Here is a 72,089-nt window from a genome sequence, read left to right on the forward strand (position 1 = left end):
GTTTTTGACAGAATTTATGTCGCGTCTGAAATGTAGTTATGGAAAAGGGAAGTAAATCTTTCTCTTATTCTCTGTTCAAGATATCGTTTGGTACAGAACTGTATCTTAGCTGTGTGACCGTCAGTAAATTGAGAGTAGCGCTTGCTCGGTTAAGATCTTTTTTTTCGCATCATGATCAGCTGTGTGTTGAAACTGGGAGATACGATATGGCCGAAATATTACCGATGTGACTATAAATCTAAACTCAATCACTCACTCACCCCTCCTTGACCATGAAACCTGCGGTCTTCCAACTCTGTAGCGATTTCGTCTTCAGTTATGTGGGACAGATAAACGATCCCTGTTATGATCAATGCCTCGACAAGAGTTTACTACCTAAATATTAGCAAATGTAGAGATAGATAAAATATTGAGAGATTGCTGTCTCCATGCACACTCCAGCAGAGGCAAACCACTACGGAGACGACTACGCTTGTAAGAGGCGACTAGCGGGATCGGGTTGTCAGGCGCGCTAATTCTCATGTGTGATGGTGTTTCTTTCTTTTCAGTTGTTCCCAATATTGTTTACGGTATTCATTAACAAACCAAGGACAGCCAACGGGGCAAAGGCATGATTCGAAGCACAAACAGAAGTTCCCAGCATTGCTGAGGAACGATACTGCAGAACATACCACCATGGTGTCCACTGTGCTCCTCCAGTACTAACGAGATATAGACCCGTGAAGATCCGAGGTAGAATAGGTCTTCAGCAACCCATACTTGCCGTAAAAGGCGACGATGATTGTCGTAAGAGGTGACTAACGGGACTGGGTGGTCAGGCCAGCTGACTTGGTTGATGCATGTCATCGATCCCAATTGCATGGATTGATGCTCATGATATCAATCTCTGGATTGTCTGGTCCAGACTCGATTATTTACACAGACCGCCGTCATATGGCTGGAATATTGCTGAGTGCGGCGTTAAACATCAAACAAAAAATGAAGAAGTAAAGGTTACTCTTCCCACATGTGAAGTGTAATAATGCCCTGATCTTTTATAGCTAAAGCACGAGGACGCTTGCTTGCCAAGCTGGTTGCACTAAAGGCGCGCCTCGGACAGCTTTGTGGTTGATATGGCACGGACACAGTGGTTTCAGTATATTTTGGATAACTCAACAACATGAGAGATGGTTCATGGCCTTATCTTTTTCCAAGGAACTAATATTCTATAGTTCGAAAAGCTTTAATAAACTGTTTGACAAGTCCATTGTTGATTTTGATGCGCCATCTTGATTGACAGTAGTGACAGAACGATATGTTAACAAACAAATGTTACATCACGGGGGAGGTAATTTGAACAACGTCATTACGTCAGCCCATTATGACGTAAAATGTTCAGTCGGCGCCTTTGATATTTGTGCGAAGCATCCCGAATAATAAATTTGCATTCAGTATGTGACAGCAACGTGTATGATTACTCACCCCTACACAAAGCCATGATGATGGAAGGTAATCTTCAATTCTCAGGGCCAATCTTCTTATGTTGCCTACACTGCAAGGTGAGCTAAACTGAAAATGTGAAGTACGTCATATTGCAACAATTGCTTTGGCTATATAAAAAGATAAAGTTGTGCAAATGTGGCTGCTCTTACATGGTCTACGTTACAGTGTGACATATTAAGCATCGATCCACGTAATTGGGGTCGATGACATGCATCAACCAAGTCGGCGAGCCTGACCAACACGATCCCGTTAATCGCCTCTTGCGTGGATCGATGCCCATGACATTAATCACTGGATTGTCTTGTCCAGACTCGATTATTTACAGGCCGCCGTCATATAGCTGGAATATTGCTGAGTGCGGCGTCATGGAGACAGCTTGTTTGTTTGGTTTGTGTGTGTGTTTAACGCCGCACTCAGCAATATCCCCGCTATATGACGGTGGTCTGTAAATAATCGAGTCTGGACCAGACAATCCAGTAATAAATGTCATGAGCATCGATCCACGCAATTGGGATCGGTGACATGCATCAACCAAGTCAGCGCGTCAGACCACCCGATCTCGTTAGTCGCCTTTTACGACAAGCATAGTCGCCTTTTACGACAAGCATGGGTTGCTGAAGATCTATTCTACCCCGGAATCTTCACGGTTCCGGTGGTCTGTAAGTATACGACTCAGTCCATTGATTGACGCCATGAGCATCGATCCTCGCAATTCGGATACCATGCAATACATCAAACATATCAGCGAGTCTGACCACCCCCTTTTTGCCTCTTGTGACAAGCGTAGGTTCTAGCCAATCCTTTCCCGGTTTTTGATGCGGCATTGAAAATGTGTAGCACAGATACTTTGTAAGCCAACCTGAAGTGGGCTCACTTAAAGTGAGTGAGTGAGTGAGTTGGGTTTTAACGCCGCTTTTAACAGTATTCCAGTTATATCACGGCGTGCCGGCTTACTGTGGGAGGGGAGCACGAAGTGATGCAGGTCTCAGACGTTTACCACTTCGGTGAAACCCCCGAGCACGGGTATGGTGCTGACAAACCTAGAAACATAATCGTGGCGAACCGATATTCGAACTCACAATCATAGGTTTCTCACGTGCCCGAGGGAAGCAACTCTGCACAGCGTATCGCGGCGCCTTAGACGACTGGGCCACCCGTGCCCCCGCTCACCTAAAGAAGAGTACGCATGCCTTGCAAGGTCTAGTTCCACATCGGTCATTGTGATGCAGAAAATATGACGTGTTAGTCGGCTCTAGTTTGTTCGGTCGTTTGTTGTCGCTCTCAGTAATATTCCAGCTATCTGACGGCGGTCTGTAAATACTCGAGTCTGGTCCAGACAATCTAGTGACTGACATCATGAGGATCGATCCACGCTGGGATACGATGACATGCATCAACCAAGTCAGCGAGTCTGACCACCCGATCCCGTTAGTCGCCTCTCTCAAGCATCGTCGCCTTTTACGGCAAGAATGGGTTGCCGAAGACCGCATATTGTGATGCAGAAAATATGACGTTTAGGTTGGCTATAGAAAAGCGAAATACACGCTGACAGTCGACTTCTATCGTCGATAAAACATTCGTCAGATGTCTCAATCAGAGGTGAGTGGTTCCTTTGACTTGATACCTCTGATTGACCAATCAGAATCAATACAACACAGGGCTGTAAGTGGCACTTACCAGAAACGTATCATTCTGTCCCACCTGCATTTCATCTCCTGGGTTATTCAGGTAGAATTTATGAGTAGCCTTTTCTCCAATCAAAGAAAGATAAACGTAGGCGTTTGTGCCACTTTGCTTGCCAGTTCCAGTTTGGGTGATTACTGTATATTTGCATTGAACAAAATCATCAACCATCTCGTTGGCTGAATCTGAAACATTACAGTACAAAGCAATGCAAACATAAAATAAACATATTGCCTGTCAATTGGTTGGTTGGTTGGTTTGTTGTTTTACGCCGCATTCAGCAATATTCCAGCTATATGACGGAGGTGTTTAAATAATCGAGTCTGGACCAGACAATGCAGTGATTGATATCATGAGCATCGATCCATTCAATTGGGATCAATGACATTGAGCCTGACCAACAGATCCCGTTAGTCGCCTCTTACGACAAGCATAGTCGCCTTTTACGGCAGGCTGAGTGCGGCGTAAAACAACCAACCAACCACCAACAACAACAACCAGAGATAGGCAGTAGATGAGTATTTGCGTTTGTGTCAAAATATCAACAGGCATGCATGTGTGTGTATATAATAATTTCTTTCTAGGTAAGTAAGGGATGTGTGGGAGTATATTTGGGCTATGTTAACTACTGAAAAGGTATTGCAATGATAGTGACCCAAATGTAAGGCTTGATAATGTAATTAATCAATGTAATAAAAGTATTGCTGAAGATAACCATGGTCTACCACGTATGTTAAGTCGCCAACATATGTCATTTGGTCGTGAGAAACCAATTTGTGACGATGGCGCTCAAATTCGAGCAAACATTTGTCACACCAGTCACCGTCTTCTTCTAAAGCTTATTTTACTTCCAATCAAAAAATATCACTTGACCTTGACCTCCGACAATTGCCTTAGTCTCAGGATTGTACAAGAAAAAAGGGTAATTATAATTGGCATAACTATGCCTCAAAGTCAGCTTCACCAGTCAGACATCTTCCCAACGCAAGGGAGTTCACTGACTAAAAAAGTCCAGTTTCCACCCTTGCCGAACTAGGCTGGTATTATGGAGTTACATTTTGACTGGACTCGCGAGCCTATGCCTAGTCCAATCAAAATCTTGCATCGAAATCGAAATCCGGTTCGTAAACTGTCCTTCAGATTTTGGTCGATTGCAGGATTTGCAAAGCATGTGCCCCGCCAGCTCGTTGTCAACAGATATTTTCCAAATATTTTCATTTTTTTAATCAAGGTGCTCACGCTTTGCGCGATGTAAGACCCGTTTTGTCACAACATAGACCTTGATTATCGATCAGATCGTCTTGACTGGGCGCCACCGTTTTGTTTCAAGCAAATGCAAGTGATACGAGAGGTGGAATCTGACTGGTCTAAAGGAAAGGCTCAGAAGGGACATAACTCGTAATAGCCACTGGTGGCGCTACGATAGAGCCCAGGAGTTCCAGCCTAGTTCGGCAAGGGTGGAAACTGGACTTTTAAAGATGCAGTCAGAGAGCAGACCTACTAACCCAACATGAGCCCGTAAACCGTCAGGAACAACTATTTTGTATTTCCACCTCACATATTTCACATGAATATTCGACACTGTTTTATGTTTTAATGTTATTAATTTTGATGTGCAGAGACATTGTGTTTTTAAGGAAACCTTGTTCGTGATGTTATTATTACAAATTATAGAGAAAAAAGCTCACAATGGAGGTTACAGGTTTACAAATAGCAACGTCATAGAACATGCCTAGGATGACGTAACAAACAAGAAACCATACGCCAATGATGTCACATAGCAATAGAATAGATAGCAGCCCGTCGTTTGGGAATTCTTTCCATTTTAGCTATAATATGTGTTTAAACGTTCACATTTAGTGCGTTATTAATTCCATTGTTAACGTGTGTGTTAATATTAAAGCGTTGTATGATATTATATGTACTGGTCCTGTAATTTATACTGGTTGTAAGTGGGGGCACGGGTGGCCAAGTCGTCTAAGGCGCCGCGATTCGCTGTGCAGAGTTGCGTCCCTTGGGCACGCCAGAAACCTATGATTGTTGGTTCGAAACCCGGTTCGCCCCGATTATGTTTCTAGGTTTATCTGCGCATACCCGTGCTCGTGGGTTTCACCGAAGTGGTAAACGTCAGAGACCTGCATCACTTCGGGCTTTTCTCCCACAGTAAGCTGACACGCCGTGATATAACTGGAACATTGTTAAAAAGCAGCGTTAAACCCAACTCAGTCACTAAAGACTAATACTGGTGGTAAGTGTAAGTGTAAGTGTAAGTATACGCCTCGCCCAATGTTTTTCTGTTAACTTAATATGACACCGTAAACCTAGACACCATAACTAATATTACGTGATAAAACCATACATGACCAATAATGACGCAGTTGGTCTTGTCGTATTCCAGATAGTACGTAAACAGGCTTATGCTGCGTGGTCCGATCTTGCTTTTGTTTTTGATAAGCAAGTTCAGGCAAAGTCAACCACTATACTATTCGAAATATGCCTATGCCTTTCAAATCACTGTTCATATATTATTCCGTAATTTGCATTAACCGATCACGATTGCTTGTTAAAGACCCATTATTGTGCGCTTTACATTCCGTATTTTTGGCTCAACCCATATAAATAAGCGTATGCATTTCATGATCATTTACCAGATTCTGGTGTAACCAGGTAACAAGAAGTTGTGCGAATGTGCAATTGTTCCTTTGTTCTTATCTGCCATCTGTAGCTAGTTTATATACGTCGGGTTATTGGTTGTAAGCTACACTTCTATCTGTAGACCCGTGAAGATTCCGGGGTAGAATAGATCTTCAGCAACCCATGCTTGCCGTAAAAGGTGACAATGCTTGTCGTAAAAGGCGACTGACGGGATCGGGTGGTCAGGCTCCAATGCGTGGATTGATGCTCATGATATTAATCACTGGATTGTCTGGTCCAGACTCGATTATTTACACAGACCGCCGTCATATAGCTGGAATATTGCTGAGTGTGGCGTTAAACAACAAACCAACCAACCAACTGTAGCTAGTCTGTCGTTCAGACTTGCAGCCGACTGAGGGCGTAACTCCAAATTGTCGTCATGTACCATACCATCAGGTAGCCTAGCCATTGGGGTAATTTATTAGCGGTTCTATTGTCAATAAACATAGTGCTATAGGCACAAGGAGATCTCAAATTAAAGCCTAAACAATAAATATTTTACATTATCTTTGCCATATGTCGTTTTGTCCGATTCTGAGGAGGGTTAAAAACAAGAATTTGACGCATTTCCACTCTATTTTAGGTACGTGCAGCTATATGCTCATGATGTGAATGTCTGGAGTGTCTAGTCCAGATTCAGTTATATAGTTGCAGTCCTATAGCTGAAATAGTTCACACAACAAACTTTCATTGTCGCATTTCTTTATATACCCCCTCTCCCGAACACACGATACTTTTTATTCACTTCATCAAAACAAAACCTCTTTAGACAGTGAGTGGTGAACAAGAATTGTGTAACTCCCTGTCTCCTTGTCTCTGTTATCTTTGTAATATCAAAATATTGGACGTTTTCAGATTCTTCCCATCGAGACATGTACTCTCCATTTGAAGCAATTTGTGTATGTCACTCGATACAATCTCCATTTGAAGCAAACTGTGTATGTCATTGGCATAATCGTTAATGGCATATCTTTGTCAACCGTCTAAATCGTAGCCTAAAACAATGCATGAGAATACATCTTGGGAAGGAAATGGTTGTGTATACATTTTATCGAGTACACTTTACCTTCGTGAGATGACGAGACGGTCCCGCTATCAACGTTTAGTTTTGCATCTGTCCGGCACAGTTTAGCGTGTGCCTTTTTACCTCCGTCCCCTGAAGAATGAATAGGGTATGTTAGCCATATAAAATCTGGAAATGTTTAGGTTTACAATGAGTACAATGGGTTTTTGTTAGTACATTTTGGGGTAGAGTCCCATTCCGGATTCGAACCCACACTGCCAGAGTGAGACACCTATATCGCCGACAGCACACAAAATCAGCTATCTGACCCACTCAATCACCGAGGCTTCTCTCTTTTCCCGTGTCAGCGGGCATCTCATCATAAATTACTTGAAAGAAATTGGTATGTATAACAAATTTTAAATATGTATGTGAATAATTAAATGCTTGTTTTTAACTTTGGTGTGATGCTACTATTAACAAACATTATAGAAGGCTCTGTCCAGGAGGTTTAAGTACCATAAAAATATTGCCCCCCTGTATGACACGTAATCCTATCATAATCAATGTAACTATCATCAACCAGAGTTTTTAAGCCAACTCATTGATGAGTATTTTTTAATATCTGCTAGCATTGTGCACAACCACCAGTGGCTAAAGTGATGACGTAAATCCTGCTGGGGTATCATGCAGGAAGCAGAGGTACTGTAAGTCCACATGATCCCCAGCGAGGTGGCCTAGGTTTGGTTACTGGTGGCCTATAGCCCGTGTTTTAAAACTGTATATATATAATATTGTTATGCTCAAATATTTTCATGAATTGTTTTTAAATATAGTATGCTCAAATATGTTTTTCAATTTGTTTTTAAACAAAACTTTGCATTAATGACTAAATTGTAAATATATTAACTTGGTCTCGTCGCTATATGGCTGAGATAATGCCGATGCGACGTTAAATTTTAACTCACTCACTCACTCACTCACTCACTCACTTCTACAAAATGAAAGTCTACCAACTGATCATGTACCCCTCTGATAAGTGTAAATTGACACACGGTGATAATTATGTTGTGGAAACTTAGGTAATGTTCTAGTACTGCTAGATTGGTGAGGGCACTGTGTAGAACTTTTCAGTAGCTGTAATGTAATACAATATTGTTAAATATGTGTCATTTGTTGGTTGTTTGTTGGTTTCATACTAATTTCTTTTCGGTACAGATGTCATTTGTTTTCAATTTTGGAATCGAGACGTTCAATATGTCGCATATTATTGTCAAAAGTATTGGACAAGCATTGGGTTGTCTCATATTGTATGAAGCCAACAATAACGTGTATCGGTTACACAGGCGTCAAATTGTGCTATGGTGGACATTGGTGTGGCGTGCAACAGAAGACTGCAATTTCCCTCTTTGGATACCTCTCATGGCGATGTTCCGATTGAACAATTTGCTTTACTGTTTTCCTCCATGACAGTTTTGAACAAGTGTGAGAACAATGCCGTTTAAGACATGCAAATCGATAATGGCTGCGATTTAACACACCATTTGTCGAATATCAGGCCAATAACATATATCCAAGTGATAAACCGGATTTCTTGTGTAGCCAGGTTCAATAAACTACATACTACCTGTTCGTTTATTTTTTTGAAAAGTGTAGTTACACGTCCTCTTGACAAATACTAATAGCTTTATACAACATGTGTTTTATTAATCAGTATGAAATTTACCAGAAATGGTCATCACACATTGTACCAATATGGGTAATCGAACCTGGGCCTTCGGGGTGACGCGCGAATGCTTTAATCTCTAAGCTAGCCCACTGACCCAATCACGCAGTGACAGTAAAATACCTAGTTTCACTTCAGTTTCTGATATTGTTGACTACATATCCAGGTGACTTACAGTGCATGGCACTATTTTTTATTAAGTTTCAAGTGAATTATTATTATTGTTTCATATGTATGCGGAAATGTAATCGAAGATGTTTGCAAATGGGTTAATGAGTTTGCAACAACCTGTTAAGTCGCTTAAAAAAAGCAAATGTTTTACCATCTTTTGACTGAGAAGTATCCACGACTTGGGTTGGTAATCTTGATGTTGGCATGTTGATCGGATGTGAAATGGCTTTAGCTGATGTTGGTCCTGAGGAGAAACAAGATGAAAGACTTTATATTGAACACATGGATACAAGCAAAATGTATTTGAAAAGTTTTGAGGTATCATCCTATACTTTCTTGAAAATCAGAATAATGTGTTGGTATGAGTTTGATCCTCAGCGACAATTAGAGAGACACACGGTCTAGACACATAATTTCCACACATCGTGCAATAGGAATTGCATTTCTTCTGTTGTTACGCCACAAGATGTATTTTATGTTGTTTAGAGACAACTTCCCCCTCAGACAGAACCACATCATCCAGTGATTGACATAATGTGCATTATGCCGGGGCAAATTTTCTATCTGTTTTCATCTGCCTCTGCCTCGGCCGGTTTGGGGATGGTCTACAGTGGAAATGAACTGTGTGTATCGGTCACATAGGCGGCAAATTATGCTATGGTGGACGTTGATGTGGCGTGAAACAGAAGACTGCGATGTTCCGATTGACAGCGCCTGGTCTCGGCATTTTTAAACTTGAAAAATGTTGACAATCGAATGACAAATCATTGGCTTATGCTTGCCTTTTATAGCCACTACCACGAGTTACGAATACCATAACTTGCACGTGCATTTTGCTTTAGTTTATTCTTCAATGACAGTATTCAACATGTGTGAAAACAAAGCCGTTTAAGACATTGCAAATCTACAAAGGCTGTCATTTGTCGAATATCAGGACAATAACATATATCCAATTTATAAACCGGATTTCTTGTGTAGCCAGGTTCAATAAACTACATACTACCTGTTCGTTTATTTTTTTGGAAAGTGTAGTTACACGTCCTCTTGACAAATACTAATAGCTTTATACAACATGTGTTTTATTAATCAGTATGAAATTTACCAGAAATGGTCATCACACATTGTACCAATATGGGTAATCGAACCTGGGCCTTCGGGGTGACGCGCGAATGCTTTAATCTCTAAGCTAGCCCACTGACCCAATCACGCAGTGACAGTAAAATACCTAGTTTCACTTCAGTTTCTGATATTGTTGACTACATATCCAGGTGACTTACAGTGCATGGCACTATTTTTTATTAAGTTTCAAGTGAATTATTATTATTGTTTCATATGTATGCGGAAATTTAATCGAAGATGTTTGCAAATGGGTTAATGAGTTTGCAACAACCTGTTAAGTCGCTTAAAAAAAGCAAATGTTTTACCATCTTTTGACTGAGAAGTATCCACGACTTGGGTTGGTAATCTTGATGTTGGCATGTTGATCGGATGTGAAATGGCTTTAGCTGATGTTGGTCCTGAGGAGAAACAAGATGAAAGACTTTATATTGAACACATGGATACAAGCAAAATGTATTTGAAAAGTTATGAGGTATCATCCTATACTTTCTTGAAAATCAGAATAATGTGTTGGTATGAGTTTGATCCTCAGCGACAATTAGAGAGACACACGGTCTAGACACATAATTTCCACACATCGTGCAATAGGAATTGCATTTCTTCTGTTGTTACGCCACAAGATGTATTTTATGTTGTTTAGAGACAACTTCCCCCTCAGACAGAACCACATCATCCAGTGATTGACATAATGTGCATTATGCCGGGGCAAATTTTCTATCTGTTTTCATCTGCCTCTGCCTCGGCCGGTTTGGGGATGGTCTACAGTGGAAATGAACTGTGTGTATCGGTCACATAGGCGGCAAATTATGCTATGGTGGACGTTGATGTGGCGTGAAACAGAAGACTGCGATGTTCCGATTGACAGCGCCTGGTCTCGGCATTTTTAAACTTGAAAAATGTTGACAATCGAATGACAAATCATTGGCTTATGCTTGCCTTTTATAGCCACTACCACGAGTTACGAATACCATAACTTGCACGTGCATTTTGCTTTAGTTTATTCTTCAATGACAGTATTCAACATGTGTGAAAACAAAGCCGTTTAAGACATTGCAAATCTACAAAGGCTGTCATTTGTCGAATATCAGGACAATAACATATATCCAATTTATAAACCGGATTTCTTGTGTAGCCAGGTTCAATAAACTACATACTACCTGTTCGTTTATTTTTTTGGAAAGTGTAGTTACACGTCCTCTTGACAAATACTAATAGCTTTATACAACATGTGTTTTATTAATCAGTATGAAATTTACCAGAAATGGTCATCACACATTGTACCAATATGGGTAATCGAACCTGGGCCTTCGGGGTGACGCGCGAATGCTTTAATCTCTAAGCTAGCCCACTGACCCAATCACGCAGTGACAGTAAAATACCTAGTTTCACTTCAGTTTCTGATATTGTTGACTACATATCCAGGTGACTTACAGTGCATGGCACTATTTTTTATTAAGTTTCAAGTGAATTATTATTATTGTTTCATATGTATGCGGAAATTTAATCGAAGATGTTTGCAAATGGGTTAATGAGTTTGCAACAACCTGTTAAGTCGCTTAAAAAAAGCAAATGTTTTACCATCTTTTGACTGAGAAGTATCCACGACTTGGGTTGGTAATCTTGATGTTGGCATGTTGATCGGATGTGAAATGGCTTTAGCTGATGTTGGTCCTGAGGAGAAACAAGATGAAAGACTTTATATTGAACACATGGATACAAGCAAAATGTATTTGAAAAGTTATGAGGTATCATCCTATACTTTCTTGAAAATCAGAATAATGTGTTGGTATGAGTTTGATCCTCAGCGACAATTAGAGAGACACACGGTCTAGACACATAATTTCCACACATCGTGCAATAGGAATTGCATTTCTTCTGTTGTTACGCCACAAGATGTATTTTATGTTGTTTAGAGACAACTTCCCCCTCAGACAGAACCACATCATCCAGTGATTGACATAATGTGCATTATGCCGGGGCAAATTTTCTATCTGTTTTCATCTGCCTCTGCCTCGGCCGGTTTTAGGACGGTCTACAGTGGAAATGAACTGTGTGTATCGGTCACATAGGCGGCAAATTGTGCTATGGTGGACGTTGATGTGGCGTGAAACAGAAGACTGCGATGTTCCGATTGACAGCGCCTGGTCTCGGCATTTTTAAACTTGAAAAATGTTGACAATTGAATGACAAATCATTGGCTTATGCTTGCCTTTTATAGCCACTACCACGAGTTACAAATACCATAACTTGCACGTGCATTTTGCTTTAGTTTATTCTTCAATGACAGTATTCAACATGTGTGAAAACAAAGCCGTTTAAGACATTGCAAATCTACAAAGGCTGTCATTTGTCGAATATCAGGACAATAACATATATCCAATTTATAAACCGGATTTCTTGTGTAGCCAGGTTCAATAAACTACATACTACCTGTTCGTTTATTTTTTTGGAAAGTGTAGTTACACGTCCTCTTGACAAATACTAATAGCTTTATACAACATGTGTTTTATTAATTGGTATGAAATTTACCAGAAATGGTCATCACACATTGTACCAATATGGGTAATCGAACCTGGGCCTTCGGGGTGACGCGCGAATGCTTTAATCTCTAAGCTAGCCCACTGACCCAATCACGCAGTGACAGTAAAATACCTAGTTTCACTTCAGTTTCTGATATTGTTGACTACATATCCAGGTGACTTACAGTGCATGGCACTATTTTTTATTAAGTTTCAAGTGAATTATTATTATTGTTTCATATGTATGCGGAAATGTAATCGAAGAAGTTTGCAAATGGGTTAATGAGTTTGCAACAACCTGTTAAGTCGCTTAAAAAAAGCAAATGTTTTACCATCTTTTGACTGAGAAGTATCCACGACTTGGGTTGGTAATCTTGATGTTGGCATGTTGATCGGATGTGAAATGGCTTTAGCTGATGTTGGTCCTGAGGAGAAACAAGATGAAAGACTTTATATTGAACACATGGATACAAGCAAAATGTATTTGAAAAGTTTTGAGGTATCATCCTATACTTTCTTGAAAATCAGAATAATGTGTTGGTATGAGTTTGATCCTCAGCGACAATTAGAGAGACACACGGTCTAGACACATAATTTCCACACATCGTGCAATAGGAATTGCATTTCTTCTGTTGTTACGCCACAAGATGTATTTTATGTTGTTTAGAGACAACTTCCCCCTCAGACAGAACCACATCATCCAGTGATTGACATAATGTGCATTATGCCGGGGCAAATTTTCTATCTGTTTTCATCTGCCTCTGCCTCGGCCGGTTTTGGGACGGTCTACAGTGGAAATGAACTGTGTGTATCGGTCACATAGGCGGCAAATTGTGCTATGGTGGACGTTGATGTGGCGTGAAACAGAAGACTGCGATGTTCCGATTGACAGCGCCTGGTCTCGGCATTTTTAAACTTGAAAAATGTTGACAATTGAATGACAAATCATTGGCTTATGCTTGCCTTTTATAGCCACTACCACGAGTTACAAATACCATAACTTGCACGTGCATTTTGCTTTAGTTTATTCTTCAATGACAGTATTCAACATGTGTGAAAACAAAGCCGTTTAAGACATTGCAAATCTACAAAGGCTGTCATTTGTCGAATATCAGGACAATAACATATATCCAATTCATAAACCGGATTTCTTGTGTAGCCAGGTTCAATAAACTACATACTACCTGTTCGTTTATTTTTTTGGAAAGTGTAGTTACACGTCCTCTTGACAAATACTAATAGCTTTATACAACATGTGTTTTATTAATTGGTATGAAATTTACCAGAAATGGTCATCACACATTGTACCAATATGGGTAATCGAACCCGGGCCTTCAGGGTGACGCGCGAATGCTTTAATCTCTAAGCTAGCCCACTGACCCAATCACGCAGTGACAGTAAAATACCTAGTTTCACTTCAGTTTCTGATATTGTTGACTACATATCCAGGTGACTTACAGTGCATGGCACTATTTTTTATTAAGTTTCAAGTGAATTATTATTATTGTTTCATATGTATGCGGAAATTTAATCGAAGATGTTTTCAAATGGGTTAATGAGTTTGCAACAACCTGTTAAGTCGCTTAAAAAAAGCAAATGTTTTACCATCTTTTGACTGAGAAGTATCCACGACTTGGGTTGGTAATCTTGATGTTGGCATGTTGATCGGATGTGAAATGGCTTCAGCTGATGTTGGTCCTGAGGAGAAACAAGATGAAAGACTTTATATTGAACACATGGATACAAGCAAAATGTATTTGAAAAGTTATGAGGTATCATCCTATACTTTCTTGAAAATCAGAATAATGTGTTGGTATGAGTTTGATCCTCAGCGACAATTAGAGAGACACACGGTCTAGACACATAATTTCCACACATCGTGCAATAGGAATTGCATTTCTTCTGTTGTTACGCCACAAGATGTATTTTATGTTGTTTAGAGACAACTTCCCCCTCAGACAGAACCACATCATCCAGTGATTGACATAATGTGCATTATGCCGGGGCAAATTTTCTATCTGTTTTCATCTGCCTCTGCCTCGGCCGGTTTTAGGACGGTCTACAGTGGAAATGAACTGTGTGTATCGGTCACATAGGCGGCAAATTGTGCTATGGTGGACGTTGATGTGGCGTGAAACAGAAGACTGCGATGTTCCGATTGACAGCGCCTGGTCTCGGCATTTTTAAACTTGAAAAATGTTGACAATTGAATGACAAATCATTGGCTTATGCTTGCCTTTTATAGCCACTACCACGAGTTACAAATACCATAACTTGCACGTGCATTTTGCTTTAGTTTATTCTTCAATGACAGTATTCAACATGTGTGAAAACAAAGCCGTTTAAGACATTGCAAATCTACAAAGGCTGTCATTTGTCGAATATCAGGACAATAACATATATCCAATTTATAAACCGGATTTCTTGTGTAGCCAGGTTCAATAAACTACATACTACCTGTTCGTTTATTTTTTTGGAAAGTGTAGTTACACGTCCTCTTGACAAATACTAATAGCTTTATACAACATGTGTTTTATTAATTGGTATGAAATTTACCAGAAATGGTCATCACACATTGTACCAATATGGGTAATCGAACCTGGGCCTTCGGGGTGACGCGCGAATGCTTTAATCTCTAAGCTAGCCCACTGACCCAATCACGCAGTGACAGTAAAATACCTAGTTTCACTTCAGTTTCTGATATTGTTGACTACATATCCAGGTGACTTACAGTGCATGGCACTATTTTTTATTAAGTTTCAAGTGAATTATTATTATTGTTTCATATGTATGCGGAAATGTAATCGAAGATGTTTGCAAATGGGTTAATGAGTTTGCAACAACCTGTTAAGTCGCTTAAAAAAAGCAAATGTTTTACCATCTTTTGACTGAGAAGTATCCACGACTTGGGTTGGTAATCTTGATGTTGGCATGTTGATCGGATGTGAAATGGCTTTAGCTGATGTTGGTCCTGAGGAGAAACAAGATGAAAGACTTTATATTGAACACATGGATACAAGCAAAATGTATTTGAAAAGTTTTGAGGTATCATCCTATACTGTCTTGAAAATCAGAATAATGTGTTGGTATGAGTTTGATCCTCAGCGACAATTAGAGAGACACACGGTCTAGACACATAATTTCCACACATCGTGCAATAGGAATTGCATTTCTTCTGTTGTTACGCCACAAGATGTATTTTATGTTGTTTAGAGACAACTTCCCCCTCAGACAGAACCACATCATCCAGTGATTGACATAATGTGCATTATGCCGGGGCAAATTTTCTATCTGTTTTCATCTGCCTCTGCCTCGGCCGGTTTTGGGACGGTCTACAGTGGAAATGAACTGTGTGTATCGGTCACATAGGCGGCAAATTGTGCTATGGTGGACGTTGATGTGGCGTGAAACAGAAGACTGCGATGTTCCGATTGACAGCGCCTGGTCTCGGCATTTTTAAACTTGAAAAATGTTGACAATTGAATGACAAATCATTGGCTTATGCTTGCCTTTTATAGCCACTACCACGAGTTACAAATACCATAACTTGCACGTGCATTTTGCTTTAGTTTATTCTTCAATGACAGTATTCAACATGTGTGAAAACAAAGCCGTTTAAGACATTGCAAATCTACAAAGGCTGTCATTTGTCGAATATCAGGACAATAACATATATCCAATTCATAAACCGGATTTCTTGTGTAGCCAGGTTCAATAAACTACATACTACCTGTTCGTTTATTTTTTTGGAAAGTGTAGTTACACGTCCTCTTGACAAATACTAATAGCTTTATACAACATGTGTTTTATTAATTGGTATGAAATTTACCAGAAATGGTCATCACACATTGTACCAATATGGGTAATCGAACCCGGGCCTTCAGGGTGACGCGCGAATGCTTTAATCTCTAAGCTAGCCCACTGACCCAATCACGCAGTGACAGTAAAATACCTAGTTTCACTTCAGTTTCTGATATTGTTGACTACATATCCAGGTGACTTACAGTGCATGGCACTATTTTTTATTAAGTTTCAAGTGAATTATTATTATTGTTTCATATGTATGCGGAAATTTAATCGAAGATGTTTTCAAATGGGTTAATGAGTTTGCAACAACCTGTTAAGTCGCTTAAAAAAAGCAAATGTTTTACCATCTTTTGACTGAGAAGTATCCACGACTTGGGTTGGTAATCTTGATGTTGGCATGTTGATCGGATGTGAAATGGCTTCAGCTGATGTTGGTCCTGAGGAGAAACAAGATGAAAGACTTTATATTGAACACATGGATACAAGCAAAATGTATTTGAAAAGTTATGAGGTATCATCCTATACTTTCTTGAAAATCAGAATAATGTGTTGGTATGAGTTTGATCCTCAGCGACAATTAGAGAGACACACGGTCTAGACACATAATTTCCACACATCGTGCAATAGGAATTGCATTTCTTCTGTTGTTACGCCACAAGATGTATTTTATGTTGTTTAGAGACAACTTCCCCCTCAGACAGAACCACATCATCCAGTGATTGACATAATGTGCATTATGCCGGGGCAAATTTTCTATCTGTTTTCATCTGCCTCTGGCTCGGCCGGTTTTGGGACGGTCTACAGTGGAAATGAACTGTGTGTATCGGTCACATAGGCGGCAAATTGTGCTATGGTGGACGTTGATGTGGCGTGAAACAGAAGACTGCGATGTTCCGATTGACAGCGCCTGGTCTCGGCATTTTTAAACTTGAAAAATGTTGACAATTGAATGACAAATCATTGGCTTATGCTTGCCTTTTATAGCCACTACCACGAGTTACAAATACCATAACTTGCACGTGCATTTTGCTTTAGTTTATTCTTCAATGACAGTATTCAACATGTGTGAAAACAAAGCCGTTTAAGACATTGCAAATCTACAAAGGCTGTCATTTGTCGAATATCAGGACAATAACATATATCCAATTTATAAACCGGATTTCTTGTGTAGCCAGGTTCAATAAACTACATACTACCTGTTCGTTTATTTTTTTGGAAAGTGTAGTTACACGTCCTCTTGACAAATACTAATAGCTTTATACAACATGTGTTTTATTAATTGGTATGAAATTTACCAGAAATGGTCATCACACATTGTACCAATATGGGTAATCGAACCCGGGCCTTCAGGGTGACGCGCGAATGCTTTAATCTCTAAGCTAGCCCACTGACCCAATCACGCAGTGACAGTAAAATACCTAGTTTCACTTCAGTTTCTGATATTGTTGACTACATATCCAGGTGACTTACAGTGCATGGCACTATTTTTTATTAAGTTTCAAGTGAATTATTATTATTGTTTCATATGTATGCGGAAATTTAATCGAAGATGTTTGCAAATGGGTTAATGAGTTTGCAACAACCTGTTAAGTCGCTTAAAAAAAGCAAATGTTTTACCATCTTTTGACTGAGAAGTATCCACGACTTGGGTTGGTAATCTTGATGTTGGCATGTTGATCGGATATGAAATGGCTTTAGCTGATGTTGGTCCTGAGGAGAAACAAGATGAAAGACTTTATATTGAACACATGGATACAAGCAAAATGTATTTGAAAAGTTTTGAGGTATCATCCTATACTTTCTTGAAAATCAGAATAATGTGTTGGTATGAGTTTGATCCTCAGCGACAATTAGAGAGACACACGGTCTAGACACATAATTTCCACACATCGTGCAATAGGAATTGCATTTCTTCTGTTGTTACGCCACAAGATGTATTTTATGTTGTTTAGAGACAACTTCCCCCTCAGACAGAACCACATCATCCAGTGATTGACATAATGTGCATTATGCCGGGGCAAATTTTCTATCTGTTTTCATCTGCCTCTGCCTCGGCCGGTTTTGGGACGGTCTACAGTGGAAATGAACTGTGTGTATCGGTCACATAGGCGGCAAATTGTGCTATGGTGGACGTTGATGTGGCGTGAAACAGAAGACTGCGATGTTCCGATTGACAGCGCCTGGTCTCGGCATTTTTAAACTTGAAAAATGTTGACAATTGAATGACAAATCATTGGCTTATGCTTGCCTTTTATAGCCACTACCACGAGTTACAAATACCATAACTTGCACGTGCATTTTGCTTTAGTTTATTCTTCAATGACAGTATTCAACATGTGTGAAAACAAAGCCGTTTAAGACATTGCAAATCTACAAAGGCTGTCATTTGTCGAATATCAGGACAATAACATATATCCAATTTATAAACCGGATTTCTTGTGTAGCCGGGTTCAATAAACTACATACTACCTGTTCGTTTATTTTTTTGGAAAGTGTAGTTACACGTCCTCTTGACAAATACTAATAGCTTTATACAACATGTGTTTTATTAATTGGTATGAAATTTACCAGAAATGGTCATCACACATTGTACCAATATGGGTAATCGAACCCGGGCCTTCAGGGTGACGCGCGAATGCTTTAATCTCTAAGCTAGCCCACTGACCCAATCACGCAGTGACAGTAAAATACCTAGTTTCACTTCAGTTTCTGATATTGTTGACTACATATCCAGGTGACTTACAGTGCATGGCACTATTTTTTATTAAGTTTCAAGTGAATTATTATTATTGTTTCATATGTATGCGGAAATTTAATCGAAGATGTTTGCAAATGGGTTAATGAGTTTGCAACAACCTGTTAAGTCGCTTAAAAAAAGCAAATGTTTTACCATCTTTTGACTGAGAAGTATCAACGACTTGGGTTGGTAATCTTGATGTTGGCATGTTGATCGGATGTGAAATGGCTTTAGCTGATGTTGGTCCTGAGGAGAAACAAGATGAAAGACTTTATATTGAACACATGGATACAAGCAATATTTTTGAAAAGTTTTGAGGTATCATCCTATACTTTCTTGAAAATCAGAATAATGTGTTGGTATGAGTTTGATCCTCAGCGACAATTAGAGAGACACACGGTCTAGACACATAATTTCCACACATCGTGCAATAGGAATTGCATTTCTTCTGTTGTTACGCCACAAGATGTATTTTATGTTGTTTAGAGACAACTTCCCCCTCAGACAGAACCACATCATCCAGTGATTGACATAATGTGCATTATGCCGGGGCAAATTTTCTATCTGTTTTCATCTGCCTCTGCCTCGGCCGGTTTTGGGACGGTCTACAGTGGAAATGAACTGTGTGTATCGGTCACATAGGCGGCAAATTGTGCTATGGTGGACGTTGATGTGGCGTGAAACAGAAGACTGCGATGTTCCGATTGACAGCGCCTGGTCTCGGCATTTTTAAACTTGAAAAATGTTGACAATTGAATGACAAATCATTGGCTTATGCTTGCCTTTTATAGCCACTACCACGAGTTACAAATACCATAACTTGCACGTGCATTTTGCTTTAGTTTATTCTTCAATGACAGTATTCAACATGTGTGAAAACAAAGCCGTTTAAGACATTGCAAATCTACAAAGGCTGTCATTTGTCGAATATCAGGACAATAACATATATCCAATTCATAAACCGGATTTCTTGTGTAGCCAGGTTCAATAAACTACATACTACCTGTTCGTTTATTTTTTTGGAAAGTGTAGTTACACGTCCTCTTGACAAATACTAATAGCTTTATACAACATGTGTTTTATTAATTGGTATGAAATTTACCAGAAATGGTCATCACACATTGTACCAATATGGGTAATCGAACCCGGGCCTTCAGGGTGACGCGCGAATGCTTTAATCTCTAAGCTAGCCCACTGACCCAATCACGCAGTGACAGTAAAATACCTAGTTTCACTTCAGTTTCTGATATTGTTGACTACATATCCAGGTGACTTACAGTGCATGGCACTATTTTTTATTAAGTTTCAAGTGAATTATTATTATTGTTTCATATGTATGCGGAAATTTAATCGAAGATGTTTTCAAATGGGTTAATGAGTTTGCAACAACCTGTTAAGTCGCTTAAAAAAAGCAAATGTTTTACCATCTTTTGACTGAGAAGTATCCACGACTTGGGTTGGTAATCTTGATGTTGGCATGTTGATCGGATGTGAAATGGCTTTAGCTGATGTTGGTCCTGAGGAGAAACAAGATGAAAGACTTTATATTGAACACATGGATACAAGCAAAATGTAATTGAAAAGTTATGAGGTATCATCCTATACTTTCTTGAAAATCAGAATAATGTGTTGGTATGAGTTTGATCCTCAGCGACAATTAGAGAGACACACGGTCTAGACACATAATTTCCACACATCGTGCAATAGGAATTGCATTTCTTCTGTTGTTACGCCACAAGATGTATTTTATGTTGTTTAGAGACAACTTCCCCCTCAGACAGAACCACATCATCCAGTGATTGACATAATGTGCATTATGCCGGGGCAAATTTTCTATCTGTTTTCATCTGCCTCTGGCTCGGCCGGTTTTGGGACGGTCTACAGTGGAAATGAACTGTGTGTATCGGTCACATAGGCGGCAAATTGTGCTATGGTGGACGTTGATGTGGCGTGAAACAGAAGACTGCGATGTTCCGATTGACAGCGCCTGGTCTCGGCATTTTTAAACTTGAAAAATGTTGACAATTGAATGACAAATCATTGGCTTATGCTTGCCTTTTATAGCCACTACCACGAGTTACAAATACCATAACTTGCACGTGCATTTTGCTTTAGTTTATTCTTCAATGACAGTATTCAACATGTGTGAAAACAAAGCCGTTTAAGACATTGCAAATCTACAAAGGCTGTCATTTGTCGAATATCAGGACAATAACATATATCCAATTTATAAACCGGATTTCTTGTGTAGCCAGGTTCAATAAACTACATACTACCTGTTCGTTTATTTTTTTGGAAAGTGTAGTTACACGTCCTCTTGACAAATACTAATAGCTTTATACAACATGTGTTTTATTAATTGGTATGAAATTTACCAGAAATGGTCATCACACATTGTACCAATATGGGTAATCGAACCTGGGCCTTCGGGGTGACGCGCGAATGCTTTAATCTCTAAGCTAGCCCACTGACCCAATCACGCAGTGACAGTAAAATACCTAGTTTCACTTCAGTTTCTGATATTGTTGACTACATATCCAGGTGACTTACAGTGCATGGCACTATTTTTTATTAAGTTTCAAGTGAATTATTATTATTGTTTCATATGTATGCGGAAATTTAATCGCAGATGTTTGCAAATGGGTTAATGAGTTTGCAACAACCTGTTAAGTCGCTTAAAAAAAGCAAATGTTTTACCATCTTTTGACTGAGAAGTATCAACGACTTGGGTTGGTAATCTTGATGTTGGCATGTTGATCGGATGTGAAATGGCTTTAGCTGATGTTGGTCCTGAGGAGAAACAAGATGAAAGACTTTATATTGAACACATGGATACAAGCAAAATGTATTTGAAAAGTTATGAGGTATCATCCTATACTTTCTTGAAAATCAGAATAATGTGTTGGTATGAGTTTGATCCTCAGCGACAATTAGAGAGACACACGGTCTAGACACATAATTTCCACACATCGTGCAATAGGAATTGCATTTCTTCTGTTGTTACGCCACAAGATGTATTTTATGTTGTTTAGAGACAACTTCCCCCTCAGACAGAACCACATCATCCAGTGATTGACATAATGTGCATTATGCCGGGGCAAATTTTCTATCTGTTTTCATCTGCCTCTGCCTCGGCCGGTTTTGGGCCGGTCTACAGTGGAAATGAACTGTGTGTATCGGTCACATAGGCGGCAAATTGTGCTATGGTGGACGTTGATGTGGCGTGAAACAGAAGACTGCGATGTTCCGATTGACAGCGCCTGGTCTCGGCATTTTTAAACTTGAAAAATGTTGACAATTGAATGACAAATCATTGGCTTATGCTTGCCTTTTATAGCCACTACCACGAGTTACAAATACCATAACTTGCACGTGCATTTTGCTTTAGTTTATTCTTCAATGACAGTATTCAACATGTGTGAAAACAAAGCCGTTTAAGACATTGCAAATCTACAAAGGCTGTCATTTGTCGAATATCAGGACAATAACATATATCCAATTTATAAACCGGATTTCTTGTGTAGCCAGGTTCAATAAACTACATACTACCTGTTCGTTTATTTTTTTGGAAAGTGTAGTTACACGTCCTCTTGACAAATACTAATAGCTTTATACAACATGTGTTTTATTAATTGGTATGAAATTTACCAGAAATGGTCATCACACATTGTACCAATATGGGTAATCGAACCCGGGCCTTCAGGGTGACGCGCGAATGCTTTAATCTCTAAGCTAGCCCACTGACCCAATCACGCAGTGACAGTAAAATACCTAGTTTCACTTCAGTTTCTGATATTGTTGACTACATATCCAGGTGACTTACAGTGCATGGCACTATTTTTTATTAAGTTTCAAGTGAATTATTATTATTGTTTCATATGTATGCGGAAATTTAATCGAAGATGTTTGCAAATGGGTTAATGAGTTTGCAACAACCTGTTAAGTCGCTTAAAAAAAGCAAATGTTTTACCATCTTTTGACTGAGAAGTATCCACGACTTGGGTTGGTAATCTTGATGTTGGCATGTTGATCGGATGTGAAATGGCTTTAGCTGATGTTGGTCCTGAGGAGAAACAAGATGAAAGACTTTATATTGAACACATGGATACAAGCAATATTTTTGAAAAGTTTTGAGGTATCATCCTATACTTTCTTGAAAATCAGAATAATGTGTTGGTATGAGTTTGATCCTCAGCGACAATTAGAGAGACACACGGTCTAGACACATAATTTCCACACATCGTGCAATAGGAATTGCATTTCTTCTGTTGTTACGCCACAAGATGTATTTTATGTTGTTTAGAGACAACTTCCCCCTCAGACAGAACCACATCATCCAGTGATTGACATAATGTGCATTATGCCGGGGCAAATTTTCTATCTGTTTTCATCTGCCTCTGCCTCGGCCGGTTTTGGGACGGTCTACAGTGGAAATGAACTGTGTGTATCGGTCACATAGGCGGCAAATTGTGCTATGGTGGACGTTGATGTGGCGTGAAACAGAAGACTGCGATGTTCCGATTGACAGCGCCTGGTCTCGGCATTTTTAAACTTGAAAAATGTTGACAATTGAATGACAAATCATTGGCTTATGCTTGCCTTTTATAGCCACTACCACGAGTTACAAATACCATAACTTGCACGTGCATTTTGCTTTAGTTTATTCTTCAATGACAGTATTCAACATGTGTGAAAACAAAGCCGTTTAAGACATTGCAAATCTACAAAGGCTGTCATTTGTCGAATATCAGGACAATAACATATATCCAATTCATAAACCGGATTTCTTGTGTAGCCAGGTTCAATAAACTACATACTACCTGTTCGTTTATTTTTTTGGAAAGTGTAGTTACACGTCCTCTTGACAAATACTAATAGCTTTATACAACATGTGTTTTATTAATTGGTATGAAATTTACCAGAAATGGTCATCACACATTGTACCAATATGGGTAATCGAACCCGGGCCTTCAGGGTGACGCGCGAATGCTTTAATCTCTAAGCTAGCCCACTGACCCAATCACGCAGTGACAGTAAAATACCTAGTTTCACTTCAGTTTCTGATATTGTTGACTACATATCCAGGTGACTTACAGTGCATGGCACTATTTTTTATTAAGTTTCAAGTGAATTATTATTATTGTTTCATATGTATGCGGAAATTTAATCGAAGATGTTTTCAAATGGGTTAATGAGTTTGCAACAACCTGTTAAGTCGCTTAAAAAAAGCAAATGTTTTACCATCTTTTGACTGAGAAGTATCCACGACTTGGGTTGGTAATCTTGATGTTGGCATGTTGATCGGATGTGAAATGGCTTTAGCTGATGTTGGTCCTGAGGAGAAACAAGATGAAAGACTTTATATTGAACACATGGATACAAGCAAAATGTAATTGAAAAGTTATGAGGTATCATCCTATACTTTCTTGAAAATCAGAATAATGTGTTGGTATGAGTTTGATCCTCAGCGACAATTAGAGAGACACACGGTCTAGACACATAATTTCCACACATCGTGCAATAGGAATTGCATTTCTTCTGTTGTTACGCCACAAGATGTATTTTATGTTGTTTAGAGACAACTTCCCCCTCAGACAGAACCACATCATCCAGTGATTGACATAATGTGCATTATGCCGGGGCAAATTTTCTATCTGTTTTCATCTGCCTCTGGCTCGGCCGGTTTTGGGACGGTCTACAGTGGAAATGAACTGTGTGTATCGGTCACATAGGCGGCAAATTGTGCTATGGTGGACGTTGATGTGGCGTGAAACAGAAGACTGCGATGTTCCGATTGACAGCGCCTGGTCTCGGCATTTTTAAACTTGAAAAATGTTGACAATTGAATGACAAATCATTGGCTTATGCTTGCCTTTTATAGCCACTACCACGAGTTACAAATACCATAACTTGCACGTGCATTTTGCTTTAGTTTATTCTTCAATGACAGTATTCAACATGTGTGAAAACAAAGCCGTTTAAGACATTGCAAATCTACAAAGGCTGTCATTTGTCGAATATCAGGACAATAACATATATCCAATTTATAAACCGGATTTCTTGTGTAGCCAGGTTCAATAAACTACATACTACCTGTTCGTTTATTTTTTTGGAAAGTGTAGTTACACGTCCTCTTGACAAATACTAATAGCTTTATACAACATGTGTTTTATTAATTGGTATGAAATTTACCAGAAATGGTCATCACACATTGTACCAATATGGGTAATCGAACCTGGGCCTTCGGGGTGACGCGCGAATGCTTTAATCTCTAAGCTAGCCCACTGACCCAATCACGCAGTGACAGTAAAATACCTAGTTTCACTTCAGTTTCTGATATTGTTGACTACATATCCAGGTGACTTACAGTGCATGGCACTATTTTTTATTAAGTTTCAAGTGAATTATTATTATTGTTTCATATGTATGCGGAAATTTAATCGCAGATGTTTGCAAATGGGTTAATGAGTTTGCAACAACCTGTTAAGTCGCTTAAAAAAAGCAAATGTTTTACCATCTTTTGACTGAGAAGTATCAACGACTTGGGTTGGTAATCTTGATGTTGGCATGTTGATCGGATGTGAAATGGCTTTAGCTGATGTTGGTCCTGAGGAGAAACAAGATGAAAGACTTTATATTGAACACATGGATACAAGCAAAATGTATTTGAAAAGTTATGAGGTATCATCCTATACTTTCTTGAAAATCAGAATAATGTGTTGGTATGAGTTTGATCCTCAGCGACAATTAGAGAGACACACGGTCTAGACACATAATTTCCACACATCGTGCAATAGGAATTGCATTTCTTCTGTTGTTACGCCACAAGATGTATTTTATGTTGTTTAGAGACAACTTCCCCCTCAGACAGAACCACATCATCCAGTGATTGACATAATGTGCATTATGCCGGGGCAAATTTTCTATCTGTTTTCATCTGCCTCTGCCTCGGCCGGTTTTGGGCCGGTCTACAGTGGAAATGAACTGTGTGTATCGGTCACATAGGCGGCAAATTGTGCTATGGTGGACGTTGATGTGGCGTGAAACAGAAGACTGCGATGTTCCGATTGACAGCGCCTGGTCTCGGCATTTTTAAACTTGAAAAATGTTGACAATTGAATGACAAATCATTGGCTTATGCTTGCCTTTTATAGCCACTACCACGAGTTACAAATACCATAACTTGCACGTGCATTTTGCTTTAGTTTATTCTTCAATGACAGTATTCAACATGTGTGAAAACAAAGCCGTTTAAGACATTGCAAATCTACAAAGGCTGTCATTTGTCGAATATCAGGACAATAACATATATCCAATTTATAAACCGGATTTCTTGTGTAGCCAGGTTCAATAAACTACATACTACCTGTTCGTTTATTTTTTTGGAAAGTGTAGTTACACGTCCTCTTGACAAATACTAATAGCTTTATACAACATGTGTTTTATTAATTGGTATGAAATTTACCAGAAATGGTCATCACACATTGTACCAATATGGGTAATCGAACCCGGGCCTTCAGGGTGACGCGCGAATGCTTTAATCTCTAAGCTAGCCCACTGACCCAATCACGCAGTGACAGTAAAATACCTAGTTTCACTTCAGTTTCTGATATTGTTGACTACATATCCAGGTGACTTACAGTGCATGGCACTATTTTTTATTAAGTTTCAAGTGAATTATTATTATTGTTTCATATGTATGCGGAAATTTAATCGAAGATGTTTGCAAATGGGTTAATGAGTTTGCAACAACCTGTTAAGTCGCTTAAAAAAAGCAAATGTTTTACCATCTTTTGACTGAGAAGTATCCACGACTTGGGTTGGTAATCTTGATGTTGGCATGTTGATCGGATGTGAAATGGCTTTAGCTGATGTTGGTCCTGAGGGGAAACAAGATGAAAGACTTTATATTGAACACATGGATACAAGCAAAATGTATTTGAAAAGTTATGAGGTATCATCCTATACTTTCTTGAAAATCAGAATAATGTGTTGGTATGAGTTTGATCCTCAGCGACAATTAGAGAGACACACGGTCTAGACACATAATTTCCACACATCGTGCAATAGGAATTGCATTTCTTCTGTTGTTACGCCACAAGATGTATTTTATGTTGTTTAGAGACAACTTCCCCCTCAGACAGAACCACATCATCCAGTGATTGACATAATGTGCATTATGCCGGGGCAAATTTTCTATCTGTTTTCATCTGCCTCTGCCTCGGCCGGTTTTGGGAAGGTCTACAGTGGAAATGAACTGTGTGTATCGGTCACATAGGCGGCAAATTGTGCTATGGTGGACGTTGATGTGGCGTGAAACAGAAGACTGCGATGTTCCGATTGACAGCGCCTGGTCTCGGCATTTTTAAACTTGAAAAATGTTGACAATTGAATGACAAATCATTGGCTTATGCTTGCCTTTTATAGCCACTACCACGAGTTACAAATACCATAACTTGCACGTGCATTTTGCTTTAGTTTATTCTTCAATGACAGTATTCAACATGTGTGAAAACAAAGCCGTTTAAGACATTGCAAATCTACAAAGGCTGTCATTTGTCGAATATCAGGACAATAACATATATCCAATTTATAAACCGGATTTCTTGTGTAGCCAGGTTCAATAAACTACATACTACCTGTTCGTTTATTTTTTTGGAAAGTGTAGTTACACGTCCTCTTGACAAATACTAATAGCTTTATACAACATGTGTTTTATTAATTGGTATGAAATTTACCAGAAATGGTCATCACACATTGTACCAATATGGGTAATCGAACCCGGGCCTTCGGGGTGACGCGCGAATGCTTTAATCTCTAAGCTAGCCCACTGACCCAATCACGCAGTGACAGTAAAATACCTAGTTTCACTTCAGTTTCTGATATTGTTGACTACATATCCAGGTGACTTACAGTGCATGGCACTATTTTTTATTAAGTTTCAAGTGAATTATTATTATTGTTTCATATGTATGCGGAAATTTAATCGAAGATGTTTGCAAATGGGTTAATGCGTTTGCAACAACCTGTTAAGTCGCTTAAAAAAAGCAAATGTTTTACCATCTTTTGACTGAGAAGTATCCACGACTTGGGTTGGTAATCTTGATGTTGGCATGTTGATCGGATGTGAAATGGCTTTAGCTGATGTTGGTCCTGAGGAGAAACAAGATGAAAGACTTTATATTGAACACATGGATACAAGCAAAATGTATTTGAAAAGTTATGAGGTATCATCCTATACTTTCTTGAAAATCAGAATAATGTGTTGGTATGAGTTTGATCCTCAGCGACAATTAGAGAGACACACGGTCTAGACACATAATTTCCACACATCGTGCAATAGGAATTGCATTTCTTCTGTTGTTACGCCACAAGATGTATTTTATGTTGTTTAGAGACAACTTCCCCCTCAGACAGAACCACATCATCCAGTGATTGACATAATGTGCATTATGCCGGGGCAAATTTTCTATCTGTTTTCATCTGCCTCTGCCTCGGCCGGTTTGGGGATGGTCTACAGTGGAAATGAACTGTGTGTATCGGTCACATAGGCGGCAAATTGTGCTATGGTGGACGTTGATGTGGCGTGAAACAGAAGACTGTGATGTTCCGATTGACAGCGCCTGGTCTCGGCATTTTTAAACTTGAAAAATGTTGACAATTGAATGACAAATCATTGGCTTATGCTTGCCTTTTATAGCCACTACCACGAGTTACAAATACCATAACTTGCACGTGCATTTTGCTTTAGTTTATTCTTCAATGACAGTATTCAACATGTTTGAAAACAAAGCCGTTTAAGACATTGCAAATCTACAAAGGATGTCATTTGTCCAATATCAGGACAATAACATATATCCAATTTATAAACCGGATTTCTTGTGTAGCCAGTTTCAATAAACTACATACTACCTGTTCGTTTATTTTTTTGGAAAGTGTAGTTACACGTCCTCTTGACAAATACTAATAGCTTTATACAACATGTGTTTTATTAATTGGTATGAAAGTTACCAGAAATGATCGTCACACATTGTACCAATATGGGTAATCGAACCCGGGCCTTCGGGGTGACGCACGAATGCTTTAATCACTAAGCTAGCCCACTGACCCAATCACACAGTGATGGTAATATACCTTAGTTTCACTACAGTTTCTTATATTGTTGACTACATATCCAGGTGATCTACAGTGCATGCCACTATTTTTTATTCAGTTTCAAGTACATTATTATAACTGTTAAACATTTATAAGAAAAGATTAATCGAAGATGTTTGCAAATGGGTTATTGAGTTTACAAACAACCTGTCAAGTCACTTAAAGAAAGCAGATGTTTTACCATCTTTTGACTGAGAAGTATCCACGCCTTGGGTTGGTAATCTTGATGTGGGTGTGTTCATCGGATGTAAAATGGCTTTAGTAGATGTTGGTCCTGAGGAGAAACAAGATGAAAGACTTTATATTGAACACCTGGATACAAGCAAAACGTATTTGAAAAGTTTTGAGGTATCATCCTATACTTTCTTTGAACCTGATTTCCATTATGGCAATCGAGGCAGCCATATTGACCAAAAAAACCTCTCCTTATGGCAATTGCTATTATATTTGTTCAAAACTTTATTTGATCTACATACTTCAACCATGATACTAAATTTTCTCGAAATGCATTTCCTCGCACTGTAAATATTAGGTCCACGGAAATGAGAAATGTCAATCCCAGAGACCAGCCGATGATTTCACAAAACCATTCCAAATCACCCCATCAATGAAGCTAAATCTTCCCGTTTGGTCACACATATGACACCTTAATTTATTGCAGTCTGATTTTCAATATGGTCCCCCAAAAGCCAATTTAGAAGTCTGTTTATGGCCATTACTTCTCTTCAATTTGTGGACAAAATGTAATCACATTTGGTATTTGTGTACGTACTTGTGGGGTCGTTATACATGTATACCGCAAACGTCTCGATTATCCCAAATGTGTTACTTATCAGATATCCATTGGGCATAAAAGTCGAAATGGAGATAAAATTGAATGGGTTAAAAAGACAATCAACCCATGTTCCAATTTTTACGCTATTATAAATTTTGACCTTGTTTTGATCATGCACATAAATTCCCTGAAAATACATTTTCAACTCTGTAAACATCGCCTCTAAGACCTGTACTTTTGAGAGCTATGTATCTCATCAGATGACATATATATTTTTAAATATTACATTCGAGTTCTGTTATTTTGTCCTCCATTTTCATTCTGAAAATATTTGATTATCAATAATGAGAACAACTTTCGTTATGTGGTTGTTTATTTTGACATTTAAAGCTACGCTGTCCTAATGAGGTTCCCTCACTGATAATTTCGATTAGCAAATAAAGCAGTCTCAATAATAATGAAATGTTTAGTTTGAGGATATATATGTTTCTGTCGAACCCATCCCCATGTAGTATATCCTCATGTGGCATACTCAACTGCAAAACCTATTTCCTGAATTCAAATCAAATCGAATCAAATCAAACCAAAATGTTAGGGGGAACTGGATTGATGAAACTTATTCTCTTAACCATGGCACCCAAAATGAATTCTAAAAAGGCGAAAAGAACAGGTTCCAAATTTCGTGGATCGATGCTCATGATATCAATCACTGGTTTGTCTGGTCCAGACTCGATTATTTACAGACCGCCGTCATATAGCTGGAATTTTTCTGAGTGCGGCGTTAAACAACAAACCAACCAACCAACCAATCCAAGAAGAGGTAAATGGTAAAGTTGGGGAAGTCTCTGATGTAACACAACTGAACTTTGGCGCTCTTCTTGTGAAATGGAACTCTCGTAAACAAGCTGCTTCCCTTCTTGAATCCACAAAATTTGCAGATATCAGGATCTAAAGTTATGCTCATAAATCACTCAACTTCAGCAAAGGGATCATTCGTGACCGTGATCGTAGTTAAAATGACCTATCAATGGATGACATTGTTTCTGAGCTGAAAGATCAAGGTGTTATGTAAGCAAAACATTTCACGTTCAAGAAAGATAGGAAAATTTCACCTTCCAACACATACCCATTGACGTTTGATACACCTAAACTGCCAGAACGTTTAAAGGTAGGCTGTTTTGCTATGAGGATTCACTTGTTCATACTCCGTCCTATCCGCTGCTTCAAATGGCAAAAGTTTGGTCATGGTCAATTTTCATGCAGAAATCATGTTGTCTGTTATAGCTGTAGAGATAGAAACCGTGAAGGCTCTGTTTGTGATGTTACAATCAAATGTTCTAACTGCCATGAAGCTGATATGGCATCTTCCCCTGAATGACCTGTGTTCACATTTGAGTCGGCAGTGCATCGGTTCAAGTCTGAACAAAATCTTGGCTACGTTAATGCACGGAAGATAGTCAGTGGCAATTCTCCTGCAGGACCAACGAAAAGATCTTATGCATCAGCACTCAAACCCACCAAAAGTTCTGTTATGTGTCAAACAGACTGTACATTGGTCAAGACAGACAGTCCTGCATATCTTCCTCTGATCACAGATAAATCTAACACTGCAAACACGAAAAGGTCGTTTTTTTCCGTATATGGTCATTGGACGGAAAAACGACGTTATTTGGACGTTTTCAAACCATCGTTTTTCCGTCCAAATAACGTCGTTATTTGACATCGGAATTTACTGGGAGAGAACGATAGCGTTAAGCTCCTCCCTTTCTTGATTGACATTGTCAATCAAGCAACAGCGTCTACCGGTATTTCTACTTCTCAGATTTCATTGGTCAGTCCCCGCGTGTTAGATTACAGGCCCGCGTTTGACGCTGCACTCGAAGCGCTTAGCGGTAGTACTGAAATCAATCGTTCTGCGCATGCGGATTACTTAATGCCTTGACCAAATTTTCCGTTCTGTGCATGCGCGACTTCGCGTATTATTTCCTAGATTTAATGTCACCACTATTTGACAATGGTTCATAAACACAGTCACGTGAAGGTTCGGAATCGTAACGAGTAACTCCATTTAAATTAAAGAGGAGCCCCAGTGATATGGGAGATTCCAAGACGAAACTATTCTATGGCTATCTAGGCTGCCACCCAAACCGATCTAAACGGGACCCGATAGCTTATTGTATGCTATATAGTCATATGGAAGTGGACAAGAACTATACATTGTATTCCGGCCGATTGTTCTTGCATTTACTTATAAGTCAGGAAAATGGACTTAAAAGGGGAGTTGTTGAATGTAAGTATTTTAATTATTAAATGTTGCCTATACACTAATCTGGACGAACCTCTCATTGTTCTGTTTATGTCATCCTATATACTATTAGTATGTTACCGTTCTAAAGTCAACCTCTCACATCACATTATATTGTTCATAGTATCAAAGTTTAATCAACAATATCAAGAGCAGCGATTTAAACCACTGAAACACCCAAACACAAGGCTGTTATCAAGCGCTAGTGCAGACGTGAAGCATCGTAAAAACTGTATCGTGATGTCTTCAGAAATACAATTATACTACGAGATAGTACGGCTAACGCTGACTCACCGGTGGAACAAAGACAATATCGCTAATACAGATATAACGTATTTGAATGTTAATACTAAAGACAAACAATCATTATTTTTGCAGAGACGATATAACACATATACACGTTTATTGTTAACTTTCATCAGTTTTGCTCTTCATTTTAATAACTTTGTTTTCACATATATATGTAGCAATACCCGACAAGTATGTCATACATAATTATGGGGCAGTTTTCAATCTTGTACTGACTTACTCTGGTGTTAATGAGCGAAGTTTATTGCTTGTGTGTAAAACCCCGTTTTTCTGGTAATCCTATTATGACTTAGTTTATTTCTATCTAATGACACCATGTTCTCTGGATCATGGCTCCGTGACTATCCATAACAATTAAGATGAACATTCAGTTCAAGTAAATGAATGAGTTTGTTTCGACGCTACAGTCAGTCAAAAAACCAATGCTATGAGGTTTGATAACACACTTCTACCTGGTCGAACATCGTGGATCCTCATTTTCTGCCTGAAGAGAATCATAGTTCATATGCTAATCCATCTGCGAATACCCTCCCACTGAAGATGACCTTACTTGTTGCTAAATCTATAATCTATCCCCCAAATCTCACCCCCACGCCCCCGCCCCCACCCCCACACGCACGCACGCACGCACGCACGCACGCACACACGCACACACGCACGCACACACACACGCACGCACACACACACACACACACACACAAACAACTGACCTAAATAACCTGGACAGGAAATACTGCTGATAGCCTCTGGTCAACTCAGCCGCGCCACCGCAGAATGTTCATCTAACTCTGCAGGGGGCATTCTCAGTGGCTTCAAACGCGCTGAAATGTTTTCGCCTTGCATCCAAGATGGTGGACAAGTGAAATCGTATGAAATTTGGCTATTTTAGTTCCTATCTCTTTTTTGATTACCCAATAAAGTCCAATCATAGTTACACGGTTGTGAAGAAGCTTACAACTTTATAAGACTTATTCATCTCATTCCAAAAAAGCTACTCGCGCTCACATAAAGTTGTAGTTATTATGTCACTGTTTTATTTCTCTAAAAATATATTACATGTTCAACAATAACAATTAAGATGAACATTCAATTTCCGATATAAGTAAATGAATAAGTGTGTTTTACGCCACAATCAGTCAAAGACCAACGTTGTCCGGTCTGATGACACACAATCTACCAGGTAGCACATTGAGTACACCCTATCCCCATTGAAGTCTCCACTGTGTGTATTCCTGAGGACGAAAAGGCCCCATGTACCTAGGAATTTCATCAATACATTCATGCGCGGCATTCTCTGCCTAAAGAAGATCATATAGTTAACATGCTAATCCAACTCGAACTACCATCCCGCTCAAGATGAATGTTTTATGTAACATCCAACAGGCCCACATTTACGCACGCACGCACGCACGCACGCACGCGCACACACATATTTGGATTTACCAATCCCTGAATTGAGAAGACGTGCGTTACGAAGCTCCTCCAAGTCATCATCAATATCCGTATATGTCTGTGATATCATTACCCATCCAAAGCCGAATATACATTTATTGTGTTTTCTTGACAACAAATGTTATAATTGGGATAACACTTTATGAGTAAAGTACAGATTCTCGTACTTTCTTGGGTTGAGTCCCGTCCGGGATTTGAACCCATACTGTGAGTGAGGCACCCAATCGCCAGAACACAGAGTTGGCGATCTAACCCAGCCAACGAACCAAAAATGTTAGTCCAGATGACGTATACTCTGACAAGAGAAAAATTTCACGGCTTCTATGACCAAAGGCTTTGAACCAGCAATGCCTTTAAGAAAGTGGTCAACAGTAACACACCTTATATTTGGATACCACTTTCTCAGTAAACTACATATTTTTAGGGTGGAGATAATAGACGTTGATGGTTGATTATCAATGAACAAATTAAAGCCAAAACTTAACTTATGAATGATTGGTAATGGGAAATGGACAATGGGCAAACGGGAGGCGGGGTAATCAGCGCCATGACAGTTATCTGTTGGCTTCCCTTGTTGCGTTCCCTTCTTTGCTGTCTTTTTACTTTTGTTGTTCTTACAGGTACAAATATATGTTCTCTGCCTCATAGCATTTGATAATATGCACCTGATGAAGGAGAAAGTATATATTCCGAAACGCAGTGTTCCTCCGTTGACATCCATACATATTTTTCCTTGTGTGTATCAGTTCTTAATGCCCTTCAAAGACTCAATCTAGCTTTGTTTTTAAATGTGGTGATATTTGCGTAGAAAATAATATGGTCATGCCTATATACATTTGGGTCTTTGTCTAAATAAGCATTTAGACATACAATTTAGAGCTAAGGACATTGCTAATTCTGCAGGCATGAAGTACACGTCATAGCAAGCTGTGATCTTTATTCATACTTTAGATATTCGTAATGGAGATCTGTAACTGAAGTTTACCGTAATCTTCCACAACTCTCACCTCCTGACCAGTTGAACGTCTTAGTGCATTCAGATGCCATTGTAAAAATCCAGGCTGCCCCTCTTTCTGTGATGTTTTGACGGATGAAATCTATTGCGTTATAATAATCTCTGTTTGCTGATATATAATATGTACATGTTGTAAAATATTTACGATATTTTAAACGTGTAATTCGATGCATATGCAATGCAATGTGAACATAAGTGCGGATGCACGAAGGCGGTTATAGTCATAGTTATACTGCGATGGATGTAGGGGAATGGTAGGGGGGTGTATGTATGTATGAAAGCACGAATACCGATACATGAGGGCGGATATAGTTATAGTTCGATGGATGTTGGGGAATGGTGGGAGGATGGATTATGTATGAAAGCATGCGCATGGATCCATGATGGCTGACGTAGACATAATGGTGGGGAAAGAAGAATGTGATGTAACTTGTGTGAGTAAGTTAAGTGGTTGAGGATGTGGCAGGTATGAGTATTGATACATGCAGACTTGGGGTTGGGGGACTGGGTGTGCCTGTACTGAGGTCTTTTGTTTCGCTCACTTATAGTGTTTTCTTTCACTCAAATACTGTTTTACGCATTTTAATGACTGAAACTGTAGTGACTCAAAGGTCATACTGGCCGGGCATTCAACATATCTACCCCAACTACATACGTAGCCATTTTTATGGTGTACAATTCTTCTTCTACCACACACACACACACACACACACACACACACACACACACACACACACGCATTAATTGTTTTATTAAATGTATCTTCGAGAGTCAGTAAGAAACTAGAAATAACTGCCTTTGTTCTGTAAACCTCAACAAGTTTCAGCTTTCGCCTCTTCCTTTGTGGACTGAGGTTTCACATTTGTAAAATGATCTCTCTTATCTGTCTGTACCATCAACTTAACTGCCCTCACCCCCTGCAGTTTTCCCGTCCCATATTGCCAAGCAGGTGACCCACAAGGAGGAATACCGCCCTCCCTCAGTCCAGTGATACTGTGCCTAGCACAATATGTTGGGCAAACATTTTGTAACAATTTGGCAAACTTTGATATGTAAACAGCAAATATTATTCAGTTGTATTTCAACAAAAATGGAAAAAATCGGATCCTACTTATTTTGTGGATACCATAACAATAAATCAAGCCAATAGATCGTTTGAGCTGGCATGGATATTAAAAAATAATTAGCAAGTCGATAGTCATAATTCCCTCTGCTGCTCCCACGTGAAATGTTCTTCATGAATAGAATATTATAGATGGCTGATAGACGTTCGACCGAATAATATCATTTGCTAACTTCAACTGTTCATCTAATTTCCATGAATGTATGTTACATAGTTCATATGTTCATGGGCTTCTTCACTGAATGTATAGTGTGGAGGACTACTTCACTTGAGGATAAGTAACATAAATAATGATGATAATTATGATAGTATTGCCATTATTATTCCTTCATATTATTAAAAAAAAAGTTATTATGTTTTCATGGAGAGAAAGAGGTATGGAGACTTTATTCAACGTCGAAGTCAACGATATTTGTGTATGTTATTGCTACATGACACGGATACGTCATGATAAAGCAATTAGAAATTGGCATTTGATGATATAAGATAGCTCCGCGATAAATCACAAAGAACAAAGAAGGAAGCGATATTTATTTCACGATAAAACATTGTTCTATCATGACGTCATTTATTGAGATTCGAACATGCATTCGCAACTTGAAAAGTAAAATTTGTAAATTTGACCTTATTTTTGAGAGGTATGTGTCTAGTGAGTTGTTCCCAATAAATGTTGCTGGAGAATCCGAAAGTGAGAGTGATATGACAATCGGTATTGGGAGAAAAGGTACAGATGATTGACGAGAAAATTGTGAGAATATGCGGGACCAAACTCAAATCCTAAAATGGATTTATCTAGCATGGCCGCTGTCGGATTCTATTCAAGGAATCATCATTATTTAAGTACGGGTAAATATTGTAAAGCGTGTATTTTTTCCTAATTTAACACCCTAAAAGAGGCTGTACGTAATGTTGATATCTCATATAGAAATAAACGAGTCTCGGTCGTTGTTTATCGTACAATAAACAACTCCCACTCGTCGTTTGTTTCTTAATTACATGACCATATACACTAACATTATATCTTTTCATGTTTATCGGTCAACAAAAGCGACATAAGCATTTCCATTATCATGAGAAACCCTTGCCAAAAGTAGCGCCAACTGCATCATTGCGACAACATCAGGAGCATGTTACATGATTCATCAAAATAAATGATGACATTGGATGCTCGCAAAAACGCGAGCTCATTCCGATCCACTAGTGGCACCCGCCACAAACACATCCAAAGGCAAGCCAATTGTTCACCCGAAAAGGCAGAGAATTGCATCTGACATCATTTTTGTCATTGATACGTCAAACCTGGAAATGCCGTCTACACGTCCAACACAAAGCCCAAGCCAGGACCCAAATCCTTCAAACCCGGCCAAAGTTCTGTTAATTACATACATTTCCCCCTAACCTTAAATAATCTATGCTAGTTCTGAAGTAAATCGTATTTACCCGTATGAATCGTCTTATGTTATTTATTGCCGATAAACAGAATATGCACACTTTCTGAAAGTACTGTGTGATAAGTCACGCACCAAACCTATACTCTCGATGTACATGCTGCTCTTACTTAAAAAAGAATATTGGGTTAACAAGATACGTATATTAAAGTACCATGCTTTCCTGATGTGCTCTCATTCTAATTTGAAATAATGGCATAAATAGTTACCATTCATCTTTCAATATTTTTCAAGGTTGGGTTAATCACGAACATATTTGAATATGTACAACATCTATACTTACTTATCTTTATACTTAAAGGCATCAGGTTGATCTGTCATAAGACCCCGAAACAAATATGTCCAACACAGCCCAATATTTGGCTCTCGGCTCCTTGTTCTTATATTTTATAAGTATTGTTTCAACAACTGTTTTTTTCTGTAAAATATGTTCATTTCAGAAATAAGATGTTATTCTAGCATCAGGCCTGTGGTACGTTTACTGCATCAGCATTACATTAAAACGATATTACATTATATAAATATATACAGAGGATATGCTTAACATTTATCTTTTAAGGAAGAGTGCAGGACGACTTGCTTTATACATATAAATGTGGACATATATGTATGGACATTTGGATGATACAGATATACCTCCTTAAAGATAGTGTTCGTAGATGACTGTAGAAAATGGAATAATTATGTGAGTAATCGGGTTAATACCACGTTCAGCAATATTTAGCCATATTGCGATATTGGTTTCCAACATACAAGACGGACCATGAAATTATGACTTGAATTTGGACCTGGCTTTCTGGTGTGATGTAACACCCCAGAATCTCCGGTAGAAAAAGGGCTCAAAGCACGAATTAAGATCACGAGATGATACTGATGTATGCATCTAGACATATATTTGCGTAGTATTACTACCTTAATTCATCAGTATATATGTATTTTGCATAAAAGGATATTCAACGCTGACATGCGCATATAACCTATTCACCAGTGCTGTAATATTTCATTTCTTCTGACACATATCGACACGAGAAATTATATTTAAATTTAAAAGGAGCCCAAGTGGGATAGAAATTTGAGTCTGAACCTGTTGAACAAGGCTTGTTTCATTTTGGGCTATAGCATTGCCGCAAGGCCTGGGCGGAAGGGAACACCTGTTTGCACCCATCAGATACCAATCACAACTTCTCTCTCCAAACGAAAACAAAATACGAAAAATGTCGGAAGTGTATCCTTCTAATTTTCTATTTAGATACATGTTTTAACTTTAAAGTAATTATATGTATCTCATGTATTATTGGTATCTGTGATGCTGGTACCGTTTTGTTGCCATTGTGTAGCTTTTGTGGAGCTATTATGAATATCAAATACATGCCTTGAAATATGGACTTGTGAAAGAACTCATCATTGAATCATTTCCATTTAAATTAATGCACATACCATTTACTTGGCGTGTATGGACATATTATCCATCTACTTATACACACTTATTATGGACATTTACAGAATTCCATAGTACCTTATTATTTAAAAAAAATACCCGTGAAGATCCGGGTTAGAATAGGCATTCAACAACCCATGCTTCTACGAAGGCGACTTGGCTCGCTGACTTGGTTGATGCATGTCATCGTATCCCAAATGCGTAGATCGGTGCTCTTGTTGATAATGACTAAATTGTTTGGTCCAGACTGGATTATTTACGAGTGCGGCGTTAAACAATAAACAATCAAACAAAATCTATAATTATTAAACACCTTCGAACAATGAGAAATTAAACTTATATTTTCTAAATATTCTGTTATATTTATAACATAATTTGATTCATAATTTAATTATTGCGTTGCTTTCTTCCCTGTCATTCAATGTGCATGTTCAAACCCCTAAACTTTTAATATTTCATTTTTCATAAATGGCTACGTTAGTGCGTTGCCTAGATCTCTCGTTACCTACTCACAAGAATAGATTAAAATATTTTGTTTTACTATCATATTTCTGTTTATCTAATTCATAATACGAAATTGATAATTCATTTATAATAGTATAGATCATATTCGTGTATATCACTATCTGATGCTAAGGTTTTATTTCAGAAAACATAATTAATTCAAAATGTAGAAAGATACACAATTTGCCATTATATGACTTTTAAACTGTACAAAGTATGATATAATGATCAGAATGCCTGTAACGGGTAGTATTTAAGAAAGAAATATTTGTCGAGAAGTCCCATTTTTCAGATATGCCCTTCAGTAGTATTATTGCATATCTCCAGAGAGAGGTTTACATTGTAGTTCTCATCATTTGTGGATAATTCAAAAAGCAACATAGAAAATATATATGCTACCATGACGAAAGAATACAGCGTATACATAACTCGCAATTCTATATATTCAGCAAACAGCCCAAAACCGAAACTCCACAACATATCCGATTACACTGATTAAGGCTGTCCCAGTTCTCCATTCGATACTGACGCCCGTTCGTCTCCCAGACCATACAGAATAAATCTAAAAGGAATCCAGCTCAAGTGTAGAACGATTTGGCAAGCCTAGATTGCCTTAATTCTATCCATGAAAGTAAGCATTAATAAAAAAATATTGTTCTTGTCTGCTTCAGATTATATTTTGTAGATACTTATTTTAACTAGGAAAATTGTACTAACACCGGCGCTGTCCCTATTGAAGCTATCCATAAGAATTTCGAATTGCCGTCCATTGTTCGATGTCAATACATCGATGACAAGTGAGGACATCATAAAGTAATCGTTGATGCCGCGCTACACTTTGATAAAAATTATAATCAAGTTGACTGGTGTGTACATTACTACAGTGAACATGTACATGATCATGCCCTAATAATCAAATGCCGTAATGTCAATTACTAATTTATTATTGTGTGATGAATTTAACTGGATCAGTGGTAACATGTGATATTAATATTCCATCAATTTCTTTCCTGGTTGGTCCGTCCATGTCTACAAAATGAAAATAATACAAATTAAAATGGAGCATAGAACAATTCTAAATTTCAGGCTAGAGCTGTGGAAATCTAGACTTTCCCAATCATTATAGACTTGAGTTGGTCTCATGTTTTACATTATTCTCTTGGGTCAACGTCACAGCTCATACCATACACTAACAAGACCAGTTTGCCCCCCGCCGGAGCGCCTTGATTTTGGTTATATCATCTAACATGGCCAACTCTGCTCTTAATTAAACAAGAACCTAATCAGCGAGGGGTCCTTTATCATCCCTATGTGGCTGCTTATAAAAATCTGATATCTTTTCCCAAAAGACCTGGTTAATAATATATTTTCTGCTGAATATTCGAAACAAATAGAGTGAGTTGGTACTACATGTACATATGTATACGGTTCTATTTTAAATGACTGCAGCGCTCCATTATGGAAACAATTTGTTTTAACGCCGCTCTCAGCAGCATTCCAGTGATATATGAGGGCGGTCTGTTGTATATGAAATATATGCAAATTGAATCTTGAAGGTTGTAACATTTCCGCAAATAAGTATGACATGCAGTATACAGTATATCAACTGCAATATACTGTATACATCAGTATACAGTGTGTCGTGAGTTCTGCGCTGGGCTGGAGCACACATTTCCTACACCTCTCCCTTCGGCAAACACATCACGAGGGTTGCAACGAGGTCACAGGTCAGGCGTGCACTCGTCAGTTGTCTAATACGGTCAAGAGTAAGATCTTCCGGAAGACCACTGCACTGGAGGTATGTGGATTATTGAAGAGGCACTACGTGTTTGGAACTGGGAGTTGAACACTAAGCACTTTTAGAGAAGAGCTCACAATAAAACGTTATGGACGCGCGGACGGACTTGTGTTTTCATTTCAAGACGTACATTTATCAGGTTGAACTTCCTAACTGTAACAATAACTGAACTTTACGCCTTTTATACACATTTGTGATGGGGCGACAATGCGACAACGAGACATATTTTGACCTTGAAAATGTCGCGCTACGGCATCGTCGCCCTTTTGTAAAATAAAGAAAACTTAAGGATTATCAAAGAGCGACAATGCGAACACGCGACAATGCGACAAATGGCCAATTGTCGCGCTTTTGTTAATTTTGACACGTTTTGCTTGTTTTTGTAAAGGCGTCAATGCGACAATGCGACAACGAGACAATGTCCCTTCCATAGTAATCCGTGCAAATAAAACTGAGTAATGAAATAGAAGTCTGACATGCCAGTTAAAAGATAGAGTGTTGCAGCTTCTGATTTCATAGATTTTCAAGAAGGGTTATCAATAATGGGATGGGTGATGAGTTCAACTGCATATGCTGTGATTAACAATAATGCTCCGAGTCAATACATTTTGTCAAATGTATGACATGTATTACGTGAATGAACATATTGTTTATACTCGTCCATGTTTTTGACGGACAAAATAATTTACATGCTCGGTAAAACTGAGGACGGGCATCATTGTGTGTTTCCGTGCTTTGTTCAGGTGAACAATTGACTTGTCCTTGCATGTGTTTGTGACGGGTGCCACTTGTGTGGCAGGATGCGCTCACCTTTTCCCGAACACCCATTGGATGACCTGAACCACTTCGGATTTTTATCCCACATCAGTCTGATACACCATGATATAACTGAAATACTGAAATACTGTACAGTTGAAAATGATGTTTAATGCGATTACCGTATTGTGTTACTGCAACTGTTCATATTTTGTGCAGTGATGTTATGTAATATGTAAAAAAAAACATATTCAATTATCCAATTGATTTGAATAGAATATACTCGCGTCAGTGTATTTTATTAACGCCCCAAATCGTAATTTAAACACATAAAATAACAGATCACGCATGGTGCCTTGACTTACTACTAGATTTAATGGGCCACCCCGGAATAAAATAGTTCCCCCAAAGCGAGGAACATATGTTTTAGTATGTTTACAAGAAGTATATTCCAAACAATATCCACATTAGATGAGAAGATCTTTTACAGAATTACCTCAGTAAGTCATTTACAATGACAGAGCGTCGTAATACATTTACATCAAGTACAATACGTCAAAATGGCCGACACGATAAACGTGACGGGAGATATTTTCGAAGTTGTTAATTAACCTGTGGCTATTTCAAGCCTTTGGCATCACTGATCAATTGGCCGATCATTGAAAGGTGATTGTGAAGATGTGTCAAATAGATACTAAGGTAAATTCATAGATTTCTGTAAATTGTCACTGCGACAGTTTGGAATTTTTTCGTGTTTTTTCTCTCTGGGATGGGTTGTAGCGAGGGTATCCTTAAATGGGCTTGCAACCACGCTTCTGTATGAATTCGTACCAGGGAATTCCAAGGGTTTTCCCCAGGAATGTGGAAGTAGTCAGTGTTTACGCCTTTTCAAGAATACAGTCACGTGAAGAACGTTATGTGACCGACCTCGCGTCCAAGTCGTATATCTTGTAAACTTCACATTAAAAAATTAATTATTAGTTATTGTTATAACCAAATGAAACACAACCCATTATCCGATAGGGGTAACTGTACATAGCCGTTACCACAATAAACTTAGTAACATTGTTTGGTTTGACTTCTTGGCGCGTGTCTGAATTCAAATTAACATGTAACATATCCTAAAACAAGCTTAACAGCAAATCTCGCTGCACTGCGCGCGACAGGTACTAGAGAAAGGCATGCCAGAAATACGAAACCTAAAGCTTCCGAAAGGAAGCCTTGGACATCACGTGCGTCGGGGGACCAGCGCCATCTGATTGGCCGTTAACATATGTACAAGGCGGAGCAAAAAGCATCGTTTTTCCGTCCATTTTACGCTTGAAAAACTCGACCCTTTTCTGGACACTTTCTAGACGCTGACCAATTAATCAATTTTAATGAATTTTTAGTCGTTTTTCCGTCCAATGACCATATACGGAAAAAAACGACGTTTTCGTGTTTGCAGTGTAATAATGTATCTTCAGTTTCCGTGTGAACATCCCCTATAAATGTCCAAACATAGCAACAACCAGAAATAGCACCAATAGAAGTAACACGTCCACCAGAAGCAGCGCGATTAGAAGTAGTTCACAACAAATCAGAAACAGACAGATGTCAAAAGGACTACATGATCCTGTCCAAATTTCCAATCAGTTTGGTCTACTAGAAGATATGGATGTGACTTCAGAACCAGGTAAAAGTGGCTTCATACATGACCACTCTTCTAAAAAGAAAGAGGGTAGAGGTAGATCACCTGTTAACCCCTCATGATCACCTGTTCTCCCGCCATGAAACACGTATAAGTATTCAGCAGCCCATGCTTGCCGTAAAAGGCGACTATGCTTGTCGTAAGAGGCGACTCACGGGATCACCAGCAACTATACTATTTAGTATTAAGAAAATGATTCTATAGACAGATCACTTTTCGTGGATGATTTTAACATATCTTATGCATTCAATAAAAAGCCAATTACAATTATGTACAAATAAATAAGTTTTTAAAGCCAAGATCAAGACGCATATCAGGAATATTGACTTTTAAGCCCAGTATCTTCACGGGTCTACTGTCATTCGTGTCTTTAGGCTTTTAAAATATGTCATATGCACGTTGGCCAAGACGACGTCGTTTTCAGTTTATTACCAAGCCATATTGGAATCGTTGGTAATACGATTGCTGATAGGTATGCTTAAGCTGCACTCGGCAAACTTGAGGCACAACTCCTAATCTCATACAGTGATATTAAATCTGTAATTGGAAGTTACATCAGATATTTTATGCATAAGAAGTGGGACACCCATGTAGGTACAAATAAGTTAAATGAAATCAAACCAACTTTCGGTTTCATCTACTTCGATTGTCAGTCCAGATTTGAAGAGGTCATAATTTGGCGATGTCGTCATGGCCATAGCAGATATACAAATGAATGTTTATTGAAAGGTGAGGATCCTCCATGTTCTATCCCATGTGATGAGACAATCACAATCAAGCATGTCACAAGTGATAAATATCTGAAATCACCATCTGTCAATGATCTTTCTTATGGTATTAATTGTCATTTTTTTTTCAAAGGAAATAGAATTGTTTGAACACTTTTGATAAATGTTTTGTAAAAAGATAAATGTAGATTAAACTAGCAGTTGAGATTGTTAGTGGTTGTACTCTCGAAGGGATTTAGGCACTATGAAATTATAGCCCCTATAGGTAAGTTCAACATCATTCAAACCTACCACATGTTTATTCGCACTACAGTAAACTACGTATGTGACGAACACGCTCATAACGAACTGAATTTTAGCCCCGGACAATTGCTGTATATATTCTGTATATATGCTTATAAAGGACTACGGCTATGACGAATTAAAATTAGTGGTCCCCTTGAGTTCGTTATAACCATAGTTTACTGTACATTTGTTAGTTTCAATTGATGGCTTATCATCGCCGACGGCTGAAGGGATGGTGTAAATCCTGCTGGGGAACCGATCAGGAAGCAGAAAAATCGTCCCTAGAATGATGGTTTAAATTTGGTAGCTGGCGACTTCAAGCTCGTTGATGTTGTGTATTGTTATGTATTCTTAGGTATAGTGATACATTTTATGTTGTTATACCAGTTTTAAATAAGTCCGTGATGGTCTAATTATGTTACTGTTCTATGGTGACAGTCCTTTTAAGAAAGTCTACACATTGCTATCGCAACTGTTGTAGTCACGATTTGGCTGAAATACTGCCGATGTGACTTTAAATCTTCACGCAGTCACTCACTTGAATCTGTGACCGAAAATTGAGGATTTTGGATCTTTGTGAAACCTGTGTTAGATAAGAACGACAAAAGATGTCCACAATCATGTCTTTCTTTGAAAGGTTATATGATACATGTATATATAATTCATCTTTTCAAAGAGATTTTCAAATTATTTTTCCCATTTACAGTATTTTTCCTATTTCTCTAAATTGAACAATTCAGTATATGTAGTTAATTAAAATTAATGACACGTTAAAACACCTTAATGAACCTGCGCCATATGTGTCTTTACGCCTTAAACCAATTGTCCGGTTTCAACCTGATAAGCAGCTTATGACCCGAAATGTGTTTGAAAACAATTTAATTCTTATCTGTACAACATTAAACGTTGTTATTTCTAAGTCATAGTATCCCATCTCATGATCTATGAATGTCAAAAGACATTCGATACTTTGTCACCACAATCAAGTCAAGTGCAACGCCAGTGTTAATATTCAATGTGGGAAAGGCCTCGTTTTCTGCAAGTCCAGAAGACTGTCCATGTCTACAAGGATTTGGTTGGTTGGTTGGTTGTTTAACGCCGCACTCAGCAATATTCTAGCTAAATGACGACGGTCTGTAAATAATCGAGTCTGAACAAGACAATCCAGTGATTGATATCATGAGCATCGATCCACGCAATTGGGATCGATGGCATGTGTACAAGGAATTTCATGGCGGACTATTTTGTTGTGAACGACAATATATATTATTCGTTTTGGTTCGTTGTTTAACGCCTCACTCGGCATTATTCCTGAGTGCGGCGTTAAACAACAAAACAACCAACCAACCGATCCATTTGGTCACCTCATATGACCAGCATCGGTTGCTAGGGACTTATTCTATCCCGAATATCCCGGACAAAGCATTTATGTGACTCATTAATGCATGCATGTACACAGTGACACTGCACCCCAGCGTAAAGTGATCGATGACTATTTCCAAATTAGTCTTTCCCATAGAACCGCAACCGTGGTTTCGTGGTTGAGTGAGTGAGTTGGGTTGAACGTCGTTTTTAACAGTATTACAGTTATATCAGCTTAATAAGGGAGGAAATCCCGAAGTGATGTAGGTCTCAGACGTTTACCACTTCGGTGAAACCCATGAGCACAGGTATGGTGCTGACAAACCTAGAAACATAATCGGGGCGAACCGGGATTCGAACCCGCAATCATATGTTTCTGCCCAACGGACGCAACTCTGCATAGCGAATAGCATCGCCTTAGACGGATGTGCCACCCGTGCCCCCGTTTCGTGGATGAAGAACCTGCTTGGGGAACAGGAGGTAACCTTACCCCATCTGCATCATACCATCCGATCCAGATCCAGTTAGTACAGCCTACGTTAAGATCTACCAATGTCAAAGCAAATTGGGTGCACGCCTAGGTAATTTTGACGATTTATTTTGGTTTATTGGTTGACACGCACTCGCCAATATTCGACCTATACGACTGCGGCCTGCAAATATTCGAGTCTTGAAAAGGCAACCCAGCGTCTGATATTTTGAGACGTTAACACTCTACCAACAAACCAAGTCTCCGAGTGTGACTACCAGATCTATTAGGTCGCCTACGCTACTGGGGACAAGTTCTAAACCCGGAATACCCAAGGGGTCCAACATAAATGTGACTTGTCAATGCATCCATATGCGCAGTAGCACCAAATCCATGCACAGGAACCAATGGGTTATTTTTTCAAGAACAAATATACGGTGATCAAGTAATACCGGCTTTTTCTTGCTGTGCGAATCCTGCAATCGATCGAAATCTGCATGACACTTTCTATAGTCAGTTAACCCCCTTGCCTCGGGAAGATGCAGGAGTGTCAAACAGGGTGACATATTTATACTACTCTCCGTAAAAGACGTTGCTTAACTTTAACTGATTTGGGGTATGTGCGTTGTGCACAGGACCACATGTACCCTGACACTGACAAGACTGCTGGGAAAGATGGTGTTGTGTGGGGACACATGTACTATCTACTATTTCTGCTTCTCATATTACACTTCAAGATTTAGCTCCCACTCAACTTTTTTCATCGCCTCCTTGTCAAATGGTAATGCCCGTCGTAGACGTTTTATTATCAAAACCAAAGAAATCAGACACCAACCAACTAATTCACCAGAAAGAATACAATCATTTGAGAAACACCTAAATTTGCAGAACGATCCCATCAGAATTAACTGCCATTTAAGCAGCTCAAAAACATATCAACAACCATTCTAAACATAAAGAGTTAATTCTCCTCAGACTATTATCCTTCGTGATGAAAGAACCATACTGAAGCGTGTCATGCTTCACTGTATTGATTTTTTTCCATCACAAGGGATAAACATTATAGCGACCTTTAAAAACCGTTCTAGTCATGGTAATTAATATAAAAAGAACCATTTTACTATTTTCTTCATAAACATAAACAAGTAACATTGCATGAAAAGTTGTCACGTTTCTAAAATTTAACATTTCCCATGTCCGGAAAAATTAAGTTTGATGATAAAAAACAAATCAGATGACAATAAAACCAATCGTCCAAACGCATCACGGTGACGGCCATGGTCACCCGATGCACGTGAGTTCCGTGAAAATTGAAATGCACATGCGTTCTCCCATTTCTTGCTCTATAAAAATCGACCCGGATCGGATAATATTCATTTGTTATTGAATTGCTACCACATGCCAAGATTGACAAGAAATCAGCGACACCAAGCCCTGGGACGATTGCAAGCTTGACAAACCGCCCGGCAATCCATTTCAAGTCCACGTAAGGACCATATACGGGCTCCAGCAACGGTACCATACCACCGACACTACAGATGACCATCCACGTAGTGGAAGACCAAGGGTCACCACCCGACGTCTGGATCGTCAGATTTTACGACAGCATCTTCACGATCGCTTTGTTATATTACTGCCGCGGAAACTGCTCGACAGACCATGGGGACACACCAGCGACACATTAGTGCGGACATCGTGCGTGGACGATTGACGAGCAGCCACCTCCATTGCCACAGGCCACAACGAGGATCCATTCTGACGTCATCGCCGGGACTGTCGTCAGTGGGCAACACAGCACCATCATTGGCAACACCAGCAGGGGAGAAGAGTCCTCTTCTCAGACAAGAACCGTTACTGTATCTCAACAGCAGATGGCGGAGAGAGAGAGTCTGACGACGCCGTGGGGAACGTTATTCGGATGCTTGTGTTGTCGAGAGAGAATCGTGGGGTGGTCCGAGCATCATGGTGTGCGCATGGAATTGGTCTTGCACAGAGAGTCGGCCCTGTGGTCTTCCAGAACATCGGTCCAGGGAGAGGCAATGGTGTCACAGCAGCTCGGTACATTGATCAAGTCTTGAGACCACACGCCATACCTTATTTGGCACGTCGCCGCAACCACGAGTTTCAACATGATAACGCCCGTGACCACACTGCGAGGTCAACACGAGACTTCCTCCAGCAGAATGGCATCAGAACATGCAGTAGCCTGCCCTCAGTCCCGATTTAAATCCCATTGAGCACCTGAGGGACGAGATTCAAAGACGGCTGAATGACGTCCGACCAAGGCCGACAACTGCAGCTGAACTGCGTCAGGCTTTCCTCAGAGTGTGGGCTCAAGTGCCTGTGGTCTTCATCAACCGCCTCATCCATTCCATGTATCGACTTTGCATAGCAGTCATTAATGCACATGGCGGACACACAAGAAACTGACTTATGAAGCCATTTTCTCAGAGACTTGTGTTGTATTTCACTTTAAGAACATTTGATACTTAAATTTCAACCTTGATGATCAGTTTTGTCAAGTTTCATCTTTTTAATATGTCTCAAAGTATGTTTACATAGTTTGGACAAATAAGGTTTCTCATATATCTATCCATGGTGAAGTTTCTTTTGCGGTTCAGTATATATTGGTGGTGATAATTTAGTAACTTAGATTGTTAGTGAATGTACCTTCGAAGAGGCTTGAAAATAAATATTTCATGTTCCCCTAAGAGGGTGCCGTTAAGGACCGATTGAGTTAATTAATATAAATAGATTAAATTGATTATCTTTTTAAAAAACAAAATGTTTCACGGCATTCAAGGTATGTTTTATGCATGCAAGAATTTCAGAAGTAGTCGTTTTAATTTGATGGCTAAATTTGCATACAACCGTCAGCAGCTGAAGTGATTGTGTAAATCCTGCAGGTGAACACTGCAGGCAGAAGAAGTATTGTCCCGACGGTTCCCAGCCTGATGACTTAGCTGTCTTAGCTGGTAGCTGTCGGTCAATGATCTATAACCAGATTTTATATCGTGTAGTTGAATACTAGTTTCCCTTCTATATGTTTTTAACTAGTTTAAAACTAATTATCATACTGTCTATCGCTTACATGTTTTTATTCAACCTAAATATGTCATCACAATATGTAATATTGCTGATGTGACGTTAATGTTTACTCACTCACTCACTCACTCATTAATCGTTTTGAAAAACAACAATTACTTCCACAATATCTTTAAAATAATAATTCGGTCACAGGTTAATAAAACAAAATAAATGTTCGCCGAACATGCTAAATATATTTGTCAAAAGGTTCGTTCTGAAAATGAAGACCCGTGAAGATCCGGGATAGAATAGGTCTTCAGCAACCCATGCTGGCCGTAAAAGGCGACTATGCTTGTCGTAAAAGACGACTAACGGGATCGGGTGGTCAGGCTCGCTGACTCGGTTGATGCATGTCATCGATCCCAATTGCGTGGATCGATGCTCATGATGTCAATCACTGGATTGTCTGGTCCAGACTCGATTATTTACAGACCGCCGTCATATAGCTGGAATATTGCTGAGTGCGGCGTTAAACATAAAACCAAACTCAAGAAGGCACCTCAATGGTACTGAAAATGACTGAAAATGTAGTTTAATTATCTCACGATTCAAAGACAGAAGATTATAACTGACTGTATCTCCAACATCCTTTCCCATACTCACCTCGATCCACTCTGTAGATACGCCCCAATTGAGCAACATCATCAACCGCAGTGTTGTTTAATGTGTCTCCAAAATATGACACAAAACAGTTTGTTAGAGATATCTTAGCAAACATACATCGCAAATCATTAACGCACTTCATAAAACAATGCATTTTGGAGATCCGGTTTAGTTTCCACCAGGTGCGAGTTGAAATTAGTTCACTGTTAGTATCGAGTTTTAACTTGCGCGTAACTATATGTCCGTCACATATGGAACCCATACCAAAGAAAAGAGTCAACACAAGACAGATCTCCAAAGCCATTTTAACGCGAGTCATTGTAACTGTGTCCTTATTCCTGCCAACATCTACCTGCTGGCCACATATTCATCACAACGTTTTCATTTGAATAGTTCAAAAGATCAACTTAGGAAATTGATATTTCAGCTAATACACATACATGTATAATTGATGTTAAATTAACACCAAACCTTATCTATATTACTGTAGGGAACCGTACGATGATACTGAAAGGTAATATAATAGATAAAGTGAAGTTTGAGGTTTCTGCCTCATTCTTAATTCAGTAGATGATTTCAATATCTGCTATGAACTTGCCTCGTAAGCAATAATTTTATTTACATGAAACACTATTTTAAGAATGTCCACGTACAATTTGGTGTGATGTTTACATGTGTATTCAGTACTAGTCCAACTGTTTGACGGCGAGCTGGATAAGACCATCCAGTGATTGATATGCTGAACAACGATCTTCACCGTCGGAACACGACAACACCGAGCGTGACCAATGATCAACAGTCGCCTCTACGGCAAGGATAGGCTTTGGACCTATTCTAACCTGAACTCCCAACACGGTTGTAGACTTGGCATGTCAACATCTATTACGACCTTGGCAATAAAGAACCTTATACAATATGTAAAACGCAAACACCAGAGAATAATCTGTCTCCATTATCCAACCAAAACAGTCCATTTGACGCAAGAGGCCAAACAGTTGCGAAAGCAAGGCAGTCTAACTTGTTCAGTTTTTAAGTTGTTTTTATCTTAGACTTAACACCCGATAGATGTTAGTGTCACCCGTGAAGAACAGGTTAGAATAATAATTATTGGTCTTCATTGGTCAGCTCTATAGTAATCATAATACTACATCGTGTCAGCTCTATAGTAATCATGATACTACATCGTGTCAGCTGTATAGTAATCATAATACTACATCGTGACAGCTGTATAGTAATCATAATACTATATCGTGTCAGCTGTATAGTAATCATAATACTACATCGTGTCAGCTGTTTAGTAGTCATAATACTACATCGAGTCAGCTCTATAGTAATCATAATACTACATTGTGTCAGCTCTATAGTAATCATAATACTACATCATGTCAGCTCTATAGTAATCATGATACTACATAGCTGTATAGTAGTCATAATACTACATCGTGTCGACGTCAGCTCTATAGTTATCATAATACTACATCGTGTCAGCTCTATAGTAATCATAATACTACATCGTGTCAGTTCTATAGTAATCATGATACTACATCGTGTCAGCTGTATAGTTATCATGATACTACATCGTGTCAGCTGTATAGTAATCATAATACTACATCGTGTCAGCTCTATAGTAATCATGATACTACATCGTGTCAGCTCTATAGTAATCATAATACTACATCGTGTCAGCTGTATAGTTATCATGATACTACATCGTGTCAGCTCTATAGTAATCATAATACTACATCGTGTCAGCTGTATAGTTATCATGATACTACATCGTGTCAGCTCTATAGTAATCATAATACTACATCGTGTCAGCTCTATAGTAATCATGATACTACATCGTGTCAGCTCTATAGTAATCATAATACTACATCGTGTCAGCTGTATAGTAATCATAATACTACATCGTGTCAGCTCTATAGTAATCATAATACTACATCGAGTCAGCTGTATAGTAATCATAATACTACATCGTGTCAGCTGTATAGTTATCATAATACTATATTTAATACTTCATCGTGTCAGCTCTATAGTAATCATAATATTATATAGTGTCAGCTCTATAGTAATCATAATAGTACATCGTGTCAGCTCTATAGTAATCATAATACTACATTTTGTCAGCTCTATAGTAATCATAATACTACATCATTTCGACGTCAGCACTATGGTAATCATAATACTACATCATTTCGATTCAGCACTATGGTAATCATAATACTACATCGTGTCAGCTCTATTGTAATCATAATACTACATCGTGTCAGCTCTATAGTAATCATAATAATACATCGTGTCAGCTCTATAGTAATCATATTACTACAACGTATCAGCTCTATAGTAATCATAATACTACATCGTGTCAGCTCTATAGTAATCATAATACTACATCATGTCAGCTCTATAGTAATCATAATACTACATCATGTCAGCTCTATAGTAATCATAATACTACATCGTGTCAGCTCTATAGTAATCATAATACTACATCGTGTCAGCTCTATAGTAATCATGATACTACATCGTGTCAGCTCTATAGTAATCATAATACTACATCGTGTCAGCTGTATAGTAATCATAATACTACATCGTGTCAGCTCTATAGTAATCATAATACTACATCGAGTCAGCTGTATAGTAATCATAATACTACATCGTGTCAGCTGTATAGTTATCATAATACTATATTTAATACTTCATCGTGTCAGCTCTATAGTAATCATAATATTATATAGTGTCAGCTCTATAGTAATCATAATACTACATCGTGTCAGCTCTATAGTAATCATAATACTACATTTTGTCAGCTCTATAGTAATCATAATACTACATCATTTCGACGTCAGCACTATGGTAATCATAATACTACATCGTGTCAGCTCTATTGTAATCATAATACTACATCGTGTCAGCTCTATAGTAATCATAATAATACATCGTGTCAGCTCTATAGTAATCATATTACTACAACGTATCAGCTCTATAGTAATCATAATACTACATCGTGTCAGCTCTATAGTAATCATAATACTACATCATGTCAGCTCTATAGTAATCATAATACTACATCATGTCAGCTCTATAGTAATCATAATACTACATCGTGTCAGCTCTATAGTAATCATATTACTACAACGTATCAGCTCTATAGTAGTCATAATACTACATCGTGTCAGCTCTATAGTAATCATAATACTACATCGTGTCAGCTGTATAGTAATCATAATACTACATCGTGTCAGCTCTATAGTAATCATAATACTACATCGAGTCAGCTGTATAGTAATCATAATACTACATCGTGTCAGCTGTATAGTTATCATAATACTATATTTAATACTTCATCGTGTCAGCTCTATAGTAATCATAATATTATATAGTGTCAGCTCTATAGTAATCATAATACTACATCGTGTCAGCTCTATAGTAATCATAATACTACATTTTGTCAGCTCTATAGTAATCATAATACTACATCATTTCGACGTCAGCACTATGGTAATCATAATACTACATCATTTCGATTCAGCACTATGGTAATCATAATACTACATCGTGTCAGCTCTATTGTAATCATAATACTACATCGTGTCAGCTCTATAGTATTCATAATAATACATCGTGTCAGCTCTATAGTAATCATATTACTACAACGTATCAGCTCTATAGTAATCATAATACTACATCGTGTCAGCTCTATAGTAATCATAATACTACATCATGTCAGCTCTATAGTAATCATAATACTACATCATGTCAGCTCTATAGTAATCATAATACTACATCGTGTCAGCTCTATAGTAATCATATTACTACAACGTATCAGCTCTATAGTAATCATAATACTACATCGTGTCAGCTCTATAGTAATCATAATACTACATCATGTCAGCTCTATAGTAATCATAATACTACATCATGTCAGCTCTATAGTAATCATAATACTACATCGTGTCAGCTCTGTAGTAATCATACTACTACATCGTTTCAGCTCTGTAGTAATCATAATACTACATCATGTCAGCTCTATAGTAATCATAATACTACATCATGTCAGCTCTATAGTAATCATAATACTACATCATGTCAGCTCTATAGTAATCATAATACTACTTCGTGTCAGCTCTATAGTAATCATAATACATCGTGTCAGCTCTGTAGTAAGCATAATACTACATCGTGTCAGCTCTATAGTAATCATAATACTACATCATGTCAGCTCTATAGTAATCATAATACTACACCATGTCAGCTCTTTAGTAATCATAATACTACATCATGTCAGCTCTATAGTAATCATAATACTACATCGTGTCAGCTCTATAGTAATCATATTACTACATCGTATCAGCTCTATAGTCATCATAATACTACCACGTGTCAGCTCTATAGTAATCATAATACTACATCGTGTCAGCTCTGTAGTAATCATAATACGACATCGTGTCAGCTCTATAGTAATCATAATACTACATCATGTCAGCTCTATAGTAATCATAATACTACATCGTGTCAGCTCTACAGTAATCACAATACAACATCATGTGAGCTCTATGGAAATCAAAATACTACATCATGTCAGCTCTATAGTAATCATAATACTACATCATGTCAGCTGTATAGTAGTCATAATACTACATCGTGTCGACTTCAGTTCTATAGTTATCATAATACTACATCGCGACAGCTCTATAGTAACCATAATACTACATCGTGTCAGCTCTATAGTAATCATAATACTACATCGTGTCAGTCCTATAGTAATGATGATACTACATCGTGTCAGCACTATGGTAATCACAATACTACATCGTGTCAGCTCTATAGTAATCATAATACTACATCATGTCAGCTGTATAGTAGTCATAATACTACATCGTGTCGACGTCAGTTCTATAGTTATGATAATACTACATCGTGTCAGCTCTATAGTAATCATGATACTACATCGTGTCAGCTGTATAAAAATCATAAAACTACATCGTGTCAGCTCTTTAGTAATCATGATACTACATCGTGTCAGCTCTATAGTAATCATAATAATACATCTTGTCAGCTGTATAGTAATCATGATACTACATCGTGTCAGCTCTATAGTAATCATGATACTACATCGTGTCAGCTCTATAGTAATCATGATACTACATCGTGTCAGCTGTATAGTAATCATAATACTACATCGTGTCAGCTGTATAGTAATCATAATACTACATCGTGTCAGCTGTATGGTAGTCATAATACTACATCGTGTCAGCTCTATAGTTATCATAATACTACATCATGTCAGCTGTATAGTAATCATAATACTACATCATGTCAGCTCTATAGTAATTATAATACTACATCGTGGCAGCTCTATAGTAATCATAATAATACATTTTGTCAGTTTAACGCCACACTCAGCAATCTTTTAATTATATGATGGTAGCCTGTAAACTATTGAGTCCAGACCAGACAATCCAGTGATTGACATTATAAGCATCGTTCTACGCAATTTGGATACGATGACATGCATCAAGCAAATCCGCGAGTCAGACCACCGTCCTATAACAATTGATAAACAATAATTGGCGCCTTGTGTGTTTAAACAATATTATTTTCACATCAATGTGCTTTACTCGCGAATATGGCGGGCATAGAAAATGTGTAGGACAGATTCTTTGTAAGTCATCATGAAGTGTTTGATATCATGAGCCCCGTTGGTTGGTAGTATCGATGACCTGCATCAACTAAGTCAGTGACCCGTGAACATACCGGGGTAGGATAGGTCTTCAGCAACCCATGCTTGCCGCTAAAGGTGACTATGCTTGTCGTGAAAGGCGACTAACGGGATCGGGTGGTCAGGCTCGCTGACTTGGTTGATGCATGTCATCGATCCCAATTGCGTGGATCGATGCTCATGATATCAATCACTGGATTGTCCAGACTCGATTATTTACAGACCGCCGTCATATAGTTGGAATATTGCTGAGTGCGGCGTTAAACAACAAACCAACCAACCAACCAAGTCAGCGAGCCTTACCACCCGATCCCGTTTGTCGCCTCTTACGACAAGCATAGTCACCTCTTACGACAAGCATAGTCACCTTTTACGACAAGCATGGGTTGCTGAAGACCTATTCCAACCCGGATCTTCACGGATCTCATCATGAATTGGGTTCACATAAAGAAGAGTGAGAATGCCTTGTAATGTCTAGTTCTACGCCGCAAGTCACTGTTTTAACGTGATATCGCTCATTGTGACACAGAAAAAAAAGTCGGTTATCGAAAAACGACATTCACACTCTTAGTCGACTTCGATGAAACAGTCGTCAAATCAACTGTTTCAGTCAGAAGTGGTTCTTGTGGTTTGATACCTCTGATTGACCAATGGAATTCGTGTATTTCTTAAATTCCCGGTAGAATGAACAAGAATGTGCAAATGTATGTAAATAATCGAGCCTGGATCAGACAATCAAGTGATTGACATCACGAACAACGATCCACGCACTTCATCAACCAAGTCAGCGAGTCTGACCGCCCGATCCCGTTAGTCGCCTCTTACGACAAGCGCAGTCGCCTTTTACGGCAAGCACCGGTTGCTGAAGACCTATTGCGCGGATCATAACGGGTCTGTTTACGGGTTATAGTTTCTCTATTTGCTACTCTATCCTCCCCCAAACCTCAGATCCCTGCAGTAAAATAGGCATAGTATTATATGTCCTAAAGGATGTCATGGTAAAATGTCTGTACATGTGTGCATCAGTCAGCGCATGTATAAAGATCAATAATGAACTTAGGGGCTGCTTAATGACATCCTCCGGTGTACGACAAGGTTGTGTGTTAAGTCCGTTGTTGTTTATATTTTTCATAAATGAACTTGCTATAAAGTTGCAAAATAGTTGTCAACATGGGATATTTGTAACACAAGAAATAATGGACATTATGCCCCTTCTCTTTGCTGATGATGTTGTAATGTTTTCCTATGCTGTAAATGGCTTGCAAAAACAGAGTTACTGTTTAAAATGGAGCCTTGAAGTAAATCTTAATAAAACCAATGTTGTAGTATTTAGAAAAGGTGGTATTGTTGCAAAACATGAAAAGTGGTTTCTAGGTTCGTGTGTCTTGAGTGTAGTCACTTACTATAAATATGTTCTCCTTTAGATTGTCATGGTCCATGGCGTGTAAGCAATTAGCTGCCCAGGCGTCGAAAGCCATTATCCCTCTTTATAATTTATTCAGGAAAAATAGTTGTGTATCTCTTTTCACAGCATGTACTATTTATGAAGGCAAAATTATGCCTATACTTTTGTATGGTTCTGAAATAATGGGTGCTAAGTATTACGCTGCAATTGAAACAGTTCACACTTCATATTTCAAATGTTTTCTAGGTGTTGGTAAGTTTGCCTCTAATAAGGCAATCCTTGGTGAAACAGGCCGTATTAATATTTTTGTAGCCAGCCAATTAACGGTAATTAAGTATTGGATTAAGCTACTTAGAATGATGCCTGATAGATACCCATATCAGTGTTATAAAATGTTAAAGGTACTTGATAATGGAAAAAATAATTGGGTTTCAGATGTGAGAAATCTATTATTTGTTAGTGGCTTTTCGTGTGTATGGATTTCTCAAGATGTGGAAGATCAACAAGTATTTTTATATTTATTTTAGCAAAGACTGAAGGATATACTTTGTCAACAGTGGCACCAAAGTATTTCTGAATCACTTTACACTGCAAACACGAAAACGTCGTTTTTTTTCCGTATATGGTCATTGGACGGAAAAACGACTAAAAATTCATTAAAATTGATTAATTGGTCAGCGTCTAGAAAGTGTCCAGAAAAGGGTCGAGTTTTTCAAGCGTAAAATGGACGGAAAAACGATGCTTTTTGCTCCGCCTTCTACAACTGTTACCGGCCAATCAGATGGCGCTGGTCCCAGGACGCACGTGATGTCCAAGGCTTCCTTTCGGAAGCTTTAGGTTTCGTATTTCTGGCATGCCTTGCTCTAGTATCTGTCGCGCGCAGTGCAGAGAGATTTGCCGATAAGCTAGTTTTAGGATATGTTACATGTTAATGGAATTCAGACACGCGCCAAGAAGTCAAACCAAACAATGTTACTAAGTTTATTGTGGTAACGGCTATGTACAGTTACCCCTATCGGATGATGGGTTGTGCTTCATTTGGTTATAACAATAACTAATTTTTTAATGTGAAGTTTACAAGATATACGACTTGGACGCGAGGTCGGTCACATGACGTTCTTCACGTGACTGTATTCTTGAAAAGGCGTAAACACTGACTACTTCCACATTCCTGGGGAAAACCCTTGGAATTCCCTGGTACGAATTCATACAGAAGCGTGGTTGCAAGCCCATTTAAGGATACCCTCGCTAAAACCCATCCCAGAGAGAAAAAAACACGAAAAAAAATCCAAACTGTCGCAGTGACAATTTACAGAAATCTATGAATTTACCTTAGTATATATTTGACACATCTTCACTATCACTTTTCAATGATCGGCCAATTGATCAGTGATGCCAAAGGCTTGAAATAGCCACAGGTTAATTAAAAACTTCGAAAATATCTCCCGTCACGTTTATCGTGTCGGCCATTTTTTACGTATTGTACTTGATGTAAATGTATTACGACGCTCTGTCATTGTAATTGACTTACTGAGGTAATTCTGTAAAAGATCTTCTCATCTAATGAGGATATTGTTTGGAATATATTTCTTGTAAACATACTAAAACATATGTTCCTCTCTTTGGGGGGAACTATTTTATTCCGGGGTGGCCCATTAAATCTAGTTGTAAGTCAAGGCACCATGCTTGATCTGTTATTTTATGTGTTTAAATTACGATTCTGGGCGTTAATAAAATACGCTGACGCAAGTATATTCTATTCAAATCAATTGGATAATTGAATATGCTTTCTTTTACATATTACATAACATCACTGCACAAAACATGAACAGTTGCAGTAACACACTACGGTAATCGCATTAAACATCATTTTCAACTGTAAAGTATTTCAGTATTTCAGTTATATCATGGTGTATCAGAGTGATGTGGGATAGAAATCCGAAATGGGTCAGGTCATCCAATGGGTGTTCGGGAAAAGGTGAGCGTATCCTGCCACACAAGTGGCACCCGTCACAAACACATGCAAGGACAAGTCAATTGTTCACCTGAACAAAGCACGGAAACACACAATGATGCCCGTCCTCAGTTTTACCGAGCATGTAAATTATTTTGTCCGCCAAAAACATGGACGAGTATAAACAATATGTTCATTCACGTAATACATGTCATACATTTGACAAAATGTATTGACTCGGAGCATTATTGTTAATCACAGCGTATGCAGTTGAACTCATCACCCATCCCATTATTGCATTTGATAACCCTTCTTGAAGATCTATGAAATCAGAAGCTGCAACACTCTATCTTTTAACTGGCATGTCAGACTTCTATTTCATTGCTCAGTTTTATTTGCACGGATTACTATGGAAGGGACATTGTCTCGTTGTCGCATTGTCGCATTGACGCCTTTACAAAAACAAGCAAAACGTGTCAAAATTAACAAAAGCGCGACAATTGGCCATTTGTCGCATTGTCGCGTGTTTGCATTGTTGCTCTTTGATAATCCTTTTCTTTATTTTACAAAAGGGCGACGATGCCGTAACGCGACATTTTCAAGGTCAAAATATGTCTCGTTGTCGCATTGTCGCCCCATCACAAATGTGTATAAAAGGCGTAAAGTTCAGTTATTAATATTGTTACAGTTAGGAAGTTCAACCTGATAAATGTACGTCTTGAAATGAAAACACAAGTCCGTCCGCGAGTCGTTTTATTGTGAGCTCTTCTCTAAAAGTGCTTAGTGTTCAACTCCCAGTTCCAAACACGTAGTACCTCCTCAATAATCCACATACCTCCAGTGCAGTGGTCTTCCGGAAGATCTTGCTCTTGACCGTATTAGACAACTGACGAGTGCACGCCTGACCTGTGACCTCGTTGCAACCCTCGTGATGTGTTTGCCGAAGGGAGAGGTGTAGGAAATGTGTGCTCCAGCCCAGCGCAGAGCTCGCGACACACTGTATACTGATGTATACAGTATATTGCAGTTGATATACTGTATACTGCATGTGATACTTATTTGCGGAAATGTTACAACTTTCAAGATTCAAGATTCAATTTGCATATATGTCATATACAACAGACCGCCGTCATATATCACTGGAATACTGCTGAGAGCGGCGTTAAAAAAAATTGTTTTCATAATGGAGCGCTGCAGTCATTTAAAATAGAACCGTATTATACATATGTACATGTAGTACCAACTCACTCTATTTGTTTCGAATATTCAGCAGAAAATATATTATTAACCAGGTCTTTTGGGAAAAGATATCAGATTTTTATAAGCAGCCACATAGGGATGATAAAGGACCCCTCGCTGATTAGGTTCTTGTTTACTTAAGAGCAGAGTTGGCCATGTTAGATGATATAACCAAAATCCGGGAGCTCCGGCGGGGGGCAAGCTGGTCTTGTTAGTGTATGGTATGAGCTGTGACGTTGACCCAAGAGAATAACGTAAAACATGAGACCAACTCAAGTCTATAATGATTGGGAAAGTCTAGATTTCCACAGCTCTAGCCTGAAATTAAGAATTGTTCTATGCTCCATTTTAATTGTATTATTTTCATTTTGTAGACATGGATGGACCAACCAGGAAAGAAATTGATGGAATATTAATATCACATGTTACCACTGATCCAGTTAAATTCATCACACAATAATAAATTAGTATTTGACACTACGGCATTTGATTATTAGGGCATGATCATGTACATGTTCACTGTAGTAATGTACACACCAGTCAACTTGATTATAATTGTTATCAAAGTGTAGCCCGGCATCAACGATTACTTTATGATATCCTCACTTGTCATCGATGTATTGACATCGAACAATGGACAGCAATTCGAAATTCTTATGGATAGCTTCAATAGGGACAGCGCCGGTGTCAGTACAATTTTCCTAGTTAAAATAAGTATCTACAAAATATAATCTGAAGCAGACAAGAACAATATTTTTTTTATTAATGCTTACTTTCATGGATAGAATTAAGGCAATCAAGGCTTGCCAAATCGTTCTAGACTTCAGCTGGATACCTTTTAAATTTATTCTGTATGGTCTGGGAGACGAACGGGAGTCAGTATCGCATGGACAACTTGGACAGCCTTAATCAGTGTAATCGGATATGTTGTGGAGTTTCGGTTTTGGGCTGTTTGCTGAATATATAGAATTGCGAGTTATGTATACTCTGTATTCTTTCGTCATGGTAGCATATATATTTTCTATGTTGCTTTTTGAATTATCCACAAATAATGAGAACTACAATGTAAACCTCTCTCTGGAGATATGCAATAATACTACTGAAGGGCATATCTGAAAAATGGGACTTCTCCACAAATATTTCTTTCTTAAATACTACCCGTTACAGGCATTTTGATCATTATATCATACTTTGTTCAGTTTAAAAGTCAAATAATGGCAAATTGTGTATCTTTCTACATTTTGAATTAATTATATTTTCTGAAAAAAACCTTAGCATCAGATAGTGATATACACGAATATGATCTATACTATTATAAATGAATTATCAATTTCGTATTATGAATTAGATAAACAGAAATATGATAGTAAAACAAATTATTTTAATCTTTTCTTGTGAATAGGTAACGAGAGATCTAGGCAACGCACTAACGTTGCCATTTATGAAAAATGAAATATTAAAAGTTTAGGGGTTTGAACATGCACATTGAATGACAGGGAAGAAAGCAACGCAATAATTAAATTATGAATCAAATTATGTTATAAATATAACAGAATATTTAGAAAATATAAGTTTAATTTCTCATTGTTGGAAGGTGTTTAATAATTATATAGATTTTGTTTGATTGTTTGTTGTTTAACGCCGCACTCAGCAATATACCAGCTATATGACGGTGGTTCGTAAATAATCCAGTCTGGACCAAACAATTTAGTCATTATCATCAAGAGCACCGATCTACGCATTTGGGATACGATGACATGCATCAACCCAATCAGCGAGACAAGTCGCCTTCGTACAAGCATGGGTTGTTGAATGCTTATTCTAACCCGGATCTTCACGGGTATTTTTTTAAATAATAAGGTACAATGAAATTCTGTATATGTCCATAATAAGTGTGTATAAGTAGATGGATAATATGTCCATACACGCCAAGTAAATGGTATATGCATTAATTTAAATGCAAATGATTCAATGATGAGTTCTTTCACAAGTCCATATTTCAAGGCATGTATTTGATATTCATAATAACTCCACAAAAGCTACACAATGGCAACAAAACGGTACCAGCAACACAGATACCAATAATACATGAGATACATATAATTACTTTAAAGTTAAAACATGTATCTAAATAGAAAATTAGAAGGATACACTTCCGACATTTTTCGTATTTTGTTTTCGTTTGGAGAGAGAAGTTGTGATTGGTATCTGATGGGTGCAAACAGGTGTTCCCTTCCGCCCAGGCCTTGCGGCAATGCTATAGCCCAAAATGATACAAGCCTTGTTCAACAGGTTCAGACTCAAATTTCTATCACACTTGGGCTCCTTTTAAATTTAAATATAATTTTCGTGTCGATATGTGTCAGAAGAAATGAAATATTACAGCACTGGTGAATAGGTTATATGCGCATGTCAGCGTCGATCCTATAATATCCTTTTAGGCAAAATACATATATACTGATGAATTGAGGGAGTAATACTACGCAAATATATGTCCAGATGCATACATGAGTATCATCTCGTGATCTTAATTCGTGCTTTGAGCCCTTTTTACCGGAGATTCTGGGGTGTTACATCACACCAGAAAACCAGGTCCACATTCAAGTCATAATTTCATGGTCCGTCTTGTATGTTGGAAACCAATATCGCAATATGGCTAAATATTGCTGAACGTGGTATTAACCCGATTACTCACATAATTATTCCATTTTCTACAGTCATCTACGAACACAATCTTTAAGGAGGTATATCTGTATCATCCAAATGTCCATACATATATGTCCACATTTATATGTATAAAACAAGTCGTCCTGCACTCTTCCTTAAAAGATAAATGTTAAGCATTTCCTCTGTGTGGTTTTATATAATGTAATATCGTTTTAATGTAATGCTGATGCAGTAAACGTACCACAGACCTGATGCTAGAATAACATCTAATTTCTGAAATGAATATATTTTACAGAAAAAAACAGTTGTTTAAACAATACTTATAAAATATAAGAACAAGGAGCCAAGAGCCAAATATTGGGCTGTGTTGGACATATTTGTTTCGGGGTCTTATGACAGACAAACCTGATGCCTTTAAGTATAAAGATAAGTAAGTATAGATGTTGTACATATTCAAATATGTTCGTGATTAACCCAACCTTGAAAAATATTGAAAGATGAGTGGTAACTATTTATGCCATTATTTCAAATTAGAATGAGAGCACATCAGGAAAGCATGGTACTTTAATATACGTATCTTGTTAACCCAATATTCTTTTTTAAGTAAGAGCAGCATGTATATCGAGAGTATAGGTTTGGTGCGTGACTTATCACACAGTACTTTCAGAAAGTGTGCATATTCTGTTTATCGGCAATAAATAACATAAGACGATTCATACGGGTAAATACGATTTACTTCAGAACTAGTATAGATTATTTAAGGTTAGGGGGAAATGTATGTAATTAACAGAACTTTGGCCGGGTTTGAAGGATTTGGGTCCTGGCTTGGGCTTTGTGTTGGACGTGTAGACGGCATTTCCAGGTTTGACGTATCAATGACAAAAATTATGTCAGATGCAATTCTCTGCCTTTTCGGGTGAACAGTTGGCTTGCCTTTGGATGTGTTTGTGGCGGGTGCCACTAGTGGATCGGAATGAGCTCGCGTTTTTGCGAGCATCCAATGTCATCATTTATTATGATGAATCATGAAACATGCTCCTGATGTTGTCGCAATGGTGCAGTTGGCGCTACTTTTGGCAAGGGTTTCTCATGATAATGGAAATGCTTATGTCGCTTTTGTTGACCGATAAACATGAAAAGATATAATGTTAGTGTATATGGTCATGCAATTAAGAAACAAACGACGAGTGGGAGTTGTTTATTGTACGATAAACAACGACCGAGACTCGTTTATTTCTATATGAGATATCAACATTACGTACAGCCTCTTTTAGGGTGTTAAATTAGGAAAAAATACACGCTTTACAATATTTACCCGTACTTAAATAATGATGATTCCTTGAAAAGAATCCGACAGCGGCCATGCTAGATAAATCCATTTTAGGATTTGAGTTTGGTCCCGCATATTCTCACAATTTTCTCGTCAATCATCTGTACCTTTTCTCCCAATACCGATTGTCATATCACTCTCACTTTCGGATTCTCCAGCAACATTTATTGGGAACAACTCACTAGACACATACCTCTCAAAAATAACTCTCAAGTTGCGAGTGCATGTTCGAATCTCAATAAATGACGTCATGATTGAACAATTTTTATCGTGAAATAAATATCGCTTCCTTCTTTGTTCTTTGTGATTTATCGCGTAGCTATCTTATATCATCAAATGCCAATTTCTAATTGCTTTATCATGACGTATCCGTGTCATGTAGCAATAACATACACAAATATCGTTGACTTCGACGTTGAATAGTGTCATGAAATATGATTATCCTCTTGTGTGCAATATTTCTGGTTGATAAATCTAACATATTCTTACTTTAAGAATAGCGACTATACATTATTATATATCCCTTATCAGGTCTCTGTAACATTTGCAAAATGATACAAATATAAAAATACAACTGAACCTAAATGTAATGTTTTAATATCCTTAGGTTGCTGAGTGCAGCATTTAACAACAAACAAACAAAACATAATATCTTTAAGAATTATGTTAACAATTCCGATGCTAAAAATAATTTCACAATCTCCATACCTCTTTCTCTCTATGAAAACATAATAACTTTTTTTTAATAATCTGAAGGAATAATAATGGCAATACTATCATAATTATCATCATTATTTATGTTACTTATCCTCAAGTGAAGTAGTCCTCCACATTATACATTCAGTGAAGAAGCCCATGAACATATGAACTATGTAACATACATTCATGGAAATTAGATGAACCGTTGAAGTTAGCAAATGATATTATTAGGTCGAACGTCTATCAGCCATCTATTCTATTAATGAAGAACATTTCACGTAGGACCAACAGAGGGAATTATGACTATCGACTTGCTAATTATTTTTTATATTCATGCCAGCTCAAACGATCTATTGGCTTGATTTATTGTTATGGTATCCACAAAATAAGTAGGATCCGATTTTTTCCGTTTTTGTTGAAATAAAACTGAATAAAATTTGATGTTTACATATCAAAGTTTGCCAAATTGTTACAATATGTTTGCCCACAGCAAGGCTACGTATCCCCAACATATTGTGCTAGGAACAGTATCACTGGACTGAGGGAGGGCGGTATTCCTCCTTGTGGGTCACCTGCTTGGCAATATGGGACGGGAAAACTGCAGGGGGTGAGGGCAGTTGATGGTACAGACAGATAAGAGAGATCATTTTACAAATGTGAAACCTCAGTCCACAAAGGAAGAGGCGAAAGCTGAAACTTGGTGAAACTTTCTAGTTTCTTACTGACTCTCGAAGATACATTTAATAAAACAATTAATGCATGTGTGTGTGTGTGTGTGTGTGTGTGTGTGTGTGTGTGTGTGTGTGTGTGTGTGTGTGTGTGTGTGTGTGTGTGTGTGTGTGTGTGTGTGTGTGTGTGTGTGTGTGTGTGTGAGAGAGAGAGAGAGAGAGGTAGAAGAATAATTGTACACCATAAAAATGGCTACGTATGTAGTTGGGGTAGATATGTTGAATGCCCGGCCAGTATGACCTTTGAGTCACTACAGTTTCAGTCATTAAAATGCGTAAAACAGTATTTGAGTGAAAGAAAACACTATAAGTGAGTGAAACAAAAGACCTCAGTACAGGCACACCCAGTCCCCTAACCCCAAGTCTGCATGTACCAATACTCATACCTGCCACATCCTCAACCACTTAACTTACTCACACAATTATCTGACAACATGTTCGCCAACCCTCGTATCACAACGCATGCACGCATGCACGCACACACATGCACACACACACACACACACACACACACACACACACACACACACACATCACATTCTTCTTTCCCCACCATTATGTCTACGTCAGCCATCATGGATCCATGCGCATGCTTTCATACATAATCCATCCTCCCACCATTCCCCAACATCCATCGAACTATAACTATATCCGCCCTCATGTATCGGTATTCGTGCTTTCATACATACATACACCCCCCTACCATTCCCCTACATCCATCGCAGTATAACTATGACTATAACCGCCTTCGTGCATCCGCACTTATGTTCACATTGTATTGCATATGCATCGAATTACACGTTTAAAATATCGTAAATATTTTACAACATGTACATATTATATATCAGCAAACAGAGATTATTATAATGCAATAGATTTCATCCGTCAAAACATCACAGAAAGAGGGGCAGCCTGGAATTTTACAATGGCATCTGAATGCACTAAGACGTTCAACTGGTCAGGAGGTGAGAGTTGCGGAAGATTACGGTAAACTTCAGTTACAGATCTCCATTACGAATATCTAAAGTATGAATAAAGATCACAGCTTACTATGACATGTACTTCATGCCTGCAGAATTAGCAATGTCCTTAGCTTTAAATTGTATGTCTAAATGCTTATGTAGACAAAGACCCAAATGTATATAGGCATGACCATATTATATTGTACGCAAATATCACCACATTTAAAAACAAAGCTAGATTGAGTCTTTGAAGGGCATTAAGAACTGATACACATAAGGAAAAATATTTATGGATGTCAACGGAGGAACACTGCGTTTCGGAATATATACTTTCTCCTTCATCAGGTGCATATTATTAAATGCTATGAGGCAGAGAACATATATTTGTACCTGTAAGAACAACAAAAGTAAAAAGATAGCAAAGAAGGGAATGCAACAAGGGAAGCCAACAGATAACTGGCATGGCGCTGATTACCCCGCCTCCCGTTTGCCCATTGTCCATTTCCCATTACCAATCATTCATAAGTTAAGTTTTGGCTTTAATTTGTCCATTGATAATCAACCATGAACGTCTATTATCTCCACCCTAAAAATATGTAGTTTACTGAGAAAGTGGTATCCAAATATAATGTGTGTTACTGTTGACCACTTTTTTAAAGGCATTGTTGGTTCAAAGCTTTCGGTCATAGAAGCCGTGCCATTTTTCTCTTGTCAGAGGAGTACACAAAGTATACGTCATCTGGACTAACATTTTTGGTTCGGTGGCTGGGTTAGATCGCCAACTTTGTGTTCTGGCGATTGGGTGCCTCACTCACAGTGTGGGTTCAAATCCCGGACGGGACTCAACCCAAGAAAGTACGAGAATCTGTACTTTACTCAGAAAGTGTTATCCCAATTAATATAACATTTTTTGTCAAGAAAACACAATAAATGTATATTCGGCTTTGGATGGGTAATGATATCACAGACATATACGGATATTGATGATGTCTTGGAGGAGCTTCGTAACGCACGTCTTCTCAATTCAGGGATTGGTAAATCCAAATATGTGTGTGCGCGTGCGTGCGTGCGTTTGTGCGTAAATGTGGGCCTGTTGGATGTTACATAAAACATTCATCTTGAGCGGGATGGTAGTTCGAGTTGGATTAGCATGTTAACTATATGATCTTCTTTAGGCAGGGAATGCCGGCATGAATGTATTGATGAAATTCCTAGGTACATGGGACCTTTTCGTCCCCAGGAATACCCACATTGGAGACTTCAATGGGGATAGGGTGTACACAATGTGCTACCTGGTAGATTGTGTGTCATCAGACCGGACAACGTTGGTCTTTGACTGATTGTGGCGTAAAACACACTTATTCATTTACTTATATCGGAAATTGAATGTTCATCTTAATTGTTATTGTTGGACATGTAATATATTTTTAAAGAAATAAAACAGTGACATAATAACTACAACTTTATGTGAGCGCGAGTAGCTTTTTGGGAATGAGATGAATAAGTCTTATAAAGTTGTAAGCTTTTTCACAACCGTGTAACTATGAATTGACTTTATTGGGTAATCAAAAAAGAAATAGGACCTAAAATAGCCAAATTTCATACGATTTCACTTGTCCACCATCTTGGATGCAAGGCGAAAACATTTCAGCGCGTTTGAAGCCACTGAGAATGCCCCCTGCAGAGTTGGACGGACATTCTGCGGTGGCGCGGCTGAGTTGACCAGAGGCTATCAGCAGTATTTCCTGTCCCGGTTATTTAGGTCAGTTGTTGTGTGTGTGTGTGTGTGTGTGTGTGTGTGTGTGTGCGTGCGTGCGTGCGTGCGTGCGAGCGTGCGTGTGTTGGGGGGGGGGGGGGGGGGGGGGGGGGCGTGGGGGGATAGATGATAGATTTAGCAACAACTAAGGTCATCTTGAGTGGGAGGGTATTCGCAGATGGATTAGCATATGAACTATGATTCTCTTTAGGCAGAAAATGAGGATCCACGATGTTCGACCTGGTAGAAGTGTGTTATCAAACCTCACAGCATTGGTTTTTTGACTGACTGTAGCGTCAAAACAAACTCATTCATTTACTTGAACTGAATGTTCATCTTAATTGTTATGGATAGTCACGGAGTCATGATCCAGAGTAAGGGGTGTCATTAGATAGAAATAAACTATGTAATAATAGGATTACCAGAAAAACGGGGTTTTACACACAAGCCAATAAACTTCGCTCATTAACACCAGAGTAAGTCAGTACAAGATTGAAAACTGCCCCATAATTATGTATGACATGCTTGTCGGGTATATCTACATATATGTGAAAACAAAGTTATTAAAATGAAGAGCAAAACTGATGAAAGTTAACAATAAACGTGTATACGTGTTATATCGTCACTGCAAAAATAATGAGTGTTTGTCTTTAGTATTAACATTCAAATACGTTATATCTGTATTAGCGATATTGTCTTTGGTCCACCGGTGAGTCAGCGTTAGCCGTACTATCTCGTAGTATAATTGTATTTCTGAAGACATCACGATACAGTTTTTACGATGCATCACGTCTGCACTAGCGCTTGATAACAGCCTTGTGTTTGGGTGTTTCAGTGGTTTAAATCGCTGCTCTTGATATTGTTGATTAAACTTTGATACTATGAACAATATAATGTTATGTGAGAGGATGACTTTAGAACGGTAACATACTAATAGTATATAGGATGACATAAACAGAACAATGAGAAGTTCGTCCAGATTAGTGTATAGGCAACATTTAATAATTAAAATAATTACATTCAACAACTCCCCTTTTAAGTCCATTTTCCTGACTTATAAGTAAATGCAAGAACAATCGGCCGGAATACAATGTATAGTTCTTGTCCACTTCCATATGACTATATAGCATACAATAAGCTATCGGGTCCCGTTTAGATCGGTTTGGGTGGCAGCCTAGATAGCCATAGAATAGTTTCATCTTGGAATCTCCCATATCACTGGGGATACTCTTCAATTTAAATGGAGTTACTCGTTACGATTCCGAACCTTCACGTGACTGTGTTTATGAACCATTGTCAAATAGTGGTGACATTAAATCTAGGAAACAATACGCGAAATCGCGCATGCACAGAACGGAAAATTTGGTCAAGGCATTAAGTAATCCGCATGCGCAGAACGATTGATTTCAGTACTTCCGCTAAGCGCTTCGAGTGCAGCGTCAAACGCGGGCCTGTAATCTAACACGCGGGGACTGACCAATGAAAACTGAGAAGTAGAAATACCGGTAGACGCTGTTGCTTGATTGACAATGTCAATCAAGAAAGGGAGGAGCTTAACGCTATCGTTCTCTCCCAGTAAATTCCGATGTCAAATAACGACGTTATTTGGACGGAAAAACGATGGTTTGAAAACGTCCAAATAACGTCGTTTTTCCGTCCAATGACCATATACGGAAAAAAACGACGTTTTCGTGTTTGCAGTGTTATCTCAGCAATTACAGCAAAGTAAAATCATTGTTACAAACTGAAAGATATTTAACTTGTTAAAAGGATAAAAGTTTAATCAAAGCTTATTGTAAACTTAGAATTTCATTGCATAATTTTAATGTAAATATATGTCGCAGGTCCAAAGACGGTGATATTATGAACTCTATTTGTACAAACTGTTCATTCGGAGAAGTAGGGGATGGATACCATGTCTTACTTACATGTGAAACGTATTCCCATTTAAGGTATAAATTTCTCCCCATGTTGCAAGGTACCTTTAAAAACCGTCAGTTAATGATAAATCTGCTAAACTCTGAAAATCCTGATATGGTCCATGCTGTTTCTGTATTCTTAAAACATGTCTTTAAAATGAGGAATGTGTAACTACATTTAAAATCTGAACATGTACATCACGTGACAATGTTAATAACCAATCCGCATTGTGCTATGGGCCTCGATGCCTAAAATACTGAATAAACTGTCTGTCTGTCAGTCTATATCCTAAACAATAGTTTGTAAGTGTTTGGATTAAAAATATCAACACTGTCCCTGGCCTGACCTTGACCCTTTCAAAGAAGTGTCCTACCTTAGAGAAGGCAAAAGGATTGAAGCTGTACTTTTTGACGTTAATCAGCTGATGAAGACAGTGCCTCACGTGAGCAAATTTCATGATGCGCGAAGCTTATATTGACAGACATATAAATCATAACAAAACAATTCAATAAACATCAAACTTTAGTTATTTAAAGCGAACTATATCAGCGCGGACAGTCATGACGTCGTCCGTCCCAAACATTCCTTTTGGAGTGACATCCTTCGTTTTACTGGTTTTCAGCTACACTTTCACTACTCTGTTGCTTGTCTGAAGTTTAGATCCGGTAGTGGTAGTGGTAGAGCGTCCGCCCGAAGAGCGGAAGGTCCGGGGTTCGATCCCCGGCATCGTCATACCAAAAGACTTTACAAGAAGATCGTCTGTAGCTCGGAACTTAGGGGCTAAAACAAGGACTGGTCGGCTCGGAGTCAGTATACTGTGTCTGAGTGGAGTATTCATGTTAAACTGCGGCATGGTATCTCAGTGGGCTAGCACTATAATTCGGCATCAGTCCGGACTAGTACAAGCAGTGAGTGAGTGAGTATGGTTTTACGCCGCTTTTAGCAATATTCCAGCAATATTACGGCAATGGGCTTAACACATTATACCCATGTCGGGAATCGAAACCGGATCTTCGGCGTGACGAACGAACGCTCAAAAACACTAGGCTACCCGACCGCCCCAGTACAAGCAGCCACACATACAAACACACGTCCATGTACGTCGCTATATAAGTGCAATAATCTTGGATGCGACCATAAAGCCTGTTTCACCTCACCTTCGGTTTAGACTGAAGGCGTAACTGTGCATATAAGCTATGCAGCAAACCCTTAGTTAGCTGGGCCATTGGGGTAATTTAGCACACCCTTAGTTAGCTGGGCCATTGGAGTATTTTAGCACACCCATAGTTAGCTGGGCCATTGGCATAATTTAGCACACCCTTAGTTAGCTGGGCCATTGGGGTAATTTAGCATACCCTTAGTTAGCTTGGCCATTGGGGTAATTTAGCACACCCATAGTTAGCTGGGCCGTTGGGGTAATTTAGCTCACCCATAGTTAGCTCGGCCGTTGGGGTAATTTAG

The 72,089-nt window shown here is 38.5% G+C and overlaps 2 long non-coding RNA genes across 2 annotated transcripts; both read right to left on the reverse strand.

Annotated features, from left to right (window-relative positions):
- Window positions 1–13,446: 13,446 nt before the first annotated feature.
- Window positions 13,447–15,335, reverse strand: LOC125372020. Its single transcript, XR_007217945.1, has 2 exons — window positions 15,279–15,335; window positions 13,447–14,098 (listed from the first exon to the last, which is right to left on the reverse strand). It is a non-coding gene; the product is annotated as an uncharacterized LOC125372020 (long non-coding RNA).
- Window positions 15,336–15,992: 657 nt separating this feature from the next.
- LOC125372021 lies at window positions 15,993–17,881 on the reverse strand. Its single transcript, XR_007217946.1, has 2 exons — window positions 17,825–17,881; window positions 15,993–16,644 (listed from the first exon to the last, which is right to left on the reverse strand). It is a non-coding gene; the product is annotated as an uncharacterized LOC125372021 (long non-coding RNA).
- Between the last annotated feature and the right edge of the window lie 54,208 nt (window positions 17,882–72,089).

The sequence above is a fragment of the Haliotis rufescens genome, unplaced genomic scaffold (genome assembly GCF_023055435.1).
Source record: "Haliotis rufescens isolate VD_foot unplaced genomic scaffold, xgHalRufe1.0.p SCAF_33, whole genome shotgun sequence".
In the NCBI taxonomy this organism is placed as follows: domain Eukaryota; kingdom Metazoa; phylum Mollusca; class Gastropoda; order Lepetellida; family Haliotidae; genus Haliotis; species Haliotis rufescens.